Source organism: Mobula birostris, chromosome 2 (genome assembly GCF_030028105.1).
Source record: "Mobula birostris isolate sMobBir1 chromosome 2, sMobBir1.hap1, whole genome shotgun sequence".
NCBI lineage: Eukaryota > Metazoa > Chordata > Chondrichthyes > Myliobatiformes > Myliobatidae > Mobula > Mobula birostris.
Genome location: NC_092371.1, coordinates 225,417,957 through 225,472,336, shown reverse-complemented (window position 1 = coordinate 225,472,336; position 54,380 = coordinate 225,417,957). Strand labels below are relative to the sequence as shown.

The 54,380-nt window shown below is 41.9% G+C and overlaps 1 protein-coding gene across 2 annotated transcripts; it reads right to left on the bottom strand.

Annotated features, from left to right (window-relative positions):
• Positions 1-13,762: 13,762 nt before the first annotated feature.
• Positions 13,763-43,899, bottom strand: echdc1 (enoyl CoA hydratase domain containing 1). Of its 2 annotated transcripts, XM_072279118.1 has the most exons (7): positions 43,558-43,899; positions 41,336-41,407; positions 36,497-36,731; positions 26,992-27,134; positions 25,931-25,983; positions 24,905-24,985; positions 13,763-14,870 (listed from the first exon to the last, which is right to left on the bottom strand). In XM_072279118.1, the coding sequence occupies exons 3-7, from the start codon at positions 36,717-36,719 to the stop codon at positions 14,465-14,467; spliced, it is 906 nt and encodes a 301-aa protein (XP_072135219.1). In that variant the 5' UTR covers positions 36,720-36,731; positions 41,336-41,407; positions 43,558-43,899; the 3' UTR covers positions 13,763-14,464. The 2 variants fall into 2 exon arrangements, with proteins under 2 accessions (XP_072135219.1, XP_072135211.1); XM_072279110.1 differs by lacking the exon at positions 41,336-41,407.
• Between the last annotated feature and the right edge of the window lie 10,481 nt (positions 43,900-54,380).

Below are 54,380 nucleotides of genomic sequence, written 5' to 3'. Positions count from 1 at the left end.
ATTCTGCTCCTGTCTTAATGGTCTTATCCATGGATTGTCCCTGTCACCATAGAGGTAAGTATAGTTCCCAACTTTTAATGACCCCAAGACAACTGAAATCACATTAGATTATCATTGCAATTAAGAAAGCTGGGAGAATCATAAGAATGCAGTATGTATTAGGGACAACTAACAGGGTAAATCCCAACTGTGCTTTTTTAGTTTGTTGCATAGGGGGAAACTCGATCAACGTTATCATTGTTAACTTCAAAAAAAGTTGCTGCTCAAGGTTCTTCTCAGAAAAATGCAACTCTTTATATCATTGGGAACATTTTTGAGGTAGATTAACAAATGCCTGGGAAGAGATCAATCAGGGAATAGTTAGATATTTGGATAGGTTATCAGTAGTGTATGGGTAAGGATTGCTAGGAAGACCATTGCTCTTCACTATTCTTAATCTGGATATTGGTGGCAAATTTACAGAAGATGCCAAGGTAATATTTTTAACTGCTTAGGTGACCTTAAAGTTGGAAGATTGGCCTGCTGAGTGGTAAATATGTGTAGTATTATGGAAATGGTCAGGACAATTAAATTGGTAGCATCAGCAGTCACCGTTTCAACTTCCCACTGTGCCAGAGGTTATCTCTTACTCAATGTCAGCAAGACCAAGGAACTCATTGACTTCAGGAGGAGAAATCCATGAGCCATCAGAGAATCATGGGTGGCGAGGGTTACATTCCTCGGTGTTATCATTTCAGAGGACCTCTCCTGGGTCCTGTGAAATTACGAAGGAAGCATAGCAACACCTCTGCTTCCTTAGGAGTTTGCGACTATTTGACATGACATCTAAAACTTTAACAAACTTCTATAGATGTAAGGTGGAAAGTATATTGAAACCTACATTCCAGCTTGGTATGGAGACACCAATGCCCGTGAATGGAAAATCCTGCAAAAAGTAGTGGATACAGCCCAGTACATCACGGGTTAAGTCCTTCCCACCATTGAGCACATCCACACAGAGCGTTGTTGCAGTAAAGCAGCCTCCATCATCGAGGACCCCCACCACCCAGGCTATGCTCTCTTCTCACTGCTGCCATCAGGAAGAAGGTGCAGAAGCCTCAAGGCCCACACCACCAGGTTCAGGAACAGTTATTACCCCTCAACCATCAGGCTCCTGAACCAGAGGGTGAATGTCACTCAATTTTACTCACCCTATCACTGAACTGTTCCCAAAACCTATGATGGACTCACTTTCGAAGACTCTTTATCTCATGTTTTTGATATTATTATATCTTTCTTTTTTATTTCCACAGTTAGTTGTCTTTCACACCGGTTCTCAGCCCTGTTGGTGCAGTCTTTCAATGATTCTATTATGGTTAGTAGATTTATTGAATATGCCAGCAGTAAAGTGAATTTCAGGGTTGTATATGGTGACATATATGTACTTTGATAATAAATTTAATTTCAACTTTTAACTTTGAAGAAGTACCTTTCCCAGACAATAAGGGATTAGGAACAGGCCACCATCTTTTGCAGTGGATCCACACTTGCTGACTTTCTTCAGGCAAAATTTGAACCTGTTTTCTAATAGTACCACCCGTTACCTCTTACATAAATGGGGACATCCAGTGTCAGGATGGTTTAACCACATCTGAACTACCAGGTGATTGAAATTAGTTATCCACCAGCAATATTAATTAACTTTTTTTTTCTCTCTCTCTCAGTAGATGCTACCCAACTTGCTGAATATCTTCAGCTATTACTGGTGTTTCTTTTCACCTTGATTTCCTCAGATCAGAGGTTTAAATGTAATGAAGAGCATCACAATTTATTTACCTGCCATTCTTTGTATAAAAAAAATAGAAAATTTTAGCTTAATGCCTATTCTCTTGACCAGTTATCTGTGATAACTGCATTTTGTTGATTTCTCAATGCTCTCTTCTAAATAGCTGCAATCATCCCCAGTACTGGTTGTGTCCACTCCAATTTGGAAACATCCACAAATTTAGGAATTATGATTTTCCTTTCAGTCTGAATCGCTGATATGAATTGTGAACAGCAGTGATTTCAGCATTGGTCTTGCAGAACACCATTTAAATCTCAATCCACTGTAAATAGCTGTTCTTCATCTTCACTCGACTTTCCACAATGAAGCAAGCTTGTAATCATTCTGTTGCTCATTCCCTGACTCCATGTTTTCCAACCTTATTCTTTGGTCAATCATGAAGGGTTTTTTTTGGTCTTTTTAAAATTTAGATAAATTATGCCTACGGCATTTTTGCTGATCAAGGCTTTATTGATGACACTCCCCAATGCATAATCTCTATCTAGAATAAGGGCAGCAGGTTTATGCAACTGTCACTTTTAAACACCCTCCAGGTTTAACAGCTTTCCAAAAAGCTGTTGTGTTGATGTTCTGGAACCTGCTGACTGCAGGAGTGGTGTCATTAACAAGACTGCATTAGTTGAAGTCGTGGTTTCTTAGCTTTCTAAAAAAAAGATATGGAAGAAATGAGAATACATGCCAGCCTTGTCCATATTACCAATATATATCAAATTAAAGAATAAACAAATTTAGCCAGCAAAAAAAAACATGCTTATTGCCATGATGAAGCTGCTCTTAACTTGGAGGAGCAATATATAACTGGGTAGCTTCTAATCTGATGATTTAAACATTGATTTCTCTAACTTTAGCTAATTTCTCCCTCTGCTCCCTTCTCTCTTTTTTCCATTCCCCATTCTGGATTCCCTCTTACCCCTTTCCTTCTTATCTATGCACCACCTTCCTCTGGTGCCCCTCTCCTCTTTCTCCCAGTGTCCACTCTCCCCTCCTATCAGATTCTTTCTTCAGCTCTTTACATTTTCCATCCATCACCTCCCAGTTTCTCACTTCACCCCACCTTCCTTCTCACCTGCTGGTTTGTACCCCTTCAACTCCCCCAACCTTCCTATTCTGGCTTCTTTTCCAGTTCTGATGAAGGATCTTAGCCCTATATATCAACTGTTTATTCCTCTCCATAGATTAGCCATTTTCAACCTATTTTATGCCATGGACCAATGCCATTAAGCAAGTGTCGGGAACCCCCGCCGTAGATGCTGCCTGACCTGCTGAGTTCCTCCAGCTTTTTGTGTGTTGCCGTAGTAGGGTTGATAGTATTGGAAAAAGTGCAAAGAACTCCTGATTTTCCTGCACTTCCACTGCAAACATCAGATTGAAGCTTTGGCCTGAAAATGGGAATTGGAAATGGCAAATCCCATTGTATTTGTTTAAATATTTTCTCATGATAGCAGAGGCATTTGGCTTATTGCCTTATTGCCTCTGTACCAGATGCCAGCACTGAGACTGATCCTACCAATTCCATTCCCTGATTCTTCCCCTCATTTTCCTATGACCTTTTACAGATGCCCATCAGCTCTTTAGTTTCCCTACCACCCATCTACTCTTATAGGTTGTGGAGGCATTAGTAATGATCTTTCAATAATCACTAGATTTGGAATGGTTCCAGAGTACTGGAAAATTGCAAATGTCACTCCACTCCTCAAGAAGGGAGGGAGGCAGAAGAAAGGCCAGTTAGCCTGACCTTAGTGGCTGAGAAGATGTTGAAGTCCATTGTTAAGGATAAGATTTTGGGGTACTTGGAGGCACATGATAAAGTAGGCCAAAGACAGTATCATTTTCTTAAAGGAAAATCTTGCCTGACAAATCTATTAGAATTCTTTGAGGAAATAACAAGCAGGTTGGACAAAGGGGAGTCTGTGGATGCTGCTTACTTGGATTTTCAAAAGGCCTTTGAGAAGGTGCCACATATGATGCTGTTTAACAAGGTAAGAATGAGCCCATGGTATTATAGGAAAGATGCCAGCAATGGATTGAAGATTAGCTGACTGGCAGGAGGCAAAGAGAGGGAATAAAAGGAGCCTTTTCTGGTTGGCTGCCAGTGACTAGTGGTGTTCCGCATGGGTCAATATTGGGACTGCTACTTTTCATATTAAATATTAATGATTTGGATGACAGAATTCAAAATGAATTTATTACCAAAATATATATATGTCACTGTATACAACTGAGATTTTTTTCAAATAGTAAATCCAAGAAATGCAGAATCAGTGAAAGACACCACCCAGCAGGAGGGACAATGTGCGAAAGACAACAAGCTGTGCAACTACAAAAAGAAAGAATAAAAAAGAATAATAATAAATGATAAACATCAATAACATGAGATGACGGGTCCATGAAAGTGAATCCATAGGTTATGGGAACAGTTCAGTGATGGGCTGAGTAAAATTGACTGACATTGTCCCCTCTGGTTCAAGAGTCGGATGGTTGCTCAGATAACTGTTCCTGAAGCTGGTGGAGAGACCTGAGGCTCCAGTACCTTCCTTCTGATGGCAGCAATGAGAAGAAATGGTGGGGGTCCTAGATGATGGAGGCTGTTTTTGTGCAACCGACCTCCATGTAGATTTGCTCAATGATGGGAAGGGCTTTACCCCTGATGGACTGGGCCATATCCACTACCTTTTGTAGGATTTTCCATTCAGGACCATTGGTATTTCCATACTGGGCTGAGGTGCAACTAGTCGATATATTCATCATACATCCATCAAAGATATAGATCACTTGCTGAATCTTCGCAAACTTCTTAGGAATTGAAGGTGCTGCTGTGCTTTTTTTGTAATGGCACTTAAAGTGTGGACCAAGGACAGTTCTTGGGAATTGTGGCCAAGTTTGCAGGTAATATGAAGATAGGTGGAGGAGCAGGTCATGTTAAGGAAGCAGAGAGTCTGCAGAAGGACTTAGACATATTGGGAGAATGAACAAAGAAGTGGCAGATGGAATATCATGTATGGAAGTGCATGGTCATGCATTTTGGTGGAAGGAATAAAGGCGTGGATTATTTTCTGAACGGAGAGAAAATTCAAAAATCAGAAGTGCAATGGAACTTGCGTTTGCTCATGCAGGATTCCCTGAAGGTTAGCTTGTAGGTTGAATCGGTGGTAAGGAAGGCATATGCAACATTAGCAATGAAGTGCTAAGTTCATCCAGAAGGCATTCAAAGATCAAGATCGAACCTGGAGTTCCAGGAACTGTGAATCTCCAGTGTTACGTAAACCAGAAATTGACTTAGATGCCACCAAATAACAAGCACACTGCATATGAAAATGACTATAATTTTCACTGCAGGATCAAAATTAAAAGCCGCGTTAGATATCACATCAATAGTGTGGCAATACTGTATATAAAGGGAAGTTGAAATCAGCAAACTGAAATAAAGATTTTTTTTAAAAACTTAATGCAAGACCTTCAGTACCAATTTATTTTCTGCTGACTGTTGACCTGTGTTCAACTTAATCGGAGAGGTGTAGGCTGAGGTCTTGCTGAATGCTTAATTTTCCAAATGCATCAGGAATGATAACTTTCGGTGTGGTAACTATTCATTTGACAGTCCAAGATTTTCTAAGACTTAGCTTGCAATTCTGATCAGTAGAAGGAAGTTAAATTAGAAGAAAATTTAAAAAAACAAATCAGGACTCCAATGCAAAATCCAGGAGACCATAGCTTTAAAAAGTTAAATCTAGTTTAACTGTGATTAAGGTTTAATTCCCTTCTGAAGAAATTGCTTTCCCATTGTAAAAGTATTTATTATTTAGTGCAGTGTGGTGATTTGGAATTGTTAGGGTGCATAACTCTCAGCAATCAAGAAAAATGTCTACTACTCCCTCTGAAAGTTACATCAGTAAGCGTGTAGACAACATAGATACCTCAAGAACGGTCAGCTCACGGCCCAACCAGAAACCCTGGCTGAACGCAGAGGTATACTCCCCACTGAAAGCCTGGGATGCTGTCTTCAAGTCTGGTGCCCTTCTGAGCGGCTTTCAGAACAGCCAGCAGAAACCTCATCTCAGGCAAAGACAAAAAAAAGTCCAGGAACACCCGTCCAATGACAATCCCTGGCATATGTGGCATGCCATCTGGGACACTGCTGACTATGCAAGGAAAAACAGTATTGACTGTACTAGAGATGCCTCTTTCCCCTTCTGGGGCTACATTCATGCCAAGGTGTCCTTAGAAAGGGAGCACGCAACCATTATGGGTTTGGCTGGGGATTTTCCTCCCGGGGAATTATAGATGCTAATATTTTAATTTGAATTCAGTAACTGTATTGTAACCCCTATCTCTTGTCTCTTGTATTTGAATAAAGTTTTGTACATCTGTTTAAAAAAAAAGACACCTCCCTCCCTGATGCTCTAACAATTTCTATGCACACTGGCCATGAAAGCTGCCCCCTCCAGAGAGAGTAGCCATTGTCCGTAACAACAACAGACATGAGAAGAACCTGCAGAGTCAACCCCAGTAAGCTGGCTGGACCAGACAGTATCTCAGGCCGAGGACACGAGGAGTGTGCACACCAGCTCACTGATGTCTTCATCACTTTATTCATCCAGGCTAATGGACCCACATGCTTCAAATCAGCCACCATCAAAGAACTCTACATCTTCAGAACTGAATGACTACCATCCAGGGGCACCGACACCAACCATCATGAAATACTTCGAACAGCTGAAAGTGCCATATATCACAGACTCCATTCCTGCCACATTGTACACTTACTGACAGAAGCCATTCACATGGCCCTAACATACCCAGAAAACAAGGACACATGTCAGAATGCCATTTCTGGATTTTTGGTTTAAATACACCACTGTGCAGTTGGGTGTTTAACTTCTTAACCACTAGATCTCAGGTAATTAGGGTGCACAATAGCTTCTTCTTCCCCATCATCCTCAACACGGGTGCCTTCCAGGGCTGAACGCTGAGCCCACTGCTGTACACTCTACTCACACGTGACTGCATAGCCAAACAACCGAGTAATCACATTGTCAAGTTTGCTGATGACACAACATCGGCACCCAGTGGAGGGGCTCACCAACAACATTGAGATGGCCTACAGATGGAAGAGCTTGAGACCTGGTGCCAGGCTAATAACCTCTTCCTCAAACTCAACAAGACAAAGGAGATGGTTATTGACTTCAGGAGAACTCGCACCACTCACACCCCACTTTACATTGGCGGCATAGCAGTGGAATCGGCATATAGTTTCAAACTCCAGGAAGTCCGCATCTTGCCCAATCGCTCATGGTTTCAGAACACATTCTACACAATCAGGAAATCTCACCAACTTTCTGAGGAGGATAAAGAAAGCTGGACTATGCACAACCACACCTTCTACAGATGCACAATAGAGAGCATCCTAACAAAATGTAACTCTACATGGTCTGGAAACTACACTGTGACGGACAGAAAGGCTCTACAATGGGTAGTCAAAATTGCCCAATGCATCACCAACAACAGTCTACTTAAAATCAAGGACATATTTACAGAAAGGTGTTGGAAAAGGGCCAGTAATATCTTGAAGGATCATACTCACCCTGCTTAAAAAAAAATTTTCCCCGGGATCAATAAAGTATGACTATGACTTTATCTGATTTTTTTTGTGCTGCATTGGAGCCGGAAGTAACAATTACTTTGTTCTACTTTACACTTCTGTACTGGTAATGATATTAAACCACCTTGAATCTTGAAGAGATAACAGCAACTTTCCTCATCAAAACATAACTTAATCCAAAAAAAAGTAGCAAATGTAGAATATTTGCATAAATTGTGTGGACAAAATCAGTCTTTTTCACTGCCTTTAAACTTGGTCCACAGAGATACTGTACATATAATTCATCTAGATTTAAAAAAAGACCAAAGATGTCCTCACGATTGACCAATGGAAAAAGGTCAGGGAACGTCGTGTCAAGGAACAAGCAGCAGAATTGATTATAAGCTGACTTCATTCCAAAAAGTAGAGTGAAGTTGAAGGACAGCTATTCTCAGCAGAAATAGATGCATAACCAATCAAGATGCATAATCGAGTAAGATCAATCACTGTTGTTCACCATTAACATTAACGATTCAAACTGGAAGGAAAAGCTCAATTTCTAAATGTGTGGATGGCTCCAAATTGGAGTGGACACGGCCAGTATTAGGGATGATTGCAGGCATTAAGAAGAGAGCCTTGATAAATGGACAAAATGAAGTCAACACAGATAAATGAGATGTACGTTTTGGCCAGATAAATAAACAGAATGCATCCCTTGGCTAACAGTGCGCAGGATGAGTTAATACGATAGGGGGTGTAACACCAAATAAAGTCAATTTGCTCAGGAAACAGAGGTTAAAGTAAAGAAAGCAACATTTCTAATAAAAATATAATACTCAGAAATTGCTACATAACTTCAAGGTCAAAATTGCCTTTTCCATTATCACTGTCCGGAAGTGAGTTCTGAGGAAACAATTTAAAAAGGAAGTTATGCTAAACCTGTATGAATTATTTTTTAATTTTATATTTTATTTATTTATTGAGATACAGTGTGGAATAGGCCCTTCCGGTCCTTTGAGCTGCAACACCCAGCAATTCCCCGTTTTATTCCGAGCCTAATCATGAGACAGTTTACAATGACCAATTAACCTACCAACCAGTAAGTCTTTGAAATATAGGGGGAAACCGGAGCACCCGGAGGAAACCCACACAGTCAGAAGGAGAACATACGAACTCTTTACAGGCAGTGGCAGGGATTGAATTCGGGTTGCCTGTAAGCATTGTGCTAACCACTACACAACCAAGCTGCCATTACTGTCACCAGATCTGCTTGCTGTTTTATAACAAGGTTGAAAAGAGGCCACAGCAGTGAAAAGGTTTGAGAGTGAAACCATAAATGCAAGAGTACCCCTCAGTTTACTTGGGAAATGATAGTCCAAGGGTGACACTAAAGAACTCTTTAGAATTTGTAAAGGATTTAATAGATGGATATACTTGAAGGAAAAGGAACAACTGCAAGAGAATCATCCAAGAAATTCATAGACAGAAGAGATTTTGCCGATGCTGGAATTCTTGAGCAACACACATAATATGCAGAAGGAATATGCAGAGCAACACCCACAATATGCAGAAGCATCTATGAAGGGGAATAAACAGCTGACGTTTTGGTCCGAAACCCTTTATTTGTGTTCTTCATCAAGAAATCCAGTAAGGAATTTAGTATTTTTTTAAAATTGAAAATGATGAGAATGTGGAAGCTGTGACAGAAGAGAGTGGTTGACACAACTAGTAAAGGTCGAGTTAAGAGAAGGCTGGACACACATTAAAAGATATGGGGAGAAGTTGGATATGACAAAACTGGGGTGAAGCACAAACACAGGCATGGATTACATGGATCAGATAGGCAGTTCCTATGCCATGTTTTATGTACTCAATCAGGATGATAAAGATCCTGTTTGCCTGTTACACCATTATCACACATTCTGCTGTTAGTTAAGTCAATTTCCATGCAAATTGATATCAAATTTATATATTATTGCATTACCTTTTAACTCATTTTGCTAATTTCCTCAGATATTTATGCATAGATTATATGATATTAACTTTCTAACCATGCTGAGGATCTTTAACTTTTCTTGTGCTCCTCACATTTTTATCAGTCACAGTGAAGAGATATTCCTTTGTAACACTGACAGATGTGTTCAATTATTTTTGTGGAAATCTTTGTTGCAACACTACAGTAGTTACAGTCATGTGAACCAACTCCCACATCATACTTTGTCAACAGAACCTTTTACATTCCTCTGTCAGGTTTAACTAAGACTTTCCTTTAATTTTTATTTTATGCCTTTTGCCTCAAGTATCACATATTCCACATACATGCAACAGTGCTGAAGACGGCACAGAGGAGGTTCACCAGCGTGTGGCCTGGGATGGAACATTTCATTTTTTCTCCCAGTGAAGATGGCACCGAGCTGTGATGTCTGTCACTGTTGTGGCTCAGACTTACAATGTTGATTTTGGTTCATAAGGATGGTTTTTAGGACAGTGCAAGGAATTAAGGGTCAGGTTAGTGTTTAGGGACAGGGATGAGGGAGTTTGAAGTTGGGGCGGTAAAGAAAGAGGCCGGAATGCAGGCCGACACATAAGAGCTACCCGCAGCACATCCTTGGGTGTGTTAGTTGTTAACATGAATGAAGCATTTCACTGTATGTTTTGATGTACATGTGACAAATCAATCTGAATTGTAAGAGGACCACGGAGGTTAGGTCTGTTTTCCCTGGAGAAAAGTTCAAAGTAAGTTTATTATCAAAGTACATATATGTCACCATTTACAACCCTAAGATTCATTTTCTTGCAGGCATGCACAGTAACTCCAAGAAACACAATAGAATCAATGAAAGACCACACCAAACAACCCATGTCCAAGTACAAATGAAATAAAAATTAATAATAATAATCAGTATACATCCAGAACGTGAGATGAAGAGACCTTGAAAGTGAGTCTGTAGGTTATGGGAACAGTTCAGTGATGGGCCGAGTGACGTTATCCTCATTGGTTGAAGAGCCTGATGGTTGAGGGGTAATTTCAGTTCCTGAACCTTGTGTCATGGAAAGACCATGATCCCTCATATGGTACATAATGAACAAATGAACAAACTTGGTGTCTGGGTCCTGAGGCTCCCATACCTTCTTCCTAATAGCAGCAGTAAGAAGAGAGCATGACCTAGGTGGTGGGGGTCCTTGATGACGGATGCTGCTTTCCTGCGACAGAGCTCTGCGTAGTTGCGCTCAATGCTCAGGAGGGTTTACCTGTAATGGACCGGGCAGTATCCACTACTTTTTTGTAGGGTTTTCCATTCAAGGACATTGGTGTTTCCATACCCGGTTGTGACGCACCAGTCAATATACTGCACCAGCCACCACACATCTATAGAAGTTTTCAAAGTTTTAGATGTCATGCCAAATCTTCGCAAACTTCTAAGGAAGTAGAGACACTTCTATGCTTTCTTCATAATTGCACTAACAAATCCTCTGAAATGCTAACATCAAGAAATTTAAAGTTTTTGACCCCCTCCAGCTTTGATCCCTTGATGAGGACTGGCTTATGGACCTCCGGTTTCCTCCTTCAACAATCAGCTCCTGGGGCTTGCTGATATTGACTGACAGGTTGTTGTTGTGGCACCACTCAGCCAGATTTTCAATCTCACTCCTATATACGGATTCAATACCACCTCTGATTTGGCCTATGACAGTCATGTCTTCAGCAACTTGGCATTGGAGCTGTGCTTAGCCTCGGTCATAACTGTAAAGTATGGGGGATAAGCACAATGACTTGTGGTGCACCTATGCTGATGGAGATCATGGAGGAGATGTTGCTGCCACTCCAAACTGACTGGGTCTGCAAGCAAGGAAATCAAGGATCCAATTGCACAAGGAGGTATTGCGGCCAAGGCCTTGAAGCTTAAGATTAGTTTTTTTTTTAGGGTATGATAGCGTTGAATGCCAAACTGTAGTTGATAAAGATTCATACATCAGGATGCTCTTTGTTGTCCAGATGTTCCAGGGTTGAGTGAAGAGTCAATGAAATGGCATCTGCTGTGGCCCTGAGTGGATCCAAGTTGCTTCTCAGGAAGGAGTTGAAACGTTTCATCACCATCCTCTCAAAGCACTTCACAATGGATGCAAGTGCTATTAGTCAATAGTCATTGAGGCAGATTAGTACATTAAGTGAAAAAGGTTAAGTCAGAATATGATTTGAGGTATAGAAAATTACAAATGATATGAAAGGGAGGATTCCTGCAGTCCACCCAATCAGATAAAGATAAAATTAGACAGCATAGATTTAGGGCAAGGAGCAAGAGATTTGGAAGATATCTGAAGGAGAGTTGTTACCCCACCCTGATTGTGGTGAGTACCTGGAATATACTGCCCAAGACAGTGATGGAAATATTCTTACTGACAGAATTTAAAAAGTGCTAGATGAGGACATGAATCACCGAGGATACAGAAATTGGGTTCATCATGTCCGTACTGAATATTAGGGACCGATTCATTTTAGTTATTTCTTCTACCGCAAAGGTTTGTTTCCATGTTGCATGGCTCCACAATTCTTGTGCCATTCTTGAGAAAATGCTGGAGGCACTCAGCATGACAGACAGCATCCACAGAAAAAGGAATAGTTAAGATTCCAAATCAATAACCAATCTATTTTGATGAAAGAATTTTAAAGGCAATGAAATTACACTAAACTTGTACTAATAACAGTCCTGGCTGCTGCATTATAACAAATCTCGCTTGGACTCTATATTTGATTTCTATAATTTACAGTCCACTTTGTTTAGTCTTCTCAATGTGGAAACTATCTTTCTACATCTACTGGCAACGCATTTTTTCACAACCTCAAGATGTTAAGTCTTTCCTGATAAACATTATATCATAATCAAGGGGAAGAAGATGGTAAAATAGGCTATGTGGGGGTGGGGGGGGACAACACAAGAGGAAGAAGGAAGAACAAATACAGAACAGGAGCCAGCTGGAACACATCAACACATCAGCATTTTTGAAACCATTTTAAATCAGGCATTATTAGTTTGCGAATGAATAAAGCAGACAAAGAACTTGCTGTCCTTTGAACAGGCACGTAACAAGCTAGGGTCTGCAAGGATAATCAAGGCCAACTTTGCGCACTCTTGCCAGTCATATTTCAGTTGATTAAATACTTAGTAGAAGCTCAGTGTGGTTGTAGCACTTGAAGCAAGCAAAGCATCCATTCCCATAAAGTAACTTAAAACTGCAGCTGGAGGCTGATGATTTATGTTGTTCTATTTGCATTTTGTGTGCAATGAACTTCTACCACAGTGATGGATCAATAAATCTCAATTCTATCCTGTTACAAAACATTCTTGTGGGGTACCTAGAACCAATTTGGTTTCTATTTCTATCCCCACATCACACAATTCCCTTTGCTCCCACCATCTGCCATTCTCCAAAATCTCTCCCTCTTTTGATTTACAACTCTCAGTGAAGACACTTACCTCAACTTCAGTCTAAAGTGGCCAAACCTTTATCCTATGACTTGATTATCAGTAAGATTGAAAGTGTGCAGAAAGAAATTTACAAGGATGTTGTCAAGACTTTAGGACTTGTAGGGAAAGGTTGAACAGGTTAGAACTTTATTTCCTGGAGCATATGAGAATGAGGAGAGATTTGATAGAGGTATGTAAAATTATGAGGGGTATAGATAGGGAAAAAGCCTGCTTGCATTTACCACCGAGGCTGGGTGAGACTAGAACTAGAGGTCATGTGAACTTCTTAGCGAGAGTGTGGAATGAGCTGCCAGTGAAAGTGGTGGACATAGGTTTGATTTCAACATTTTACAGAAACTTGTATAAGTATGTAAATGGTTCGAGAGCTATGAAGGGCTATGGTCTGGGTGCAGGTCAAAGGGACTAGGCAGAATAACATTTCAGCATGGACTAGATAGGTCAAAGGGCCTGTTTCTGTGCTGTAGTGTTCTGTGACTCTTCTACATAGGAACACAGACTATCAGAATCTAAAGTAGGAAGCCCTTAAAAAAAAAATAATAATTTAAAAAAAGCTGCAGACTTTAGTAATCTGAAATGCAATCAAAAGGTGTGGAAAATACTTCTCCAGAATAGAAAGAAAGAAAGAAACAAGTTATCATTTCAGCTTTTTTTTTTTGTCAGTGGTGGCAATCCTTGCACCTTGCCAATCTCAAAGAACCAAAACACTCTTTCCACTATTGCAAAGTATTTTCCTAGCATGTGTGTAATGGAATGCAGTATAGCTATGCATATCCTTTTTAATATTCAAAACAGATCAGCTGTGCTTCAAATTCAAGAGCAGTAAACAACATCACAAATGATACCAATATTGGTTTATTACCAAAACTGAGTAATAAAGGGACCAAGTTAACACTGCAGGAATATTCACCAACAATAAATGCAATATGGAACTATTCTATGATTACTGTACATTTTAGATTGAGAGATAGAATAAATAACTTCCATTTGTACAGTGTCTTAAACACCCTCAGAAGACCCAAGAGCATTTTACAAGTAATTAATTGCTAAACTACAGTTATCTTTTATTTCAAATTTGGATTATTGCTTGTACCAGAGAGAACAAGTAGTGTATTTAAAAACTGAAATGCTATTTACTATCCTAACCAGTACTAAGTTCCCTTCATGCATCATCCACATTAGCTCCTAGTTAAATAACCAACCACTCCTTTGCACATTAATGATTCTGATAAAGTGGCATCAGGACTTCTTAAGTATTCCTCTGGGAAGGTCATATGCCTTGACATCTGTACATGTGGCTCAGTTAATTTTCAGAATCAAAATTAGCTTCATTATGATTTCATGTAGTGAAATTTGTTTTATGGCAGCAGTATGATGAAAGACATTAAAACATTTAATAATATCCTTGGAATGTTTTACAATGTTAAAGACACTATACAAATGCCAGTTACTGAGAAAAATTGTGTAAACTTTGTACCATTCAGCACTTGATAATGCAACACAGCAATACACTGCAATCTAACCCTTTACTCGACAGATGGACAGGTGCATTCAGAACAGTTTAATTCATCTGCACTACTTATGTTTGATTCCTTGAGCCAAAGCCTTCAGATTCACAGGGGAGCCCCAGAGAGTACCAAATATAATCTTCTCATTTCTCAGCGATTCTTCTTGTGACAGTTCCCTCCCTGAAGCTACAACGTTTTTAATGGCTCTAACAACTTGTGAAGATCCCTTGACGTACTCATTCAGCCAACTATGAGCCTCCTTAAGGGAATTCTCCTCATCTGGGGATTCTAAAATTGCATCAACCAACCCAATACTCTGTGCCATTTCAGGATCCACATGCTGGGCGCTGCTCAACAGTTTCAGAGCATTCCGATATCCAATCAGTTTAATCAGCCTAGTAGCTCCGCCCCATCCTGGCACCAATCCCATGAGCTTGTGAACAAAGCGGATCTCACTTCCTGGAGTCATGAGTCTGTTAAAACACAACAAGCAAATGTAAACAGGAGTCAATCAGCTCATAGCAGAGCACTGGTGCACACCTCTGCTGGTTACAAAGAGCATAAAGCACAAAAGGAACATTTAATTCTAGTTTTAATTTTCGTCCCCATCTTCTCACTAAAGAGAATAACAAAACTTCTCTGTATGGAACAGAGCTGTAAGCCATACACCACTGGTGAAAGAACAAACATAATAAACTACTCATTTAGCAGAAGTATTATTTTTAAGAAAGCTAATCCACCCCTCATGACAGTGCTGGCAAATGATTTTGTGCATCAGTGATGCATGATCATCATTATACGCCATGTCATATGACGCAGCGATCATAGTCCCATGACCATGACTGTTCTTGGCTAATTTTTCTACAGAAGTGGTTTGCCATTGTCTTCTTCTGGGAAGTGTCTTTAGAAGACAGGTTACCCCAGGCATCATCAACTCTCTTCAGAGATGGTCTGCCTGGCGCAAGTCGTTGCATAACCAGGACTTGTGATATGCACCACCTGCTCCAGAGTCTTCACATGACCCTGATTGGGAGGACAAGCAGGTGCTACACCTTGTCCAAGGGTGACCTGCAGGCTAGCACAGGGAAGAAATGCCTTCCACCTCCTTTAGCAGAGACCTATCTCCACCCTGAGTAATACAACAAGGAGCAGATAAAGTGATGCCGATTTAAAAGTAAATATTAGCTGCAGCACTGGGAACAACTTTCCTGCTCTTTGAAATAATGGATGAAATTCAGGACCCAAGTCCTTAGTTTCAGGATGCATCTGAAAGACAGTGCAACATTCTCCTAGTACCACATCAGAGCCCCAGTTCTTATGCTGAAGTCTTTGGCTTCATCCCACAATTTCCTGACTGAAATCTGTAAATGCCATGCACTTAGCCACAGCTGTAAGCAGAAATGAATCTGGGGCACCCGTTTTTTTCTGGAAAAAAGCAATTGATCGCATTCACTCTCTCTCTCTCTCTGAAATAGATATATATACACACACACCAATGAATTCCAGATTCATCACAATCTGCCTAAAGAAATCCACCAAGTTTCTGTTCCTTCTACCTGTGGCTGCACCCTCTGGTTCTAGGATCTCCCACTAGTAGAAATATCCTCTTCCATATAGTCAACCTAGGCCTTTCAATATTTGGTAGTTTTCAATTAGATCTCCTTTCATTCTTCTGAATTCCAGTGAGTACAGGTTGAGAGCCATCAAATGCTCCTCATACATTCATTCTTTCATTCCCTGGATTGTTCTTGCAAACCTGTTCTGGACCCTCTCCAATGTTAGCACATCGTTTCTTCCATGCAAGATCCAAAAAGTTAATTTTAATCATAAAAAAATATAAAATTAAATAAAAATAACACATACGTTTTTCCAAACTGCTAGACAATCAACAATAGTCACATTCAACTCTCTCCGAAGTTGGAAGGCTGGTTTCCATATCTGCACTGAGCTATTAAGATATATCTCAATTATGATTGTGCAGTTTTTTCTTTTACAATAATGTTAGTGAGCAAGTCCTGCATGTTTTATAATATTATTGCAATTTTAGTGTCAAAATTCATGATTTACTTCTAAGCAAAGTCTTTTCCAGCTGCAATGACTTCAATGGAAGATCAATTTTGCTTTTTATTAACTGAATTTACTTAACCGTGCTGCAAGTATAACCAAATTCACCGCTACATTTACCTTGCTACAAACAAATAAGACTTTTATGTAATAAACTACTCACTATTTTGCATGCACAACTGTCCACCCTACTGGTGAGCCTTTTTACTGACTGGTGATAAACACTGAAATTTAACAAACCAGTGAACTTTTTCACTGGTCAGTTTTTGTCTTCTCCTCAGAAACATAGAAAACCGACAAAACAATACAGGCCCTTTGGCCCACAATGCTGTGCCGAACACCTACTTCCTTTAGAAACTACCCAAGGTTACCCACAGCCCTCTACTTTTCTAAGCTCCATGTACCTATCCAGGAATCTCTTAAAAGACCCTGTCATTTCTGCCTCCACCACCACTGCCAGCAGCCCATTCCATGCACTCACCACTCTCTGCTTTTAAAAAAAAAACTTACCCCTGACATTTCCTCTGTACCTACTTCCAAGCACCTTAAAAATGTGCCCTCTTGTGTTATCCTTGCCACCAAAAAACAAAACTATCTGGATAACCTAAAACTAGAAAATGTTTTAAATTGATATTTACACAAATTTTATTGTTATGGATTTCCCATCCAATTCCACCCAATATTCATCAAAGTTGCTGGTGAATGCAGCAGGCCAGGAAGCATCTCTAGGAAGAGGTACAGTCGACTGTACCTCTTCCTAGTGATGCTGCCTGGACTGCTGTGTTCACCAGCAACTTTGATGTGTGTTGCTTGAATTTCCAGCATCTGCAGAATTCCTGTTGTCCACCCAATATTCATCTTTTTTGTAAAACCACAAAAATTCCCATTAACTTAATAACTGAAGGACAAAAGTTTATGATGAGTGGGGAATATCTAAAGAGCTGAGAAGCAACTTTTCAACCCCGCCCCCCCCAACACAGTGCAGTGGGTTAATGGTACAAGTTGGCAGAGGAAGTAATCACAGTGTTTAAAAAGGGAAAGAACATAGCTCGATTCCGCGTTGTATAACTTTATGGCCTTCTAAGATACAGTTATATAACATCTTCCAGCAGCCATTAAAATACATCACAATCAATGAAGGCAACACACACAAAAAATGCTGGTGAACGCAGCAGGCCAGGCAGCATTTTTTGTGTGCATTGCTTGAATTTCCAGCAACTGCAGATTTCCTCATGTTTGTGTTTTACAATCAATGAAGGTCTTCTTTTCCTCAGTGTGATCTTTGACGTCGACCTTTAGAAAACAGTCTTGGTTTAACGTTTCATCCAGATACTGAGATCTGGGACACTGCAGCATATTCTCAGAACTGTGCTGATGACTCAGCCCAAATTTATTTCTGCTCAAATTTCAGGAGCAGAACTTGAAATGCATCCTTCTGAGTCTGGCAAAGGTTTAACTAACCAAATCAGTAACCTACACAAATAACAAGTAACTGCTGTGCAGTCATCTGCATCCAGTTCATCTTGGGTATACAGAAAGAATGGGGGATTTGCTTTATTTGTCACATGTGCATTGGAATATCGAAGCATACGGCAAAATGTGTCTTTGCATTAATAACCAACAAGTATGAATATCTGCTGGGGCAGCCTGCAAGCATTGCCGTGCTTCTGGCACCAACTTGGTATGCCCAAAACTCACTAATCCTAACCTGTACATCTTTGGAATGCAGGAAGACAATACAAATCCCTTACAGGTGGTGCCCGGAATTGAACCCTGATCACTGGCACCTTAAAGCACTATGTTATTGTCCTGCCCTCTATGTTACCGTGCCATCCTTGACCTGATGTAGTTTAGATCAACTAAACCAAAATTTAAAATACTGGATAGTTTGTGCCCAAAGTTAATACAAAAAATACTTTATTTCAGCATGCTTTCCTCTTCACCTCATCCCAAAATTTCTACCCGACTCTTCCCAAAGTACCAACAAGGTAGCATGGCCAGAGGAGTACATACAGAAGTTGCTGACCAGGTAGGTCACAACAGAAAAGACAAAAACCATGAGGAGAGAAACATGACTTTATCCTTAACTACACTATATAACAATGATGGCACATTGTATTCCATTCCCAAAATATAATACCAAATACAATGTTCAATAAACAGCCTCTATTGTGGTACACACTCATCAAGATCCAATATCTACACAATAGTAAACACAAGAGATTCTGCAGATGCTGGAAATCCAGAGTAACACACACAAAATGCTGGAACTCAGCCAGTCCGGCAGCATCTATGGACATAACTAAACAGTCGATGTTTCGGGCAGAGATGCTTCATCAGGACAGCAAAGAAAGGGGAAGAAGCCAGAATAAGATGGGGAGAGGGGAAGGAGTAGAAGCTAGAAGGTGATACGTGAAGCCAGGAGGGTGGAGGAAGGCAGATTAAATAAGAAGTTTGGTGACAGGTGGAAAAGACAAAAGAACTGGAGAGAAAGGAATGTGATAGGAGGGGAACATGGACCATAGGAGGAAGAACACCAGGGGAGGTGATAGGTGAGGAAAAGAGGCAAGAGTGGGCAATTGAAGAATAGGGAAGGGGGAGGAGGAAAATATTGTATATTCACTCCTCCCCACTAATCTCACTCCTGGCACTTAACCCTGCAAGTAGGAGAAGTGCTACATCTGTCCATTCACCTCCTCCCTCAACTCCATTCAGAGCCCCAAACAGTCCTTCCAGGTAAGGCAACACGTCACCTGTGAATCTGTTGGGTTTTTCTACTATATGCAGTGCTCCTAATGCTGTATCCTCTACTTTCAGACCCAGCGTAGTTCAGTCTTTGTCGTGCACCTTTCCTCAATCAACAAAAAGCAGGATTTCCCAGTGGCCAACCATTTTAATACCAATCTCCATTCCCATTCCATGGCTTCCTCTTTTGCCATGATGAGGCTACTCTCAGGTTGGAGGAGCAATGCATCATATTCCTTCTGGGTGTAGTTTTCACTCTAATGGCATGAACATCAACTTATCCATCTTATGGTAATTTCCTCCCCTCCCCCTTCCTTAGACGACAAGATACAAGAGAATTAGGCCATTCAGCCCATCGAGTCTGCTCCACCATTTCATCATGGTTGATTCAATTTTCCACCCAGCCCCAAGCTCCTGCCTGCTTCCCGTATCCCTCCATGCCCTGACCAATCCAGAATCTACCAACTTTTGCCTTAAAAGGGTAGTCATGGGAGATTTTAACATGCAGGTCAATTGGGAAAATCAAGTTTGTAATGAATCTCAAGATAGCGAGTTTGTTGGACGCCTAAGAGACGGCTTTTTAGAGCAGTTTGTCATTGAGCCTACTAGAGGATCAGCTATACTGGATTGGGTGTTACGTAATGAACCGGAGGCGATTAGGGAGCGTAAGGTAAAAGAAGCCTCAGGGACCAGTGAACACAATATGATTGTGTTCAACTTGAAATTTGATAAAGAGAAAGTAAAATCTAATTTAGCAGTATTTCAGTGGAGTAAAGGAAATTACAGTGCTATGAGAGAGGTGTTGGCCAAAGTAATTTGGAAGGAGCCGCTGGCAGGGATGTCAACAGAGCAGCAATGGCATGCATTTCTGGGAAGAATGAGGAAGGTGCAGGACATGAATATTCCAGAAAAAGGAAGGAATACTCAAATGGTAAAACAGTACAACCGTGACTGATAAGTCAAAGCCATTATAAAAGCAAAAGAAAGGGCACACAACAAAGAAAAATTAGTGGGAAGATAGAGGATTGGGAAGTTTTTAAAAACCTACAGACAGCAACTAGAAAAATCATTAGAAGGGAAAAGATGAAATATGAAAGCAAGCTAGCAAATAACATCAAAGTGGATAGTAATTTTTTTTTCCAAGTTAATAATAAAAGAAATGAGAGTAGATATAGGACCGCTAGAAAATGAGGCAGAAGACATAATAACGGGGGACAAGGAGATGGCTGATGAACTAAATGAGTATTTTGCATCAGTCTTCACTGTGGAAGACACTAGCAGTATTCCTGATGTTGTAGTGTGTGAAGGAAGAGAAGTGGGTGCAGTTACTGTCACAAGAGAGAAGGTGCTCAAAAAGCTGAAAGACCTAAAGGTACACAAGTCACCAGGACCAGATGAACTGCACCCTAGGGTTCTGAAAGAGGCAGTGTTAGAGATTGTGGTGGCATTAGAAACGACCTTTCAAATATCATTGGACTCTGGCATGATGCCAGAGGACTGGAAAATTGCAAATGTTACTCCACAGGAAGGCAGCAGAAAGAAAATTATAGACCAGTTAGCCTGACCTCAGTGGTTGGGAGGATGTTAGAGTCAATTGTTAAGGATGAGCTATGCAGACATCCCACCCTGCAAAAACTCATTTCAGGGAGGTAGCACCATCAATTTGCAGGAGACTCCCGGAACTTCCAGGAGAGGTGGGATGTCTGCAATAGAGTAGCTCCTTAGCAGCTAGCCAAAATAACGTTAGCTATGCTAACGAACAGATGAACACCTGTTAAACTCACCTCAACATGCCTTTTACAGTCTTAAACCACCACGGGCAATAGAAAAGTCACTGTTGCAAATAGCTCAGCAAGCAATACGGTCATTATTTTGACCCCTATTAGGCAGGGGTACACTTTAGTGTAGTCTGGGGTGACGTACGTTTTATATTTTCTTTTTTTGGAACACTCTGCCATGGCACGCTCTCTCTCTCTCTCGTGGTCGCTCTCATGTTCTCTCTTACTTTCTCTCTCTCACTCTCAAAAAAATTGATTTCCGTGATATTGTATATAATTTGCTGGCATCAGGGAGCCACTATTAATATGCGGGAGACTCCCGGAACTTCCAGGAGAGGTGGGATGCCTGGGTATGGAGTTCTTGGTGACACAGGACAAAATAGTACAAAGTTAACATGGTTTCCTTCAGGGACAATCTTGCCTGAACCTGTTGGAATTCTTTGAGGTGATTACAAGTAGGATAAATAAAGGGGATACAGTGGATGTTGTATATTTGGACGTTCAGAAGGCCTTTGACAAGGTGCCACACATGCTGTTGCTTATTAAGTTAAGAGCCCATGGCATTACAGGAAAGTTACTAACATGGTAGGAGGCAGCGAGTGGGAATAAAAAGATCCTTTTCTGGTTGGCTGTCAGTAACTAGTGGTGAGGCGCAGGGGTCAGTGTTGGGACCCATTTTTTATGCTATATACAAATGACTTAGATGATGGAATCGATGGCTTTGTTGCCCAGTTTGCAGATGATATGAAGATTGGTGGAGGGGCTGGTAGTGTCGAGGAAACAGGAAGGCTGCAGAAGGACTTCGACAGATTAGGAGAATGGGGAAGGAAGTGGCAAGTGAAATACAATGTTGGAAAATACATGGTCATCCACTTTGATAGTAGAAATAAATGTGCAGACTATTTTCTAAATGGGCAGAAAATCCAGGAATCCGAGATGCAGAGGAGCTTGGGAGTCCTTGTGCAGAACATACTGAAGGTTAACTTGCAGGTTGAGTCGGTGATGAGGAAGGCAAATGCCATGTTAACATTCATTTCAAGAGGTCTAAAATACAAGAGCAAGGGTGTGATGCTGAGGCTTTATAAGGCACTGATGAGGCCTCACCTTGAGTATTGTGAACAGTTTTGGGCCCCTCATCTTAGAAAAGATGTGCTGGCATTGGAGAGGGTCCAGAGGAGGTTCACAAGGATGATTCCAGGAATGAAAGGGTTATTATACGAAGAACATTTGATGGCTCTGGGTCTGTACTTGCCAGAATTCAGGATTGGGGGGATCTTACTGAAACCTTTTGAATGTTTAATGGCCTAGACAGCGTAGATGTGGAAAGGAGGTTTCCCATGGTGGGAAAGTCTAGGACAAGAGAGCACAGCCTCAGGATAGAAGGGCGCCCTTTCAAAACAGAGATGCGGAGGAATTTCTTTAACCAAAGGGTGGTGAATTTGTGGAATTTGTTGCTATATGCAGCTGTGAAGGCCAGGTCATTGGGTGTATTCAAGGCAGAGATTGATAGGTTCTTGATTGGACGTGGCATCAAAAGTTACAGGGAGAAGGCCAAGAACTGGGGTTAAGAAGGAGAAAAAAAATCAGCCATGATTGAATGGTGGAACAGACTCAGAAACATAGAAAACCTACAGCACAGTACAGACCCTTCAGCCCGCAAAGTTGTGCCAAACATGTCCCTACCATAGAAATTACTAGACTTCCCCATAGCCCTCTATTTTTCTAAGCTCCATGTACCTATCCAAAAGCCTCTTAAAAGACCCTATCGTATCCACCTCCACCACCATTGCCGGCAGCCCATTCCACGCACTCACTGAGTGAAAAAAAAAACTTGCCCCTGACATCACCTCTGTACCTACTCTCCAGCACCTTAAACCTGTGTTCTCTTGTGGCAACCATTTCAACCCTGGGAAAAAGCCTCTGACTATCCACATGATCAATGCCTCTCATCATCCATCACTCCAAGGAGAAAAGTCTGAGTTCACTCAACCTATTCTCATAAGGCATGCTCCCCAATCCAGGCAACATCCTTGTAAATCTCCTCTGCACCCTTTCTATGGTTTCCACATCCTTCCTGTAGTGAGGTGACTAGAACTGAGCACAGTACTCCAAGTGGGGTCTAACCAGGGACCTATATAGCTATAACATTACCTCTCGGCTCCTAAATTTAATTCCACGATTGACAAAGGCCAATACACTGTATGCCTTCTTAACCACAGAGTGAACCTGCACAACACGATGGGCCAGATGGCCCAATTCTGCTCCTATGTCCTATGGTCTCAATAAATACATAAATACTTGGCCTCTACGGCTGCTGTGGCAAAGATTCACCACTCTAAAGAAATACCTCATCTCCATTCTGAAAGGACACCCCTCTATTCTGAGGCTGTGTCTTCTGGAACTGAGACTCTTCCACCATAGGAAACAACATTTCCACTTCCACTCTATCAAGACCTTTCATTGTTCAATAGGGTTTCAATGAGGTCACCCCTCATTCTTCTGACATCTAGTGAATACATGCTTAGAGCTATCAAACACTCTTCATATGACAAGCCATTCAATCCTGGAATCATTTTCATGAACCTCCTTTGACCCCTCTCCAGTTTCAGCACGTCCTTTCTAAGACAAGCGGCCCAAAACTTCTCACAATACTCCAAGTGAGGCCTCACCAGCGTTTCTCCAATTTCCCACCCTGGCTCTCCTCTTACCTTTTTCTCTTCACATGACCTGCTTATCACATCACCTTGGTGCACCTTCTCTTTCTTGTTCTCTCATAGACATTCTCCTCTCCAATCAGATTCTTTCTTCTTCAGCCCTTTAACTTTTCCACCTTCTCACTTTATCTCCCTCTGCCCCCCACGCACCTGGCTTCACCTTATCATTCTGGTATCTGTCCCCTTCTTTTCTAGCTCTGATGAAGGGTTTCAGTCCAAAACATCGATCGTTTATTCATTTCCACAGATGTTGCCTGACCTGCTGAGTTCCTCCAGCATTTTATGTATTACTCTGGATTTCTAGAATCTGCAGAATCTCTTGTGTCTACCCAGTAGTGGTATTTTTGACCAATATCCCTCATTTAATATCCTATTCAAACCTCTTTATGATGTTATTCTTCCCAATGTTGAATTTTCTTCGACTCCTACAATCCTTAGAACCCTATACGTCAAGGGATTTGAGCCCCTGTGCACACTCATTCCCTTCATCACAAAATGGACCCTAAACTGTGATGTGTCACCTTCCACAATACCAGTCATTTTGATCTACACAAAAAGTTTGCACAATTGGTAAACAGGACGGCAACACTTTTTACAGAAGATTTCCATATTTTAATTTTGAAGTATTCTGTCAGTTCAGCATCTGTTACAAGATCTCTGTATAAAATAAACTCACCTAAATTGTCTAGATGCGCGTTCTCAAAAATATATTTTACTTTTTTGAAAATAATTGCTATAGGCAATCAGCAATTGACAATACGACATTGCCCTCCACTTGCTTCAATTACAAAACCAGCAAAGAAGTTATTTTAAAAAAAACAGAAATCTTATGGCATAGGAGCCTTTCAGCTTGTTGTGCCAGTTTCCCATCAGCTCTATTTCCCATGCTTTCTCTCACAACTGCCTATCTTGCTTCAAGGTGAACAACTCCAGCTTGTCAATTTAAACTGGAATCTGGGGAACCATGAAAAAATTCATCAAACATTTCCATCAAATAGTATGGTATTAGTATTCTAGTTCAAGAGTAAAAAGCCCAAAAGGATTTTTGAAATTTGCTTTTACAATTAAAAGTATCGGAGCAGTAATTCAGCTATCCAATGTAGTTGGTGCTCCATAGTACCAAGTTTGAAAACATACAAGTTGCTTTTCACTTTTACTTCCTGAGGGCACTATTGAATATTTCCCCCCCTCCCACCCCACACTTACCTGAAATCACAGGCTGTAGTAACTTCTGCTCCTCCTCCTAGTGCCTTCCCTTGAACTAAAGCAACACTGATCAGAGGTAGCCTGCACTGGGAATGTTAGAAAGGTTAATAGACTTCTGAGCCATCAGCGTCCAAAATCAACTGAACACAAAAACATAACTTTCCATAGTGCAATAGTTCTGTTTTATATTCCGTTTAAGACGGCAGGATAAAGAATTACTGAAATACAAGGCCACAAAAATTAAATTTAAAGTTTATTCACAATTAAAGTAAGCCTTTGTTGTACACAGTTTTACATATCAGAGCCCTTGCTCTCACCTGAAAAGAAAAATGTAGGAAGTCAAGAGAATAGTTACTGTATTACATATGGATAACTAGAGAGACAGGCAATTAAATTAGGTGAGAAGCCGATGAGAGACGGAGTCAAGGAATCTGAAAACTAAGGAATTTCACATTCGAGTTCTACATGCACATATACAGAAAACTTAATTACAGAAACAGTTGGCAGAAACAGAAGAAAATTTGATATTAGAAAACTACACTCTTTAGAACTTCCATCGAACTTGTTCAAGAACCTTTGGCTCAAGTTGTCTGTCTATCTAGAGATACAGTGCAAGACAGATTGTTCTAGCAGTGCTGTCCTGTAATCCACCTATTTAGCTCTAATCACAGGACAATTTACAATGACCAATTAACCCAACAACCAGTACATCTTTGGACTGTGGGAGGAAATCAGTGTGTCCGGTGGAAACCCATATGCACATAGGAAGAAAGTATCAATTTTCTTACAGAAAATGGTGAAATTGAACTCCAAACTCCAGCTCTGGAGCTGTAATAGCATCACGCTAACTGCTATGCTACTCTGGCAACAGAATAAACTAAACCAAGTGGAGTTCAAAGACTGGCTGGTTTAATTAAAAAGCTTCAAGATTTCAATTTCATACAACAGTATATTTTTTTTAAATAAAACTTATAACTCAGAATTGCAAAAAACTATCAACTATGCTATTTTTAATAATATCAGTACCTCAGAAGTCTTGTCAAAGTGTTCTGCATGAACATGCACACATTCAATCCATCCTGGAAGAAAATTGCAAATGCTTTCATTTCTGATTAATACAGTCAGAATTTTGCTAAATTTTATTGCCACTTACTTTGTAGCATTCTTTTACAAACTCGCTAAACTACTCACATTAGTATGACTAAAGTTTGCAAGGGAATATCCATCAGTAATTTTTCTAAACCAAGTGTTGACCTCAAAGTGTTTAAAATCTAAAATAGCTGAACCATATGTTTTAAATATCTGAGCCCAAATTTCCCATTCCTTGCATTAAGCATTATCAAAAATTACATAAGTGATGGGTGAGCATTTGTCTACAAATGAACTGTTCAAAAGGCAATCATTTTTGAAAATAGTTATCCAATACTTGTGATAAAATTAAAAATACAACCAATACTTAATAAAAAGTATAAACTAATTATATTACACCGTATTTTTGTATTAGCGACTTTTAACAGAATAAAAGGAAAGGAAAGATACATCGCATCTGGAGTTTCTCCGGTTAGCAGACGATTTCCCTCCACGCCTCTCTGACATATTGGGGAATCGCGTATGAGGCAAGTTACAGTAGTGGTTTGCCATTGCCTTCTGCTGGGTGAGTTTCCAAAGAGATCACCAGCTCGTAACCCAGCACGGATGGAAAGCGTGCAGGGGAGCCAGCTGGATTCGAACCCGGGACCTTTTGTCCCGAAGTCTGTCGCTGATGCCACTACGCCACCAGCCGGGTCATAATGACACTTAATTCAGAGGATAACTATTCTTCATGGTGTTATACGTAGAAATATCAAATTTAAACATATTAAGGAAATAAGGCAAATATGTAGCAAATGCAGTTTTAATGTAAGCAGATGTTATGTCATACATTTTGGAAAAAAGGGTTTGAAACATATCCTGAAGCTCTAAATTCAAGAATGAGGCAATTCTGGATGTAAGGATGGGCAAAACACTCTTTACAATCTTTGTTCCCACTCTCACACAATTAATTGGAAGCAAACAAATAACGAATCTTTAAATGGCCATTCACTTACCTCAGGGTTTAATATTGCTTTTACTGCTCGCAGATCAGAGCCAGAGCAAAATGTATTATTTGCACCTCGTAAAATAAGACCTTTCCCATTAGTCCAATGCTCCAATTCTTCTACCCTATCTCGGAATTCCAACATCATTGTCCCTAGTAAAAGAAAACAACTTTCTCAGAACATTAAAATTATGTCAAAATATGACTGAGGTTTATAAGACTGTTAGAGTAAATAATGCTTTCAAACTTTCCTACCACTTTGTCATTGACTTTACCATAAGACAATCCAGGCTACAAGGACAGTGGGATTTATTAGATATCAACCATACCAACTTTTCTGGTATCATTTTGACTAATCTTTAGTTCTTCACTTCCCCATTCTCACCATTGCCTTGATTCCCTAATATATTTGGCAGTTACTGTGCATCTTTTTCAATGAAGATAAATGCAAAGTATTGCACCTCTATTCCCAACAGGGTGGACAATCAGTGTGCAAAAGACAACAAACTGTGGAAATAAAATTAATAATCATAATAATATGAACAGCATATGTGTGTTCGTCCATCATCGACGTCGATTTGATGGTGTCGAGACTAGCGCGTGATTTGGATTTAAGTGAGGGAGAGTTGCGCAGCATCTGCCTCACTCTCTCTTCCCAATTCCCATCTGGATCCAGTGGCAAGACAGAGTCTAGACGGCTGGAGGTGGGACTAGGTGCAGTGGATGACCAGGACGTCTTCTATGTCTTGTCCTGCTCTACACGTTCCACGACGCTTGCAGAGACCGCCTTCTTGACCGTTGGACCTTCCATTGGTCTCGTCCGCTCAATCCGCCAGAGTCTGTCTTCACATGCTGGGATAGACAACTCCCTATCTCACCGAGGGTTTGAGACCTGTCGGCTACCCTCACCCGGTTCAGCCGGCTTGTTGAAACCGTTGCCCGGGTTGTGGCTGCTGTCGCATGCAAACAGCTACAGGGAGCCACAGGTGAGAGCTGAGTGCTAAGTGGGGACCAAAGGTGGACTAACTACCTTGAAAAGGATGCGACACGTTCCCCCACCAGAGGTGCTACCCCTCCGACACCCCTTACACCCCGAACAGCATATACATTTTCCCCAATAGTAATATCTACAAACAGTATCATCCCAAAATCAATACACAATAGCATTAAACAATTACGTACACAGCAATAAATATGTAAATCTTCATAAAGCCACAGTATTAAACACAAATAGACTAAATGTTCCTAGCAATTGGGAGATATGCCTGTACCTCAGGTTTTACCAGCTAGAGCTGAGAAAAAAAAAGCAATAAAAAAAAAACGAGAACATTAGATGAAGAGTCCTTGAAAGTGAGTTTACAGGTTGTGGGGCAAGTGAAATTATTAATTTCTAACAAAGTTGAGCTTTGACTCAACTTGCAGGCTTACATGGCTTTGTAGCCTTATATGGCTAAGGTTAGAATATTGTAAAATCATTGTAACACTATCAAACCAACTGTTTTACCCTCTAACTAAATAAAAATATCAAACTGAAATGTAAATTGTTTCTCTCTTCACAAAACTGAGTACTCACAGACGGTTCTGTATTGTGTTATGAAAAATATAATTGGCATGATTAAAAAAGACAGTTGTATCAAATTAGATTTGAATATTACAAAGTATAGTTAAGTCAATTACCTTCAGCATTATACTGACAATTTGTAAATGATGTAATAGTTTTGCATATCACATTAAAATGTATCCTCTCAAGCTACTTACACAAATCAGCATTTTCAAAGTTTTCAGCTAACTTTGTGGCATGAAGCACAAATGCCGGAAATAAATCAGCAATGTTTGTTGAGAGATATAGAGCTCTCTTTTTACGCCAGCTTCCAAAATCTATGTTGTTAAAACTAATTGGCTTGAGTTTTCATAGTAGTTTACCTTGCCAACACCTGAAATAACAAGATTAAATTGATATTGTTGCCAAATTTAATTCTAAAATAGAGATTATTTTGAACCTCTGACACTGCTCTCGCTGCAGTGATTTCAATAACTTTTTTGACAATGATCTTAAAAGCTCATTAATGAAATAAGAGGAGAATGCCACAGTGTGCAGACTGCTCCAAGTGTTTGGGGTTGTACATTTACCTATGTAGAGTCAGAAAATTAAAAAGTATGCAATGAATTTACCTGTCAGTTGGTTTGTGCACTACCCACACTCACCGAAAATCTGCATCACACAACCGAAACACTTCCTCCTCACTTCTCCTTTCCCAAGGGTACACCAACATTTTATGGCTCAGCTGGACTCAATGATCTGAGGTTCAAAGGCCACAAAGCCGAACAGACCAGATCACAAGTGACAGCTCACTGCTGTCATAGGCTGTTAAGTTATTTTTAATTCACTCTTCTAATCTAAAACAGTTCATATAGATACAAGTAAAATAAACTTTAAATACTTTAGATTACTTGTGTTACGTACCCCGTAACTGGGTTGCCAAACCAGCAGAAATGGATCACTCAGTTGGAGTCTGGATTACTAGAACTAAGAAAGTTTTATTAAAGAAACAAGCAACACAGTACTCTGACCAAAAGGATAATAAATGCAACAGTTCAGCAATGATAAACACACATGTACACAGAATTAAGATAACAGGATCAATCAAGCTCTATCGTTGTCTAGGGGTAAATGATCAGTTTCAAAGTGACGCAAAGTTCAGTTCAATTTAGTTCAGTTCGCAGTAATCGCTGCCGTGGGAGATGGACAGTGGGGGGGGGGGGAAGGAGAGAGAGAGCAAAACGAATGAATATTCAAACGGCTTCCACACAGAACTTCGCAGTCAGCTTTCGGGCGAGCCCTTTTGTGATGTCATCTGAGGTCACCAACCGTGACCCCCTCCGTTTCCAGATACGATCGTTTCTCTGCAGTGAACCTGGCACCAGACAAGGGTGGACACACACCAGGTTCCCGCCGATCGTGCCTTTCCACCCTGTACGTCTATGGTTTGATCCCGCGACCAGCCATCCAAAACTTCCCACCGACTTGTGGGAGACGCACCGCTTCCAGAGTCTCGTTACCTCGGGGTGTCGTGTGTGTCTTGCCTTAGCGAACCTGTCCCTTTTTATCCCCTTGCTGGGGTATCGCCTGTCCATCACTTCAAACAGTCCTGGGTTCAAAGGGGGAGCTGATCTTGACAGCTCTCCTTCCGTCCCTTCATTAACATCTCCAAATGCTGCTCCATTGTTTTCCTTATCTCTCTTTCTCCTGAAGACAGGTGGCAGACCAACTGCTGATCCCACTGGTGCCAGCACAGGACAGCTAACATCTTAATCTATGTGTATTCTCGTCACACTTGAAATAAATTAACATAAATAAACAAAGCTCTAACCTTTGAAAACAATTGTAGATTCCATTCAAGTGAATGGGATTCTGCTACAGTGCCTTGAAAAAGTATTCATCCCCCATAACTATTTTCACACTTAACTGTCTCATATTATTGAAGTATGATTTTTTTAAACTAATCTATAAAATATTGTGCATCATGTCAAACCAAAAGAAAATTTCTAAACCTGTTGTAAGGGGTTTCTTCTTTTATGTTACTGCGTAGGCTAATTAAAATGGCTTCTTTGTTATGTTATAATTGAAGTGGATCCTTTGTTATGTTAACTACTGAGAAAGTCCTACCGCTAGCAGTTTATTTGGATTATGTTATTGATAAGAGAGTGAACGAACCAATTGGAATAGATGTTATTCTTTTTGTGTGTCTGAGAGTTATTGTGATGCGCGGGTTTTTGGGGAGAAGGCACGACAGAGGGAGAGAGAATGGATAAGGTGCTATGAGCTGGCTAACAGGGTTGGACGCCGAGCAGGAGTCCAAGGTCCAGGGTCTTCAGCGAGGAAAGGAGACAGAGACCGACTTGTGTGGAGTGTCTGGTCAACCACCGTGGTTGGTCCCAGGCGGCAGGTCGAGGTGGTCAGAGGGGACCGAATGGTGAAGAGAGGATCGTTACTAGAGCTCCAACTGTTTATGCATGAAGAGATTGAACTTTGATAAGTATGGAACCTTTTATTTTCCTTTTATATTTTATCTCTATTAATTATCTAGTTCCAGTAATATCTCTAAACTGTAATTCACTTAATCGTATGTGGTGTATTGTCTGTTATTTGTCGGGGTGGGGTACAACACACAGCATCCACACAAACTTATTTACCCAGTCTGGCGGGGCCGAGGGCTGTTTCCCTAGATGACAGCCAGTCGAGCGACCTGAGGCTTGCTAGGGGGCTACACAGTCAACAATTTACTAAAAGTTAAAAACCAAATTTGTGAAGTGAAAAAGTTTACATCCCCTTTGTAATTACTAGGCTGACTTTCCTCAGGTGCAATACTATACCTCACCTTACCAACTCACCCAATTTGATGACATTGAAGAATGGAGGGTCCCTTGTTTTCAATGCATTAGTTAATTTCCCCCGTCTCTCTCTGTAAGATCCAATAGTATGGTAAATTTTCAACAGACCAAACGACGGAGAGAAGAGCATTCAGGACAAATCGGGATAATGATAATAGAGAAGCACACATCCAGGGAAGGGTACAAGGCCATCACAAAGAGTACGGAGGGAACATAGCTCGGGGCTCAGTGCAGTCTGTCGTGAAAAAGTGGAAAAAATATGAAACCACAACACACTTTCTAGGTCAGGCCGTTGCTTTAAACTTAGTCGATGAAGAATGCAACTTGTAAGAGAAGCTACTGTGATGCCAATAGTCACTCTGAGTGAGCTGCAGAAATCAGAGGATGCAACTGGAGATGAAGTTCATGGCTCCACAATCCCCAAGTCTTCACAAAAAAAGGCTATTTTTGGACGAGTGGCAAAGAAGCAGACCCGTCTTAAAAATGAAGCATATCCTTGCCCATAAAGACTTTGCAAAGCATCACTTAGAAGACACTAAAGATGTGAAAGACGGTCTTGAGGTTGTATGGGACTAAGGTGGAACCCTTTGGCCTCAATACTAGGCATGTGTGGTGTAAATCTAATAATGCACATCAGCCAGGTATCAGCATCCCTGCTGTAAAGTATAATGGAGGTAGCGTCATGCTGTGGAGACGCTTTTCAACAGCAGGTACTGGAAATCCGGTCAGGATTGATGAGAAGATGAATTCTGCTAAATACAGAGAGACCCTGGGTAAAAACCTGCCAGGAAGCTTAAACTGGGGAGGAAGCTCGTCTTTCAGCACGACAAGAACCTGAAGTACAGTGCCAGAGCAACCACAGAGCAGCTTCAAATGAAGCAAAGTGAATGGTCCAGTCAGAGCCCTGACCTTAACCTGACCAAACATCTCTGGCAAGACTTCAAGACTGTTGCCCACCCATCACTCCCCAACTAACCTGGTGCACTTTGAGCAACGTTGCAAGAAGAAATGGGCAAACCTTGCCCCATCATGTTGTGCAGAGCTAATAAAAACTTATCTAAGAACTGCTTTAATAGCTGCAAGAGGTGGCTTAACCAAGTACTGAGCAAAGAAAGATGAATACTTCTGAACTGCTAACATTTCAGTTTTTGAATTTGTAGTTTTCCCTGTTTTTTGGGCTCTACTGTGGAAAAAGGAGCATGTGATTCACAAATAAAAATATTCAGTTTAATTGATCAAAATCCCCGCTTGTAATACTCATTTCTGTGATCAAAGGGCTGGGGGCTGAAAACATTGTATGTAAACCAGTCAGCTCTGGTGTCAAGTTGAGAGGCTGAACATGAAATACACATGATCACTCATGTTTTGCTGGCCGATTCAATGGTGCAGTCCAGTGGCAGAGTAAACTACCAGAACCTTTAACACACTTGATTTCCGTATCTCAATGTGTAGGGACAAATTGCAGAAACTAGCAGACGAGAAGTGTGAGAGGGAAAAAAATAAAATCCAATGTGTCGGATTTCAGTGGAATAGAGGAAATTACAATGGCATGAGAGGGGGAACTGGCCGAAGTTGACTGGAAAGGGACATTTGCAGGAAAGACAGCAGAGCAGCAATGGCTGAAGTTTCTGCAAAAAAATGAGTGAAGTGCAAGACAGATATATTCCAAATAAGAAGAAATTTTCAAAAGGGAAGGAGGACACTACCAGGGCTGACAAGTGACGTCAGAGCCAAAGTAAAAGCAAAAGAGAGGGCATACAAGGAAGCCAGAGCTAGTGGGAAGATACAAGATTGGGGAGCTTTTAAAAACATGCAGAAAGAAACTAAGAAGGTCATTCGGAAGGAAAAGATGAATTATGAGAGGAAGCTGGCAACTAATATCAAAGAAGACACTAAAAGCTTTTTTTAAAAGTATGTAAAGGGTAAAAGAGAGTTGAGGGTAGATACAAGACCAAAATGACACTGGAAATATCGTAATGAGAGATGCAGAAATGGCAGAGGAACTGAATACGTATTTTGCATCAGTCTTCACAGTGGAAGATATCTGCAGGATACTGGACAAGTTCCTCCAATGTGTTGCAAGAATGTCAGGGAAGTGAAGTTAGTGCAGTGAAAATTATGAATGAGAAGGTGCTCAGGAAGCTTAATGGTCTGAGGGTGGATAAATCTCCTGGACCTGATGGAACGCACTATCGGGTTCTGAAGGAAGTAGCTAGAGAGATTGTGGAGGCATTAACAATGATCTTTCAAGAATTGATAGATTCTGGCATTGTACCAGATGACTGGAAAATTGCAACTGTTACTCCATCATTTAAGGAGGGTGGGAGGCAGCAGAAAGGAAACTACAGACCTGTTAGCCTGACATCAGTGGTTGGGAAGTTGTTGGAATCAATTGTTAGGGATGAGGTTATGGAGTACCTGGAGACACACGACAAGATAGGCCAAAGCCAGCATGGTTTCCTGAAAGGGAAATCCTGCCTGACAAACCTACTGCAATTCTTTGAGGAAATTACAAGCAGGATAGACAAAAGAGGTGCAATAGACTTGGTGTACTTGGATTTTCAGAAGATCTTTGACAAGGTGCCACACATGAGGCTGCTTAGCAAGATAAGAGCCCATGGAATTACAGGGAAGTTACTAGCATGGGTGGAGCATTGGCTGGTCGGCCGAAAACAGACAGTGGGAATAAAGCAATCCTATTCTGGCTGGCTACCTGTTACCAGTGGAGTTCCACAGGGGTCGGTGTTGGGACCGCTGCTTTTTACAATGTATGTCAAGTGATTTGGACTACGGTGTTAATGGATTTGCGGCTAAATTTGCCGATGATACAAATATAGGTGGAGGAGCGGATAATGTTGAGGAAACAGAGTGTCTGCAGAGAGACTTAGATAGTTCAGGGGAAGGGGCAAAGAAGTGGCAAGTGAAATACAATGTTGGAAAGTGTATGGTCATGCACTTTGATGGAAGAAATAAATGAGCAGACTATTATTTCGATGGGGAGAGAATTCAAAATGCAGAGATGCAAAGGTACTTGGGAGTCCTTGTGCAAGGTGCCCTAAAGGTTAACCTCCAGGTTGAGTCGGTTGTGAAGAAGGTGAATGCAATGTTGGCATTCATTTCCAGAGGTATAGAATATAAGAACAGGGATGTGATGTTGAGGCTCTATAAGGCATCGTGAGACCACATGGAGTATTGGGTGCAGTTTGGGCTCCTTATTTTAGAAAGGACATACTCTCATTGGAGAGGGTTCAGAAAAGATTCACGAGAATGATTCCAGGAATGAAAGGGTTACTGTACGAGGAATGTCTGGCAGCTCATGGGCTGTATTCCTTGGAGTTCAGGAGAATGAGGGGTGATCTCATTGAAACATTCCAAATGTTAAAAGGCCTGAACAGATTAGATATGGCAAAGTTATTTCCCATGGTAGGGGAGTCTACGACAAGAGAGTATGACTTCAGGATTGAAGGACGTCCTTTTAGAACTGAGGTGCGGAGAAATTACTTTAGTCAGAGTGTGGTAAATCTGTGGAATTTGTTGCCACGAGCGGCTGTGGAGGCCAAGTCATTTGGTGTATTTAAGGCAGAGATAGATAGGTTCTTGATTAGCCAGGGAATCAAAGGGGAGTGGGGATGACTGGAAGAATTGGATCAGCGCATGATTGACTGGTGGAGTAAACTTGATGGGCTGAATGGCCTGCTTCTACTCCTATATCTTATGGTCTAATTCCATCTATGATCTTCCCTGAACTACCAACCAGTGGTACATTTTGGCCCATTAATATCCAAGGCAAACAATTCTATAAACAGACATGTAGACCACACTGATGTCCCTCCTGGCACTTATCCTTGTAAGCGGAACAAGAGCTACACATGCCCTTACACTCCCTCCCTTACCACCATTCAGGGCCCCAGACAGTCCTTCCAGGTGAGGCAACACTTCACCTGTGAGTCGGCTGGGGTGATATACTGCGTCTGGTGCTCCCGATGTGGCCTTCTATATATTGGCGAGACCTGATGCAGACTGGGAGATCGTTTTGCTGGACACCTACGCTCTGTCCGCCAGAGAAAGCAGGATCTCCCAGTGGCCACACATTTTAACTCCACATCCCATTCCCATTCTGACATGTCTATCCACGGCCTCCTCTACTGTAAAGATGAAGCCACACTCAGGTTGGAGGAACAACACCTTATATTCCATCTGGGTAGCCTCCAACCTGATGGCATGAACATTGACTTCTCTAACTTCTGCTAATGCCCCACTTCCCCCTCGTACCCCATCCGTTATTTATTTATAAACACACATTTTTTTCTCTCTCTCTCCTTTTTCTCCCTCTGACTATACCCCTTGCCCATCCTCTGGGTTCCCCCCCCCCCTTTTCCTTCTCACTGGGCCTCCTGTCCCATGATCCTCTCATATCGCTTTTGCCAATCACCTGTCCAGCTCTTGGCTCCATCCCTCCCCCTCCTGTCTTCTCCTATCATTTTGGATCCCCCTCCCCCTCCTACTTTCAAATCTCTTACTAGCTCTTCTTTCAGTTAGTCCTGACGCAGGGTCTCGGCCTGAAACGTCAACTGTACCTCTTCCTAGAGATGCTGCCTGGCCTGCTGCTTTCACCAGCAACTTTGATGTGTGTTGCTTGAATTTCCAGCATCTGCAGAATTCCTCACATTTGCGATGTACACCTCCATCCTATTTATGAGCCAACGCAGGCAAAATTCCAGACCACAACGCATTAAGTTCGCCACACTACCAATCAGCAATAAGATTTCCTCCCTATATCACAATTGAGTTTCCATAATGATGACCAAACAGCTGACTGATACATATATAAAAGCCTAGCATCGGAGGACATACCATAATTGACAGCGCACTGATGATGTCTCCTCAAATGGTGATGAAACAACTCAACCCAACCAATATCTACCTCTACAGAACTTGCATTTCCCATTCTATTTAATTCTATTCAGTAGAACACCATTTTTTAAAAAAAAACATGTTGATATAATACTTTACTTGGAGGAATTGAGGTGCCAACCTACCTTCCACTCTTATTTATCTGAGAAACTACAACAATGTTCTGATAAATAACCTTTGCTCATCACCTGGAAATAAAAATATCATACCTGAAAATGCATTCATTCGATCAGGGTGATTTATGATCAAGGTGGCAATCCCGTTTTGATCTTTCTGCAGATCAACAGATCCACCACGGAGCTGCTCGAGTTTTCCCTTGATATCATCTTCATTTACTCTGTAGACAGACGTATATGTGGACAAGCTCCTCTGTAGCAGTATTTGGTTCCTCAGGCTGCACAACGCACACTTGTAGATGCACAGCAAAGCCATTTCACCTCAGTGCTGATATGTAAATAATAAAAATCAATTCCTTTCACAAGATTGTTCCCTTATTTCCCCTTCCATTTTCCAGTCCCTAAACAACAAATTACAGCTTTAAAAAAATCAGGCACTTTACTTGGGGCAACACTCAAAATGTTTCAATGTTTCAGGCCAAGACCCTTCTTCAAGCCTGGACTAGTTCTTTGGGACAAGCATTTGGATCTAAGTCTACATGAAATACTTGGGTCACATACTTTCAACCATTTAGTTATACCAAATTTTCAAGAATAATTGGCATGTAAGATTTCCTGCAGAATTTTACCTGTTTAAATGACGGATATTATATATATCCAGACAAATTGCAGTGCCTATTCCCTGAATAACTTATTATAAATTATACAGATCATATGTCTTTTTTTTAAAAAAAATAAATAAATATATATATATATTTAGAACGTAATGGTATTACATAAACACTCCAACACGCTGTACAGCAGACTATCTACAACCAGCATCACATGCAGAAATGCTGAGTAAAATGCTGCCATGAGCCATTTTAAACTCAGGGACAAAGGGCACCTGATTACTGACTTTAGTGAATGGCTCTCAGTCTAATGCTGTCCAAAATAGGATTAGCAGAAAGCCTTTGTAATCTGAATTGGAATGAAGCTAGTTGAAATAGACTGCAAAATATTCACCAGCAGGGTTCAATTTTTTTTTTGCTGTATTTCACTAAGTAAAACTTAGAGTTTCATAAAACCTTATCAAATGACAATACATATTCATTGTGGAACAAACACTGCTCCCATTCATTTCTTTTAAGGTTAAAGGTTTTGCATTGCAGATACAAAAAGGTGTACGATCTGTATAATCTAATCTGTTCCAAATTATTCAGGGAATAGGCACTGCAATTTGTCTGGAATCCCCAAAAGAGAAATCTTACTGTTGCTTGCTTTTAAGAATCCCAAAATTAAAAAAACATGGTTCCACATCAAGTAAGGATATTTTTCAAAAAGCCAAATAAAATGGATCTGCTGAAAACTTGAAAAATTAAAAAGTTAGAAATACTCAGAAAGGTGGCATCTGTGAAGAGGAAAAAAGGGTTAATGTCAGCAGTGAAAGTACAAGACACTGAAAATTGTTGCAGATTTTGTCTTATGGTCTAAAATCTGCAACAGAGCATACTAGAAGTACGCAGTAGGTCAGTCAGCATTAATGTCACTCTTTGAGGAGTGTTTGATGGCTCCGAGCCTTTCCTTCCAGGAATTTAGAAGAATGAAAGGGGATCTCACTGAAGCCCATCGAACATTGAAGGGCCTAGATAGAGTGAATGTGGAGAGAATGTTTCCTATCATGGGTGGAATCTAGGACCAGAGAGCCCAACTTCAGAATAGAGGGCCATCCATTTAGAACAGATGAGGAGAAATTTCTTTAGCCAGAGAGTGATGAATCTGCGGAATTTCTTACACCCAGGTCATTGGGTGTATTTAAGATGGAGGTTGATAGGCTCTTGATTAGTCAGGGCATGAAAGGTTAAAGGAAGAAAGCAGGAGAATGTGTTTGAGTAGGAAATTGAATCAGCCGGATCAATCAGAGTGATTGTCAAGCTGAGATCAGAGTGTGAGTTGGATGGACATTAAAGTGTCAGGTGAGTAGAAGCTCAGGATTACTCTTGGGGACTGAACAGGTATGTTCTGCAAAGCAGTTAACAAATTCTCTGCTTTAGAGTCCACGATGAGTACTGAATGCAATGTCGTAGGAAAGGAAATGTACATCACATCCAGAGTTTCTCCGGTTAGCGGACGATTTCCATTCACGCCTCTCTGACATAGGGGGGAACCGCGTACAAGGAAAGTTACAGCAGTGGTTTGTCATTGCCTTCTGCCGGGTGAGTTTCCACAGAGATCACCAGCTCGTAACCCAGCACAGATGGAAAGCGTAAAAGGGAGCCGGCTGGATTCGAACTCGGACCTTTCGTCCCGAAGTCTGGCACTGAAACTGGGGGGAAAAAAACTGCAAGTGAATTGCTACTTCAGCTGAAAGAACCGTGTGGGACCCTGGATGGCAGGAAGGGAAAAGGTAAAAGGGCAGGTGTTGCTTCTCATGTGGTTGAAGTAAAGAGGGGAGAGGTTGGTGGAGATGGGAGGGCAATTCAGGGGGAGGTTTGGAATGCTGGAACGGAAGGAAGGGAAAGATGTAGCAGGTAACTAAACTGTGGAAGAGTGCAGAAATCACAGGAAAATGACCCACTGAATGTGGAGGCTGCAGTGATAGGAAGGAGAGGATAAAGGAAGTCCTAACTACTCCGACTGGGGTATAAAAGCACAGGTGAGAACAGAAGTGCCAGAAATACATAAAGTGTTAAAGAGAGGTAAGAGTGGATATTGGACCACTGGAAAATGATGCTGGAGAGGTAGTAATGGGGGAAGAGTGAAATAGCAGACAAACTAACTATTTTGCATCATTCTTCTCTGTGGAAGACACTAGCAGTATCGTGGAAGTTCCAGTTGTCGGGGGGAGCGGGGAATGAAGTGTGTGAAGTTACCATAACCAGAGAGAAGGCTCTCGGGAAACTGAAAGGTCTGAAGGTAGATAAGTCACCTGGACCAGATGGTGTACACCCCAGAGTTCTGAAAGAGGTGGCTAAAGAGATTGTGGAGGTATTAGTAATGATCTTTCAAGAATCACTAGACTCTAGAATGGTTCCGGAAGACTGGAAAGTTGCAAAATGTCACTCCACTCTTCAAGAAGGGAGAGAAGCAGAAGAAAGGAAACTATAGAAATAGAAACCTACAGCACATTACAGGCCCTTCAGCCCACAATGTTGTGCCAATCATGTAACCTACTCTAGAAACTGCCTAGAATTTACATAGCGAATAGCCCTCTATTTTTCTAAGCTCCATGTACCTATCTAAGAGGCCCTTAAAAAACCCTATTGTATCCACTTCCACTATCGCCGGCAGTGCATTCCACACACCCACCACCGTGTGAAAATCTTACCAAACATCCCCTCGGTATCTGTTTCCAAGCACCTTAAAACTATGCCTCCTCGTGTTAGCCATTTGAGCACTGGGAAAAAGCCTCTGGCTATCCACATGACCGATGCCGCTCATCATTTTATACACCTCTATCAGGTCCCCTCTCATCCCCCATCGCTCTGAGAAAAGGCCAAGTTCACTTAACCTATTCTCATAAGGTACACCCTCCAATCCAGGCAACATCCTTGTAAATCTCCTCTGCACCCTCTCTATAGTATCCACATCTTTCCTGTAGTGAGGTGACCAGAACTGAACACAGTACTCAAAGTGGGGTCTAATGAAGGTCTTCTATAGCTTTAACACTACCTCACAGCTCCTGAACTCAATCCCACAGTTGATGAATGCCAACACACCATACGCCTTCTGAACAACACTGTCAACCTTTGAGTGTCTTATGGACAAAGGCCCCAAGAGCTCTGTGTTCCTCCACACTGCCAAGAGTCTTACCATTAATATTATATTCTGTCTTCAAATTTGACCTACCAAAATGAACCACCTCACACTTATCTGGGTTGAACACGATCTGCCTCTTCTCAGCCCAGTTCTGCATCCTATCAATGTCCCACTGTAACCTCTGACGACCCTCCAGACTATACACAACACCCCCAACTTTGTATCATCAGCAAACTTACTAACCCACCCTCTACTTCTTCATCCAGGTTGGATTTGGATATATATATATATATATATATATATATATATATATATATATATATATACACACACACACACACACACACAAACACACAGATCCCTGCGGAACACCACTAGTCACCAACCTCCATGCAGAATACGAACCATCTACAACCACCCTTTGCCTTCTGTGGGCAAGCCAATTCTGGATCCACAAAGCAAGGTCTCCTTGGACCCCATGCCCCCTTGCTTTTTGAAGGAGCTTTGCATAGGCCAGTTAGTCTGACCTCAGTGGTTGGGAAGGTGTTGAAGCCCATTATTAAGGATGAGGCACATGATAAAGTAGATCAAAGACAGTATTGTTTCCTTAAAGGAAAATCTTGCCTGACAAATATGTTAGAATTTTTTGGGGAAATAACAAGCAGGTTGGACAAAGGGGAGTCAGTTGATGTAGTTTACTTGGATTTTCAGAAGGCCTTTGACAAAGTGCTGTACATGAGGCTGCTTAACAAGTTACGAGCACATGGTATTACAGGAAAGATACTGGCATGGATAAAGCAGTGGCTGATTGGCAGGATGCAAAGAGTGTGAATAAAAGGAGCCTTTTATGGTTAGCTACAGGTGACTAGTGGTGCTCCACAGAGGTCTGTGTTGGGACCAGTTCTTTTTACGTTATATGTCAAAGATTTGGATGATGGAATTGATGGCTTTGTTCCAAGTTTCCAGATGATATGAAAATAGGGACAGGTAGTTTTGAGGAAGTAGCGAGGCTACAGAAGAACTTAAGACACATTAGGAGAATGGGCAAAGAAATGGCAGATGGAATATAGTGTCAGGTAGGGTATGGTCATGCATTTTGGTAGAAGAAATGAAAGGGTTGACTATTTTCTAAATGGAGAGAAAATACAAAAATCTGAGTTGCAAAGGGACTTGGGAGTCCTCATGCAGGATTACCTTGAGGTTAATTTGCAGGTTGAGTCTGTGGTGAGGAAGGCAAACAGGATGTCGGCATTCACTTCAAGAGGACTAGAATATAAAAGTAAGGATGTAATGTTAAAGCACTGGTGAGGCCTCACTTGGAGTATCGTGAGCAGGCTTGTCTCATCTTAGAAAGGATGTGCTTAAACTGGAGAAGGTTCAAAGGAGGCTCACGAAAATGATACCAGGATTGAATAGCTTGTCGTATGAATAGCGTCTGATGCCCCTGAGCTTGCATTCACCAGAATTCAGAAGAACGAGGGTGGCCTCATTGAAACCTACCAAATGTTGAAAGCCCTTGATAGAGTGGATGTGGAGAGGATGTTTCCTATAGTGGGAGAACCTAAGACCAGAGGACACAGCCTCAGAATAGAAGGGTGTCTTTTTAGAATGGAGATGAGGAGAAATTTCTTTAGCCAGAGAGTGGTGAAGCTGTGGAATTTTTTGCCATAGGCAACTGTGGAGGCCAAGTCTTTATGTACATTTAAGGCAGAGGTTGACAGATTCTTGATTGGTCAGGGCATGAAGGGATACGGGGAGAAGGCAGGAGATTGGGGCTGAGAGGAAAATTAGATACACCATGATGAAATGGCGGAGCAGACTCAATGGGCCAAATGGCCTAGTTCTACTCTTATATCTTATGGTCTTAAATAGACATGTTCTTGAGAATCCTGTCAACTACAGCAGTAGGGATGGCACCATTCGTTAGCACAGAAGACAGGACAGAGGAAAAAAGCTGAAAGATGCAAAGAAGGTGTCATAGAAGCAAGGCAAGAAGGGCCCTAGTTATAGGAATGCATGGGCTTTAATGAATATTAATCTCTAACCTTTCTTCTGCGATGAAAACAACTCAAAAAGAAAAGGGAGGAATGGTAAGAGGTGAGTATTGTGACAGGGAGAACAAGGTGGCAACTGATAGCAAAACCTGATGAAACATGAACTCTGGTTCTGCTTCCTGCTCTTGCCCAACAGTGATCATGTACCCGAGAATGAGGACTTAAATAGGATTGAAACAAGTATTAGTAACACACACAAAATGCTGGAGGATCTCAGCAGGCCAGGCAGCATTATGGAAAAAGAATAAACAGTCGACATTTCAGACCAAGGCCCTTTATCAGAACTGGAAAGGAAGGGGGCGGGGGGGGGGGGGAAGAATCAGAGCAAGAAGGTGGGGGGAGGGCAGGAAGAAGTACATGTCAGAGGTGATAGGTCTTTAACCCTCCATGGTCTGCATCACTATAACTACACCTTTCATTTAGGCAGAGGTTCCCAATCAAGGCTTAGAAAAGTTTGGAAAGCCCTGATTTTGAGGAAATGAGTGGTGACTGACATTGGACACACGGGAGATTGCAGATGTTGCAGCCTAGTGTGTGTGTGTGTGTGTCAATGTTTAAGGTTTAAACCTTACATCAGGACCAAGAGTAGAGAGAAATGTAGTTAACCATTCCCCTAGCCTCTTTATGCTGGCCATGTTCCTTCTCCAACTTTAATCATGATGCAAGGGTTCAAGCCAAAACAATCAACATTTCCTCTCCCCCTCCCAACAGATGCTACTCAACCCACTGAGTGAGTTGTTGCCTAAAATAACAATTCAATCAACATCAGAGCAAGTTCAGTACTGCACAAGGAGAACAGAATTATCTGCTCAAAGCAGCAAAAGTCCTTCACACCATCCTAGTGTGGACAGATATTACTGAGGTGGCCACAATTCCCTCAAACCAATGCAAAACTAGAAAGTGCAGAAAATACTAAAATAAGTACCGAGTTATTCAATAATTTCTCTCATCTCACATTTAATAATTTATTTAAAGGTCGCATTTATACCACAACCTTACATTAATTATAATTTCGGATATAGTGCTAGAACATTATTTCCAGTAATGTGCGGAGAGGCCGTGCATTAAATATTCTCGGGAGATATTTATTATATAAACCCCACCTGAATACCAATGTCGAAGGGGGTTCTTTCCTTGTCATATGCATTCTTAAAAATATTCAAAAATGTAATTATTGGGCGAGAATCTACCCACTCGAACAGTTAGAGAACTCATTCTTGGCTGCAGTAATCCAAGCAAACAAAATAGCATGATCGGAAGGGAAGCTGTACCAAATCCAATTAGGCCTTGAATCAGCGAATCAAAAACCTTTTTTTTAACCCTCCTATAAATAAACCACTTAAGTACTTTGCGAACTCTTACCGGGACGTTTTTTCCTAACTACACCAGACACAAAGACATGCAAGGTGACCGCTTTCCACAGGCACCCGGATCCGGTAGGAAATGCCGGAGTACAGCAGAGGATTTAAACTCGACTGTTCAGACACAGCGAAGTTTAGATGCCGCTTTCTTTCTGCGTAACGCCAGATTTTACACAAGCCCCGATTATGCCTCTCCAGAAATCTCTCCGCCAGCTGATACTGTACTACAATGTTGTTTTGGTGCGCCCTGCCCGCAGATGGTCAGTGCAGGTCCGAGCTGAAGGCGGCCGCCCGGAGCCAGCGGGGAAACTCGGACGTTCCGCATGCGAACGGAACTGCTCCGGACCCGGCAGCCTCTTTACGCGAGCGCAGTGACTCCGCCTCCTTGTCTGGATGTGGTTCCCCTTCAGCCAGCTGCTAGACCCTGAAACGAGGCAAAGATCATTTAAGCACTTTAATTCTCGAGGATAAATTGTCTATTTTTTGCTGCCTTGATGACCCTTTTCAGAGGGCAGGTAAGCGTATGATCTCTGGGGAGTGACATTGTAAAGTCAGTATTAGACACAGGAGATTCTGCAGATGCTGGAACTATGAGCAACACACACACAAAATGTGGAGAAACTGAGCAGGTCAGGCAACATCTTTGGAGTGGAATAAACAATCAACGTTTTGGGCCAAGTCCACCATCAGGACTGGAAAGGGAATTGGCAGAAGCTGGCAGGTGATGGGTGAGTCTGGGTGGGGGAGGGAATGGTGAGACTTTAGGAGGTGGTAGGTGGAAGAGGTGAAGGGCTGAAGAAAAAAGGTAAACACAAAAGGAATCTGATAAGACTGGACAGTGGACCATGGAAAAAAGGGAATAAGGTGAAGAACCAGAGGGAGGTGATGGGCAGGTCATGAGGGTGGGGGAGAGCAAGAGAAGTGAATAGAACACCACCAAAATGGGTGAATAAAAGGCAGGGGTGGGGGGAGGTGGGAACAGAGAGGAATGATTAGCAGACGTGAGAGAAATTGATGTTCATGCCATCAGGTTGGTATGCAAATTTCTTTCCCCAACAAGCATCAGTGAACTAGGCTTTTCATGAAATGAATGGTGGGTGGCTGCCTGTTGATGTTTTTCTGGGGAGGCGGAGAGAGAGAAGAAATTCCATGGATTGTGGGAATGGCTCAGTGGTGATACAAGTGATGCTATCCACTCTGGTTCAGTATATTAATATACTGATATTTATTTCTGATCCATATCTCTTCAATCAATTGAGAATTTAGAAGATATCAACGATGCCTTCTCCTATTGCGTGTGATATAAGAATATAGAACACTACAGTCCAGTATAAACCCTTTGACCTACAATGCTGTGCTGATCTTTGAAACTATTTTAAGATCAGTCTAACCTTTCCCTCCTACAGGGTCCTCCAGAATCAGGTTTAATATCACCTACAAATGTCGTGAAATTTGTTGTCTTTGTGGTAGCAGTAGAATGCAATACATGAAAAATATAGAGGAAAAAACTGAATTACAATAAGTATATATTCAATTTTTCCTTCAAGTATAAAATTGTTAAGAAAAGTAGTGTAAAAGCAGAAATTTTTAAAAAAGTAGTGAGTTAGTGTTCAAGGGTTCAATGTCCATTTAGAAATCGTGTGGAGGTGGGAAGAAGCTGTTCCTGATTCATTGAGTGTGTGCCTTCAGGCTCTGTATCTCCTTCCTGATGGTAACGATAAGAAGAGAGCATGTACTGGGTGGTGGGGATCCTTAATGATGGAAGCCGCTTTCCTGAGGTCCTTGAAGATGTCTTGGATACTATGCAGGTTAGTACCCATGATGGCGCTGACTAATTTGACAACTCTCGGCAGCTTACTGCGATCTTCTGCAGTAGATATGCAGAAGATATCTACTTGTAGATATCTAGACTGTATCTAGATGGCATCTAGATACTAGATGGTGATTCAGACAGTTGGAATGCTCTTGAAAGTATATCTGTAGAAGTTTTGGAGTGTTTTTGATGACAAAACAAATCTCCTCAAGCTCCTAATGAAACACAGCCACTATCTTGCCTTATTTATAGCCATTTTCTATTTATTCATAGGCCTATCTAAGAAATTCTTAAATATCCCTAATGTATCTACCACCACACCTGGCAGGGTATTCTATGTGCCCACTACTCTCTGTGTAACAAACATATCTCTAACATCACCACTACACTTTCTTCCAATCATTTTAATATTAGAAACTATAATGCTTGTTTCACTAAAAGCAAGGTGAAATGCAAGCCAAAGTCAGTGACTCCTGTTCCATAATCCAAGCTCCATTGTCTCTGATATGATGCTTTGTGAGACCTTTTCACTGCTAATGCAGTTTAATATTAATACTTTCAGTTCTTCATTATGACCACCTTATCCTCAATCTTCTCGAGAACCTGTTATTGCCTTTCGGCTCTGTCCCTATCTTCCCCTCAATTCTATGTTTTGATCTGTACAGCACAGCACTCGCTAAGTTAGAAATAAAAGCCTGTCTCCATAATTATTGTGTCATGTGTCCTCTCATTCTTCTCAACCATTCTGTATCTTTTAATATTCATAAGAAGCTGCTGATCTTCTGATCAGCAGTGTCAGGTTCCACAAGCATGCTGATAACAGCAAGTACCTTAACAACACTGTTGTGAATACTGGTGCATTAAGGAAAACTGAAACCAAAGTCAACTCCTACCAGAAGCTCCTTTCTCAGGTCACCAAGTCTTTTTCCATCTTGGGCTACTGTTTCTACCTGTATTCTCAACTCAAACTGAACTTTACATCCCATGTTCATTCTGTCATCATTAAGACTACCAATTCCCATATCCAGCACACTGCCTGCTCTGGGTATTTTCATCTCAAATTGCCAACAAGACATCAACTGTCTTGACTTCAGTACTCCTACTCCTTTCTCCTCCCCCACTGCCACCCTCCTCCATCTATCAGACCTTGTCCTTACCCTGAACAATTTTTCCCTCAGCTCCTTCCGCTTTCTCCAAACTCGAGGGGTAGCCAGGGGCACTTGTCTGGGCCCCAGTGATGGCTGCCTTTTCACTAGCTATGTAGGACAGACAATGTTCGAAGCCTTCCCCAGTTATATTCTCCAGATGGTCCTCCACTACATTGGTGACTGTTTTGGAACTGCTGAGCTCCTCAATGTTATCAGCCTCTGTGTACCACCCTGCCCTTAAATTCACTTGGTCCATCTCTGACACCTCCCTCCCCTCTCTCGATCTCTCTGTCTCCATCTCTGGAAACAAACTGTCAACCACTTTCTTTTATAAACCTACTGATTCCCAAGGTTTTCTTGACTATATCTCTTCCCACTCTAACTCCTGTAAAAATGCTATTCCCTTTTCTCAGTTTCTTTGCCTCTGCCAAATCAGTTCCCAGAATGCAGCTTTCCGTTCCCTCCTTCTTTAAAAAACAGGGTTTCTCATCCTCCACTATTGAAGCTGCTATTACCTGCACCGCCTCTATGCTCCAAACAACTGCACTCACCCCATCTCCCCGCTGTCTTGGAAGTGATAGAGTTCCTCTTGTCCTTACCTACCACCCTATCAGCCTCTGCATTCAACACATTATCTTCTGCAACTTCCGCCATCTCCAGAGGGATCCTACCACTAAACATATCTTTACTCCCCCGCCCCAACCTCCTAGTCCCTCCCCACTAATCTCCCTCCCAGCCTAAGTGCTACACCTCCTCCCTCACCCCCATTCAGGGCCCAAGCAGGCCTTCCAGGTGAGGGTACACTTGACCTGTGAATCTGCTGTGGTTGTCTGTTGTGTCTGGTGCACTTAATGTGGCCTCCTCTGCATTGGTGAGACCCATTGTAAATTGGGGAACCTCTTTATAGAATGGCTTGACATACGAAGAGTGTTGATGGTTCTGGGATGTATTCAGTAGAATTCAAAAGAATGAGTGGTGACCTCATTGAAACCTGTCAAATGGTGAAAGGCTTTGATAGAGTGGATGTGGAGAGGATGCTCCCTATGGTGGGAGAGTCTAAGACCAGAGGACACAGCGTCAGAGTAGAGGGGCATCCTTTTAGAACAGAGACAAGAAGCAATTTCCTCAGCCAGAGAGCAGTGAATCTGTGGAATTCTTTGCCACAGGCAGCTGTGGAGGCCAAGTCCTTATGTATATCTAAGGCAGAGATTAATAGATCCTTGCTTGGTCAGGGCATGAAGGAATACGGGGAGAAGGCAGGACAATGGGTCTGAGAAGAATATTGGATCAGTCATGATGAAATGGTGGAGCAGACTCGATGGGCCAAATGGCCTAATTCTGCTCCTATATCTTACATTGGTCAATGGCCTCCTTTTGCTCCAAGATGACGACACCCTCAGGGTGGAGGAGCAACACCTTATGTTCCGTCTGGGAAGCCTCCAGCCTGATGGCATGAATATTGATTTCTCCTTCCAGTGAGCAAATTTACCCCCTTCCTCTATTCCACACTCTGACCTTTTACCTCTTTTCACCTGCCTATTACTTCCCCCTAGGCCCACTCCTCCTTCCCATTTTCCTACGGTCCACTCTACTCTCCTGTCAGATTCCTTCTTCTCCATCCCTTGACCTCTCCCATCCACCTGGCTCACCTATCACCTTCCAGCTAGCCTCTTTCCCCTGCACCCACCTTTTTACTCTGGCATCTTCCCCCTTCATTCTCAGCCCTGAAGAACTGTCTCAGCCCAAAACATCGACTATTTATTCATTTCCATAGATGCTGTCTGACCTACTGAGTTCCTCCAGCATTTTGTGTGTGTTGCTAACAATTTCTCCCTATCTCTGCTTTGGAAGCTAAAAACATTGTTCATTCACTGCTAATTTCAGACAATTACCCTACTGGTTTTCTAACCATTCTGTCATCATCTTCTACCATTAGGCGGAAACCGGCGAGGCGAGGGAGGTTTGGCATTCATTTTCTGTTGTTATTTGAGGAGAGGGGCAGTATGAGTGTGAGGGCAGTTTGCTGTTCTCGGTGTCGGATGTGGGAGGCCCTGGAGTCTATAAGCCTCCCGGACGTCTACATCTGCGCCAAGTGCATCGAGATGCAGCTCCTAAGGGACCGCGTTACGGAACTGGAGCTGCAGCTCGATGACCTTCGTCTGGTCAGGGAGAGTGAGGAGGTGATAGAGAGGAGTTGCAGGCAGGTGGTCACGCCGGGGCCACGGGAGGCAGACAAGTGGGTCACGGTTAGGAGGGGGAAGGGGAAAGGTCAGGTAATAGGGAGTACCCCGATGGCTGTGCCCCTTGACAAATAGGTACTCCTGTTTGAGTACTGTTGGGGGGGACAGCTTACCCGGGAGAAGCGACAGTGGCCGTGCCTCCGGCACAGAGTCCGGCCCTGTAGCTCAGAAGGGTAGGGCAAGGAAGAGGAGGGCTGTTGTGATAGGGGACTCAATAGTAAGGGGGTCAGATAGGCTATTCTGTGGACGCAGTCCAGAGGCCCGGATGGTAGATTGCCTCCCTGGTGGCAGGGTCCGGGATATTTCTGATCGTGTCCAAGATATCCTGAAGTGGGAGGGTGAGGAGCCAGAGGTCGTGGTACATATAGGTACCAATGACATAGATAGGAAAAGGGATGAGGTCCTGAAAGGAGAATATAGGGAGCTAGGAAGGGAGTTGAGAAAAAGGACCGCAAAGGTAGTAATCTCGGGATTACTGCCTGTGCCACGCGACAGTGAGAGTAGGAATGCGATGAGGTGGAGGATAAATGCGTGGCTAAGGGATTGGAGCAGGGGGCAGGGATTCAAGTTTTTGGATCATTGGGACCTCTTTTGGCACAGGCGTGACCTGTACAAAAAGGACGGGTTGCACTTGAATCCTAGGGGGACCAATATCCTGGTAGGGAGATTAGCGGGGGCTACTGAGGTGACTTTAAACTAGAATGGTTGGGGGGTGGGAATCAAATTAAAGAGGCTAGGCGTGAGGAGGTTAGTTCACCACAGGGGGATGGGAACCGGTGCAGAGAGGCAGAGGAGTGTAAAGTGAGGGTAGAAACAAAAAGTACTATGGAGAAAAGTAAAAGTGGCAGGCCGACAAATCCAGGGCAAGCATTAAAAAGGGCCACTTTTCAGCATAATTGTATAAGGGCTAAGAGAGTTGTAAAAGAGCGCCTGAAGGCTTTGTGTGTCAATGCAAGGAGCATTCGTAATAAGGTGGATGAATTGAAAGTGCAGATTGTTATTAATGATTATGATATAGTTGGGATCACAGAGACATGGCTCCAGGGTGACCAGGGATGGGAGCTCAACGTTCAGGGATATTCAATATTCAGGAGGGATAGACATGAAGGAAGGGGAGGTGGGGTGGCGTTGCTGGTCAAAGAAGAGATTAACACAATAGAAAGGAAGGACATAAGCCGGGAAGATGTGGAATCGATATGGGTAGAGCTGCGTAACACTAAGGGGCAGAAGACGCTGGTGGGAGTTGTGTACAGGCCACCTAACAGTAGTAGTGAGGTCGGAGATGGTATCAAACAGGAAATTAGAAATGTGTGCAATAAAGGAACAGCAGTTATAATGGGTGACTTCAATCTACATGTAGATTGGGTGAACCAAATTGGTAAAGGTGCTGAGGAAGAGGATTTCTTGGAATGTATGCGGGATGGTTTTTTGAACCAACATGTTGAGGAACCGACTAGAGAGCAGGCTATTCTAGACTGGGTTTTGAGCAATGAGGAAGGGTTAATTAGCAATCTTGTCGTGAGAGGCCCCTTGGGTAAGAGTGACCATAATATGGTGGAATTCTTCATTAAGATGGAGAGTGACATAGTTAATTCAGAAACAAAGGTTCTGAACTTAAAGAGGGGTAACTTTGAAGGTATGAGACGTGAATTAGCTAAGATAGACTGGCAAATGACACTTAAAGGATTGACGGTGGATATGCAATGGCAAGCATTTAAAGGTTGCATGGATGAACTGCAACAAATGTTCATCCCAGTTTGGCAAAAGAATAAATCAAGGAAGGTAGTGCACCCGTGGCTGACAAGAGAAATTAGGGATAGTATCAATTCCAAAGAAGAAGCATACAAATTAGCCAGAGAAAGTGGCTCACCTGAGGACTGGGAGAAATTCAGAGTTCAGCAGAGGAGGACAAAGGGCTTAATTAGGAAGGGGAAAAAAGATTATGAGAGAAAACTGGCAGGCAACATAAAAACGGACTGTAAAAGCTTTTATAGATATGTAAAAAGGAAAAGACTGGTAAAAACAAATGTAGGTCCCCTGCAGACAGAAACAGGTGAATTGATTATGAGGAACAAGGACATGGCAGACCAATTGAATAATTACTTTGGTTCTGTCTTCACTAAGGAGGACATAAATAATCTTCCAGAAATAGTAGGGGACAGAGGGTCCAGTGAGATGGAGGAACTGAGCAAAATACATATTAGTAGGGAAGTGGTAAATTGAAGGGATTGAAGGCAGATAAATCCCCAGGGCCAGATGGTCTGCATCCCAGGGTGCTTAAGGAAGTAGCCCAAGAAATAGTGGATGCATTAGTGATAATTTTTCAAAACTCGTTAGATCCTGGACTAGTTCCTGAGGATTGGAGGGTGGCTAATGTAACTCCACTTTATAAAAAAGGAGGGAGAGAGAAACCGGGGAATTATAGACCGGTTAGCCTAACGTCGGTGGTGGGGAAACTGCTGGAGTCAGTTATCAAGGATGTGATAACAGCACATTTGGAAAGCGGTGAAATGATCGGACAAAGTCAGCATGGATTTGTGAAAGGAAAATCATGTCTGACGAATCTCATAGAATTTTTTGAGGATGTAACTAGTAGAGTGGATAGGGGAGAACCAGTGGATGTGGTATATTTGGATTTTCAGAAGGCTTTTGACAAGGTCCCACACAGGAGATTAGTGTGCAAACTTAAAGCACACGGTATTGGGGGTAAGGTATTGGTGTGGGTGGAGAGTTGGTTAGCAGACAGGAAGCAAAGAGTGGGAATAAATGGGACCTTTTCAGAATGGCAGGCGGTGACTAGTGGGGTACCGCAAGGCTCAGTGCTGGGACCCCAGTTGTTTACAATATATATTAATGACTTGGATGAGGGAATTAAATGCAGCATCTCCAAGTTTGCGGATGACATGAAGCTGGGTGGCAGTGTTAGCTGTGAGGAGGATGCTAAGAGGATGCAGGGTGACTTGGATAGGTTGGGTGAGTGGGCAAATTCATGGCAGATGCAATTTAATGTGGATAAATGTGAAGTTATCCACTTTGGTGGCAAAAATAGGAAAACAGATTATTATCTGAATGGTGGCCGATTAGGAAAAGGGGAGGTGCAACGAGACCTGGGTGTCATTATACACCAGTCATTGAAAGTGGGCATGCAGGTACAGCAGGCGGTGAAAAAAGCGAATGGTATGCTGGCATTTATAGTGAGAGGATTTGAGTACAGGAGCAGGGAGGTACTACTGCAGTTGTACAAGGCCTTGGTGAGACCACACCTGGAGTATTGTGTGCAGTTTTGGTCCCCTAATCTGAGGAAAGACATCCTTGCCATAGAGGGAGTACAGAGAAGGTTCACCAGATTGATTCCTGGGATGGCAGGACTTTCATATGAAGAAAGACTGGATGAACTGGGCTTGTACTCGTTGGAATTTAGAAGATTGAGGGGGGATCTGATTGAAACGTATAAGATCCTAAAGGGATTGGACAGGCTAGATGCAGGAAGATTGTTCCCGATGTTGGGGAAGTCCAGAACGAGGGGTCACAGTTTGAGGATAGAGGGGAAGCCTTTTAGGACCGAGATTAGGAAAAACTTCTTCACACAGAGAGTGGTGAATCTGTGGAATTCTCTGCCACAGGAAACAGTTGAGGCCAGTTCATTGGCTATATTTAAGAGGGAGTTAGATATGGCCCTTGTGGCTATGGGGTTCAGGGGGTATGGAGGGAAGGCTGGGGCGGTGTTCTGAGTTGGATAATCAGCCATGATCATAATAAATGGCGGTGCAGGCTCAAAGGGCCGAATGGCCTACTCCTGCACCTATTTTCTATGTTTCTATGTTTCTATGTAAACTTAAGCTACATTGAGTTCCATACAATCCTAACTGATATCAAGAGTTATTCATTTCTAAGCCTGGTTTCTCCTGCTCTATGTTCACTTTGTTCTACCTATGCCTTAATATTGAAGTTATGATTCTTATATTGAAACATATTCCTAGACCATAGAGTCATGGTTATAGAAAAGCACAGTACAGAAATAGGCCCTTCAGCCCATCTAGTCTGTGCCAAACTATTTAAACTGCCTACTCCATCAACCTGCATGGGGACCTTAGCTGTCCATGTACCCATCCAAGCTTCATTTGTACTGGCAGTTCATTCCACACTCTCATGACCCTCTGAATGAAGAAGTTTCCCCTCATCTTCCCTTAAACTTTTCACCTTTCACTCCTAACCCATGACTTCTAGTTGAAGTGACAAAGTCCCACCAAAGCTCAGTGGAAAAAGCCTGCTTGCATTGGTCCTATTTATGCCTTCAGAATTTTGTATACTTCTATCATAGACCTCACCAATGTCTTATGCAACATGACATCCCATCTGTACTCAATACTTTGATTTATGAATGTCAATGTGCCGAAAGCTTTCTTTAGAACCCTATCGACATGTGACACCACTTAGAATGAATTATGGACCTGTATTTCTGTGTTCTATGTACCCCCAGATCCCTTTGTTCTACCACACCCCTCAGTGCCCTAACGTTCACTGTGTAAGACCTATCCTGCTGGTGCTACCAAAGTGCAACGCCTCAGACTTGTCTGTATTAAATTCCACCTATCATTTTTCAGCTCATTTTTCCACCTGGTCCAGATCCTGCTGCAAGCCATGATAGTCTTCTTTGCTGTCCACTACACCACCAATCTTGGTGACATCTGTACATTTTCTGATCCAGTTAACCACATTATCATCCAGATCGTTGATATAGATGACAAACAACAACGGAAATGGACACAGCACAGATCCCTGTAGATCCCATCAGTCATAGGCCTCTAGTCAAAGAGGCAACAATCCGCTACCGCTCTCTTGCTTCTCCCACAAAGCCAATGTCGAATCCAGTTTACTACCACATCCTGAATGTCAAGCAACTGAACCTTGATCAGCCTTCCCTGCAGGACTTTGTCAAATGCCTTCCTAAAGTCCATATAGAGAACATCCACTGCCTAGCCTCAACCATTTTCCTGGTAACTTCCTCAAAAAACTCCAAAAGTTTGACTAAGTTTCTGTACTTTCTACAGGGACACAAATGAGAGCATTCTGATTGGCTCATGGAAGTTCACACCCTTCCTTTGACCTGCTATCTCCCATGCTTTCAGTCACCTAATTCCCCATCTCCCTCTCATTCTTGTTAAAGACATTATTAAAAGCTACCTGTGTTACCAATTTTCCAAAATTATTGTCCTGTGAAATAATTCAATTTATTGTTCAGAAGCGTTTCCAGGGATGCAAGAGTAAAAAGGAAATACTAAATTTATGTTTCAACCCACACGCAATTGGTTAATATGATTAGATTACTTATTTGCATAGAAGAGCAATGAAGATCTTATAAATATGCACAAAATTTGGAACCTTGCAGGATTATAATCGCAGGTTGCATAAATCTCTGAGTTGGACTCACCAGAGCCCCTTTTATTTTCAAACTTTTCATGGGATATGGGTATTAGTGAAAGGCTAACACTTAATTCCCAAATCTAATTACCCCTGAACTCAATGACCATTATTTCTTTATATCGTGTCCAACAAATGGCCATTATTTGTCAGTTTTGTACCCTAAATGTTATTTGTCACTTATTAACCTGAATTATGTTTT

Excerpts from the sequence above, each read along its gene's own strand:
- echdc1 (XM_072279118.1), bottom strand. The coding sequence starts at position 36,719 with ATGGCTTTGCTGTGCATCTACAAGTGTGCGTTGTGCAGCCTGAGGAAC. Across the intron at positions 25,984-26,991 it reads AAGCAATATTAAACCCTGAG|GATGGATTGAATGTGTGCAT; the intron begins GTAAGTGAATGG and ends ATTTTCTTCCAG. Across the intron at positions 24,986-25,930 it reads ACTTTGACAAGACTTCTGAG|GCTACCTCTGATCAGTGTTG; the intron begins GTACTGATATTA and ends TTCCCAGTGCAG.